This window comes from Vitis vinifera, chromosome 19 (genome assembly GCF_030704535.1).
Source record: "Vitis vinifera cultivar Pinot Noir 40024 chromosome 19, ASM3070453v1".
Taxonomy (NCBI): domain Eukaryota; kingdom Viridiplantae; phylum Streptophyta; class Magnoliopsida; order Vitales; family Vitaceae; genus Vitis; species Vitis vinifera.
The window spans coordinates 1,821,328-1,893,416 of NC_081823.1; the positions used below are offsets into that span (position 1 = coordinate 1,821,328).

General features: G+C 29.5%; 5 protein-coding genes and 2 non-coding genes across 11 annotated transcripts in view; 2 read left to right on the forward strand and 5 right to left on the reverse strand.

The window, feature by feature from the left end:
* Positions 1–14,242: 14,242 nt before the first annotated feature.
* LOC100248756 (transcription factor TCP4) lies at positions 14,243–15,879 on the forward strand. Its single transcript, XM_019217397.2, has 2 exons — positions 14,243–15,481; positions 15,560–15,879. The coding sequence occupies exon 1, from the start codon at positions 14,250–14,252 to the stop codon at positions 15,444–15,446; it is 1,197 nt and encodes a 398-aa protein (XP_019072942.1). The 5' UTR covers positions 14,243–14,249; the 3' UTR covers positions 15,447–15,481; positions 15,560–15,879.
* Positions 15,880–17,443: 1,564 nt separating this feature from the next.
* LOC100253850 (protein IQ-DOMAIN 10) lies at positions 17,444–20,430 on the reverse strand. 4 transcript variants are annotated; one of them, XM_019217398.2, is made up of 7 exons: positions 20,280–20,430; positions 19,893–19,974; positions 19,372–19,463; positions 19,117–19,284; positions 18,705–18,932; positions 18,137–18,250; positions 17,444–18,042 (listed from the first exon to the last, which is right to left on the reverse strand). In XM_019217398.2, exons 3-7 carry the CDS (start codon positions 19,444–19,446, stop codon positions 17,698–17,700), a joined length of 930 nt encoding a protein of 309 aa, XP_019072943.1. In that variant the 5' UTR covers positions 19,447–19,463; positions 19,893–19,974; positions 20,280–20,430; the 3' UTR covers positions 17,444–17,697. The 4 variants fall into 4 exon arrangements, with proteins under 4 accessions (XP_019072943.1, XP_010644145.1, XP_002282973.1 ...); XM_010645843.3 differs by having other exon boundaries at positions 19,372–19,448; positions 19,955–19,974; positions 20,280–20,429; XM_002282937.4 differs by having other exon boundaries at positions 19,372–19,448; positions 20,280–20,429.
* A 3,685-nt stretch (positions 20,431–24,115) lies between these two features.
* Positions 24,116–24,189, reverse strand: TRNAI-UAU (transfer RNA isoleucine (anticodon UAU)). Its single transcript has one exon. It is a non-coding gene; the product is annotated as a tRNA-Ile (tRNA).
* Positions 24,190–24,434: 245 nt separating this feature from the next.
* On the reverse strand, positions 24,435–24,508 carry TRNAI-UAU (transfer RNA isoleucine (anticodon UAU)). Its single transcript has one exon. It is a non-coding gene; the product is annotated as a tRNA-Ile (tRNA).
* An 8,108-nt stretch (positions 24,509–32,616) lies between these two features.
* On the forward strand, positions 32,617–35,682 carry LOC104877499 (protein SPEAR2). Of its 2 annotated transcripts, none has more exons than XM_019216918.2 (5): positions 32,617–33,254; positions 33,366–34,067; positions 34,155–34,271; positions 34,561–34,724; positions 34,818–35,682. In XM_019216918.2, the coding sequence occupies exons 2-5, from the start codon at positions 33,459–33,461 to the stop codon at positions 35,296–35,298; spliced, it is 1,371 nt and encodes a 456-aa protein (XP_019072463.1). In that variant the 5' UTR covers positions 32,617–33,254; positions 33,366–33,458; the 3' UTR covers positions 35,299–35,682. The 2 variants fall into 2 exon arrangements, with proteins under 2 accessions (XP_019072463.1, XP_010644146.1); XM_010645844.3 differs by having other exon boundaries at positions 32,662–34,067; positions 34,818–35,022; positions 35,110–35,682.
* Positions 35,683–44,555: 8,873 nt separating this feature from the next.
* LOC100264164 (sodium/calcium exchanger NCL) lies at positions 44,556–51,952 on the reverse strand. The gene is made up of 7 exons (XM_003634587.4): positions 51,385–51,952; positions 49,202–49,387; positions 48,154–48,335; positions 46,503–46,648; positions 46,150–46,426; positions 45,765–46,070; positions 44,556–45,022 (listed from the first exon to the last, which is right to left on the reverse strand). The coding sequence occupies exons 1-7, from the start codon at positions 51,779–51,781 to the stop codon at positions 44,774–44,776; spliced, it is 1,743 nt and encodes a 580-aa protein (XP_003634635.1). The 5' UTR covers positions 51,782–51,952; the 3' UTR covers positions 44,556–44,773.
* Positions 51,953–67,600: 15,648 nt separating this feature from the next.
* Positions 67,601–72,089, reverse strand: part of LOC100241883 (sodium/calcium exchanger NCL2) — a 7,415-nt gene continuing 2,926 nt past the window's right edge. The window contains exons 4-9 of the mRNA XM_010645846.3: positions 71,274–71,419; positions 70,902–71,169; positions 69,857–70,002; positions 69,077–69,332; positions 68,203–68,499; positions 67,601–68,021 (exon numbers count right to left, since the gene is read on the reverse strand). Of these exons, the coding sequence (XP_010644148.1) occupies positions 67,773–68,021; positions 68,203–68,499; positions 69,077–69,332; positions 69,857–70,002; positions 70,902–71,169; positions 71,274–71,419 (1,362 nt within the window). The 3' untranslated portion in view covers positions 67,601–67,772. The remainder of the gene's footprint in view (positions 68,022–68,202; positions 68,500–69,076; positions 69,333–69,856; positions 70,003–70,901; positions 71,170–71,273; positions 71,420–72,089) is intronic.

The window sequence follows — 72,089 nt, forward strand, 5'->3', positions numbered from 1 at the left end:
TCCTTTAATTTATTTTATTTCATTTAATTTTTTTTATAAAAAAATAAATTTCAATTACATTAAAAATAAATATATTTTATATATAAATAAATATTATAATTTTTCATAATTATTTTTTTAGAACAAGCTTTTGTATTATTTTATGTGTAAAAATTTTTAATTTTATGTATATAATTAGGATGAGGTACAGTGGAGTAAGAGAATATTTTAACATGTTTCAAATCTATCTTGGGTTTAAAAAGTCATATTCATTTATTTTAATGCAAAATTCTTCTTCTCAGGAACAAACAAATACCTACAAAAACCCGCCACATGACAGTACTCCACCCGAAACCATAGATTAGTAAAATGGTGAGCATAACTATTAATGTTGAGACACAAGCAATTAATATTTGGAACAACTTGCAAAATTTGACAGCCCAATTTAAGAGCTTTACAGAAGTGCACAAAGCCCTTTGTTGTGCTATAAAGGCATCAGTCTTTAATGAAATCAGGTGTCTCAAATAACCTACACCTAATTCACTACCCTACTTTAACCTAATTTATTTATTTGTATCAAATTCTTAAATTTTTGTTAATTACAGGATAATATACGAAGCTAAAATTATAATTATTAAATAATAATATTAACATTGTAAAATTTTCATTAAATATGAAGATAACATCTTAAATAAATTTTTATTTTTAACTTAATTAGAACCCAAAAATAAAGTAAAAGTCATAATTTTAAAATAACAATGGGTCATGGGTGTTGTAAAAGTTTTACTAGATATGAAGGTTTTGATAGTTTTTTTTTTTTTATAGTTAAAGTCAAAATTATAATTTAAAAAAAATAATATTGATATTGTAAAAATTTTATTAAATACCAAAATAAAGAATTTTTTTTCTTTATTTGTTTATTAAAATCTTTTTTTATCTCGTAACCTTTTTAAATAAAATTAGTTGAATAATCATAGAAGCTCTTATCAAGTGTAAAAAGAGCTATTGATTTTTTAAAAATTGATGCAAATTTGGCAAAATAATTCTTATATAAGTTGAAATCAATTTTTAAAAAAAGTAACATTTTCTTATTAAGTCAAAAAACGAAAATTTTTATTGAGTTTAAAAAAAGGACCTTTTGGTTTTTGAGAAGTTAATTCAAATCAAACCAAAAATGTTTTATGCATAAACTAAATTGGGGTTTACATAAAAAAAAAAATTTTTTTTTTGCTTTTATATTATTATTTTTAGGATCATAAGCTCTTTAAAAAGATTATTCAATAAGTTGATTATTAAAAAAAAAAACTTAAAATTATTGGGTTTCATACATATATATATGAATAATTTAGTAATTAAAAAAGATTTTGCCTTATATTTCATAATATTTTTATAAAATTAAAATTATTCATACATTGAACATCCCATGAGGGCATCAAACAAATCCAATTTTTTTTTTTTTTCACAACCAAAATGGGACATTTTCAAGCGGGCCTTTCTTCACATGCCCTTCAAAAAGCCAATAATATGAGTATGAGATTCCATTTTTTTTAACCTTTCAACCTCTACCAATTTTTTTTTTAATTAAAATATAAGTATGAAATTACATTGATAATCTTTCTTTCTTTCTTTTTTCTTTCTTCCCTTTATCTACCCCAATCCAAAAACACTAACCCTAGTCCCACCTTTTTCCTCCTATTCTCCACATTAATTTATTTTCCTTTCCATTGATCATATCTTCTCTCTCTCTCTCTCTCTCTCTCTCTCTCTCTCTAGTGCGGGGTTTTTGATTGAACTTCCTAAGAGCAACTTATGTGTGGGGTTGCTCCCATTTGATGACCCACCCACCAAACTCTACCGCCCACATGGCACCAACCCATCTACCAAAAAGTTCCATTCATGGATATATGAATTAAGACCGTATTAAGTTACCCCCTCAAATAAACAAACCCAATTGATAAAAAATTAAATTAAATTAAAGAAAAAAAACACACACGCACACACACGCAAAAACATTGGACATTGGAACAATACCCTCAAATAATACAACTGTGGCACCCTATGTCTGCAACCTACTCTCTCTCTCTCTCTCTCTCTCTCCCTCTCTCTTTCTCTTCTTTTTCTCTCTGGCATTGGAAAAGGACCAGACGGATGGCAGAGTCACACAAAACTCCACCCTTTTGTTCAGAACCCACATAGGATAACAAAAGAGAGAGGCATATATATATATATATGATGAAATCTCCACATGGGTATACATATGCCGCATGCCCAAAGGGCCACGCCCTAATTCTTCTATACGGCACCCTCCATTTTGTATTCCATATTCCGTATTCTAAGTCTCTTCCCCATTCAGGTGGGTGTCCAATTTAAGGAAGCATGCCACCACTTTTCACTTTGATTTTGATAATGTTATTCTTATCTTGTGTGTTCTACTGAGGATTAATTATTCCAAAGATTTTCCCTTTTTTCTTTCCTTTTCGTGGGTTGTTTTCTTCTCATTGGGAAGGGTGATAATGATAATGATGAAGTTTTGTTTATGTTTGTGGGGATTAAAGTGGTGGGAGGGTGTTAGATTCCTGTGATAACTGTAAAGACTGAATCAATAATGTTGTGTTGGGGCAGGATTGAATGATTAAGACCCATGTTGTGGGGTTGGACATAAATTATTTGGGAAAAAAGAGATACAAGATGATTAGGGTCTCTTTGCTACCAAAAAGCAGACAACAACAAGCTATTAGTCCTTTTTAGGAAAGCATTGATTGAATCTCAATAATGAATTTTAGGTTTTATTGAAGCTATTAGCCTTTTTTAGGAAAGCACCCTTGAATCCCAATTATGAATTTTAGGTTTTATTAAGTTTTGAGTAAAAATGATTTCTTTAAAACAAAATTTTCATAAAACAATTTTATTTTTAAAATAATTTTCAAATTAGCGCATCTTATTCAAATTAGCATCCACAGTTAGCAATTATGGTTTTAAATTTTTTAACTTAGTTGATGATTTAAGTTTAAAATGATTTGTTTTATGTTTAATTTTTTTTTTAAATTGTAGTTATTAATTCGGATTTTGTGACTAAAAAAAATCTCAAGCCAGATGAATGTCCAAATGGTTAAGAAGCATTAGTTTAAAATTATTTCAGTAGGAAGTTCAGTTTGTGGATTTTTTTATTCAAATATATTATTTTTGCTCAAAAAATCGATTTTATTTGGATGTGGTATAGTTTGGGAGAAAAGAGGAGGGGTAAAAATAGAAAATAAGTTTAAAAGTTAATAATTTTTTATTCTACATTTTTTGTTTTTCTATGATTCTATCATATTTTATTTCAATTCATATTTTTTTTATTGTATTCCAAATAAGAAAATTTAGATTTTGTTGGGTATATTTTTTAGTTTTTTGCTTTTCAAATTAAAGGTTTTTATATAAAAAAATGGAAAATCTTACATAAGAAATATGAAGTTATCTTATATTCTTGAAAATTACTTTGGAAATTTTTAAAATTTAAGATAATAAAATATTTTTAATACTTTAAAAAAAATTAAGGTCTTTACAAACTCTTCTCATTTTAAAGTAAGTCTTTTAAAAATTGTATATTTTATATAAAATTCCTATTATTTTTTATTTTAAAAAAATATCAAAAAGAAAACACCATATGATCATACTTTGTCATATTTTTACTCAATTGTTAGATACCATGAATTGATTGGATTAATAAAAGAAAAACTTTAATTTTCTTTTAAAAAAATATTATTTCTTAATTTTGAAAAAGGGAAATTCAAGAAAGCTTGTGGGCAGGCACAACCATCCCAATCAAGTCCACAAGTGAGTTGCCTCTAGCCTTTCAATTGAAAGCTAGATGATACCCAAAGCTGTCCATTGGTTGTTCCTCAACTAGCAAAAAAAAAAAAAAAAAAAAATTCAGCACAATTTTCAGATGATGAGATGCACATATTGCTTTCCTAGTAGGGCTGCAGGGCCTCTCCAATGGAACCCATGCTGGGACACTTGGAGACACCAGGACCAAAATCAAAGGGGTGTCCCCAAAAAGCTATAAAGTGAAAGTGGTAGTGCCCTTATTCCAAATATGTGTGCACATATATTATATATATATAATGAAGAAACACTTGAACCAATTTTGTGGGGTACAAATCCACAATGGACCCTTAAAAGTGGAACTATGTATGGTCTAATCACCCCAATTTCTTGTACTATTGACCCAATTGATGGGATCTATATTGATTTTTAGTTGTAAAGGCAAAGGTTACTTCACCTGAATTCTTCCAACCAACCTCCTTTCTGTCTCATGTAACTTTCACCAAAACCCTTTAACGGAGATGATGTTGAGAAGTTATATAAATTACATTCGGGAGGGAGAGAGAGAGAGAGAGAGAGATTTATGATATGCCCCTTTGATGGAGAAGTTATATAAATCACATTCGCGAGAGAGAGAAAGAGAGAGAGAGAGAGATTTATGCTATGCCCAAGAGAAGTAAATAAAATTAAAAGCCAAAAGAAAAATAATTAAACCCAACAAAGAACTTGTTTTTTTTTTTAATGGAAAATTAGACATTTTATAACTATTTTTGAAAATAATTTTTTATTTTTTAAAACAAAAAATAGAAATATATTTTACAATTAAAAAATTATTTTCTATTTTCTATTATTAAAAGCAAAAATATGATGTCTTAAAAAATTATTTATACTTATTTCTTAAGAATTATTTAAAAAAATAATTATATAAATATGAAGAATAATTAAAAATAAGGTATTAAATATAAAAATTATTTTTAAAATATATTTAAAAACATTAAAAACATTTAAAGTTTTAAACAAATTTTTATTTAACAAAACATTAGATAATAGTTTTTAAAAATTATTTTTAAAACCGTTATCAAATAGTTTCGTAGTTTATTTGATATGGGCGACCAAGACTATGATTAGAAAATGAAAACATTCGACAAATAAAAATATATATTTACTTACTTAATTTCAAAATTTTTAATGTACACTAATATTTAATTTATTTTCATTCCACCCCCTCCCCCTTCCCAATTTGCCGGCTCTTTCTCTTCCTTCCTCTCATAGGAAATTCAAACCCAAATATAATATTTCATTTGAAACTCACAAAAAAAATCCAATAATTGACAAGAATATAATTGTGTCTCTATCCCCTCACCCAAGCACCATTTTATTAATTGCCATTTTAGTCATGATTAACACTTAAAAGTCAATTTTAATAATTTCTACTCATTCTAAACTACCTTAAATTAATTGCTTAATGATTATGTAAGTGTGACATAAATTGCTTACGAAATACATAAGTTTGTTGATTTTATTTTTCAATCATGTTAATATTATAAAGTAGATATTAATTTTTTATTTCTTAAAAAAGTTTAAAAAATGAATTATATATATAATTACTTTTATTAAAATAATTGCCTTGGTGCATAATACAAAGTATCACCTAAAAAAATTATAATATTGTTATAATTATATTATTTTTATATCGTAAACCAAGAAGTGTGACTGACACATGGTTTGTATCCCATGAAGAGTTGCACCACAAATAAAAAATCCATATAAAAAAAATAATAGAAAAAATCCAATCATAAAAAGTTAAAAAGTTGCAAGAGATGGTGACTTTTTTAGCATAATTGCAATAGTATATCATAACATATGTATTTTTTTTATTATCAAATTAATAATATATATAAAGCAAGGGATCAAATCATACAATATATAAATATAAAATATAAAATATAAAATATAGGAAAATAATTGTACGGATGAATGTATATAAAATAATCATATCTGACATAATAGAAACAAATAAATAAATAATGTTGAGTGGGATAAGACAATCAAAATCTTCTCTTGTTTCTTTCATTGGTCTCTATCTTATGGTTTCCCAATATTTAATAAATCAAAAGCTTCTATCACATTGGGTGCCATTTTCCACATAGCTCCAATCACTATAAGGGTTGAATGATTTTTTATTTTTTATTTTTGTAACTATATTATTAATTTTTTGTATTTGGAGAATAAGACGTGATTTTGTAAATTAGACCATGTTTCACGAGTGTTAGACTTGAAAACCTAGTTTTATCTTTGGATTATATTTCTTATTTCTTTATTTTTAACTTTTAAAAGTAAAAACAATTATAAAAAAATATAAAATAGAAATTTACCTTATACTTTTAAGGTGAAGTATGATTAAAGTAATTTTGAAACAATAATTTGGTGGATGATTCTTCAAATAATCATTTTTTCACTATAATTATGATGTCTTATATCAGATACGAGAGAAATTTTCTGACATTATATAAGTATGGACACCTTTCAATCATGTAGATGTGTTTTAAAACCGTGAAAACCCTTTTATATTCGGAGTGAATAATATCTACATAATTTGGTATAAATTTTTACAAAATGATATAAAAATTTATTTTTATCCTCAGTGTGAGGGTTTGTTTGATTTCATATGAAATGTTTGTCTATTTAATAACGTTATCCCATGAGACACAATAAGAATATTATAGGTGTTTGTGATGTCCCACATTAGATAGAGGATAAAGTTTCTGACCCCCATAGAGGTGTTTGTCTATTTAATCCTACAATCCTATGGGATACAATGAAGACACGATGAAAACATTGTATTTATATGAGAAGTGTTTGTGATATCCCACATTGAATAGAAGAAAAAGTTTCTAACCCCCATAGCGAATGTTTGCCTATTTGACCTTGTAATCCCTTAAGACACAACGAGGATGTTGTGTCTATATGGGAAGTGTTTGTGATGTCCCACATCGGATAAGGGAAAAAATTTATAACGCTACATAAATATGAACTCCTCTTAACCATGTAGATGATACCAAGGATAAGGATAAATTTTTATATCATTTTGTAAAAATTTATACCCAATTGTGTAAATATTATTCACTTTGAGCATAAAAGGGTTTTCACAGTTTTAAAATACATCTACATGATTGAAAGGTGTCCATACTTATATAATGTCAGAAATTTTCTCTCGTATCCAATATAAGACATCACAATTATAGTGAAAAAATGATTATTTGAAGAATCATCCACCAAATTATTGTTTCAAAATTATTTTAATCATACTTCACCTTAAAAGTATAAGGTAAATTTCTATTTTATATTTTTTTTATAATTATTTTTACTTTTAAAAGTTAAAAATAAAGAAATAAGAAATATAATCTAAAGATAACCTTCTCTTTGAACCTATATTGGACAATATCTACACAGTTTTTTATAATGTTTTTAAAAATATTTTTAACATAAATAATGTTTTCGAAGAAAAATTCAATGTTTGGTAAACTTTAGAAAAGTAAAAAATTTAAATAAATAAATAATAAAATAAAATATCTTATAATACTTCTTGAAGAAGCACTTGATGGATGCTTCTTCTAAACATGTTTTCTAGGAAATATTTCGAATAAAAACATTATTAAAAACACTTAAACTTTTAGTATTATTTAGAAGTAATTCTTGTAAAAATATTTTTAATCTTTATTATTTTTATTGAGAATCAGTAATGTGTTTAGATAAAAATAAGAAATATTTAATTTTATAAAAAAAATCTTATAATATTTAAAAAAATATTTTTGAACTTTCTTAAATAATTTCCAAATAAACGATAATTATAATTGAAATTAACTTGTTTCAATTTTTTTTTTCTTCACATAGTAATACAACTATAATTCCTGATAAAGATATTTTTTAAAATTGCGTTGATTTATGAAATTTAAATAATTAGAAAGTCTACAAAGATTTAAAATTATAAAATTATAATTTATAAAAAATTATAACATGAAGGTGTCATAGCTTCCACATCAATTGCAGTCGAGGACTCAAGAAAATAAAAAAAAATGTGGGGCACAGTGGGCAAGAGGCCGAGGGCATTTTGGTAATCTAGGAGGTGAAGATGCCCAAGTGGACATTGAGTCGCTTTCCCAACGATAACTAATCATACTGGTGGGGCAAAGGAGGGTTATGAAAAGGGGCGTGTGGGTAGGAGATATTTACAAAAATGGCGTAACAAGGACATGAGTGACAGGTGTCAACCACTTACCTGTCTGAGTTGCCTTCACCTTAGAACATGCCCCACATCAAATTATTTAAATAATGATAAAATATATATAATTAAGATATAAAAATATTTTTTTTAAATTATTATTAATAATATGACTAAAATACAAAACTTGGATACATAATTCTTTAGTTAATCTTTTTATTCTTATTTTTTACTTTATTTTATGAGTTTGGAAATGTTTTTATTTGCAATGTTTGTGATGAAAGTGTTTTTTTAGAAAATATTTATAGAAGAATCATTTATTCGATGTTTTTCCAAAAACTATTACAAGTGATTTTTAAAACATTATAAACAAATTTTTAAATTTTTAAAAATATTTCTTAAATTTTATCAAACACTTAAAACCCGTTTAACTGTAATTTTAAAAAATGTTTCCAATATTTTTAACACTTTAAATTTTTTATGATTTAAGTATTAAAAATATTATAAACATTTTCTATAATCAAAGTCAAATACATTTTTAATGATTTTTTAAAAAATATTTCTTAAAATCATTACATTACGGATTCAAAATCCCAAACTTTCTCTAAATCCTATTAAACCTCCCCAAATTCATTTTAGGAAGGGTAAGATAGATCTTCAAAAATATTTACCACATAACCATCGGGAAAACATTTTAAAAAATTTAATTATTTTCCCCACCAATATTATTTCAAAATTCATTTTAATTATAAAAATAATCTAAGATTATAGTTAATTCTATGGTATTGTTTTGAATACAACATGCTTGCTTATTTTTAGAAGCCTAAGCCTAAGCTTACCTATTAAGGGTAAGGATTTTTAAAAAGAAAAAGAATCCAAGCTTGGATTTTATATTTTCTCAAAAAAAAAAAAAAAAATCACTTATAGTGCAGTACTTTTCATATCTGCAATTTTTTTTTTTCAAAACCTATATGTGGTCCTTAGACTAAAATTTTCTTTTCTTCATGCACAAGAAAAGTCTCTTTGAATTTGGAGTAATAAGAAGGAAATTTTTATTTTTTATTCTTATATTATCATTTAATAATTTTATTTAATTCAAATTCCTTTTTTATTTCATTTTTAACACATTATCATTTAACAACTTTTTAATACATTTAGTTAATTCAAATTTGTACTTTTTCTTTTTTGGAAATTATCTTTTAACAAACTAAATGGGAAAACTGAAGTTGAATATCACCTTGTATCCAAGATTAAAAATGAAAAAAAAAAAAAAAATCTCTCAACTTTGTGAGATATCGAGACTCAAATTATCACAAGAGCATTGTTTTAAATCATATATGTAAAAAAAAATATATATTAAAATGCATGGTCAATATTTCAAAATAATGTCCATTTCCTAATTCTATATTTTAATTAGTTTTTGATGTGTAACAAGTTAATTAAATTTTTAATACGATTATTTTTGTTAACAAAGGGGGAGAAATTATAAGCATATATTAAATAAGGGTGATAATTTGTGTTGGTGGATCGTGTTCATATCATGTTAAAACCTTGAAATTCTATTACATAACTCAATCAAAACCTAACATAAATGTTACTTGTGTCAGAAACATAAATTCAAATGCTACTAATTATTAAACATGTAAAACGCCCTGTAACCCATTTAACCTATTTAATAATCAAATCTTCTTATTTAATCATTAATTTTTATATATGATTATATTGTTAATGTCTCGACCAAAATATTTGTGATTCAATTTACCTATTCATTTGAAAACAAATATAAAATAAGTTAAATATGGGTTAAATAGTTTAAGATATAGTTACATTAATAGTGAGATTACTAAATGAGTTAATTTAAGTCAAATTCCTGTTATACAAACAAACCCAAAAATCATCTATTTATTAAATAAGTTATACAAGTCGATAAGAATTTAACTTAAATTCATTTATATTTAACCCTAACCCATGAAGAATGTGTTGAGTTCGTGTCATGTTAACGAATTATATCAAACTTTGTTAGCCCTAACATTAAGTGTCTTTTGGAGTTGGAAAGCTTCAAAAAAAGGCAAGAGAGAAAGAAAATAAAGACTTAAATTTAATAAATTTTTGTTACATGTTTTTTCAAAACTATACATTCCATCATTTCTTTTCTACATAAAGGATGAAAATTTTGAAAATACATAAATTTTTAATAATTTTTATTATGTTTTATTATTTTCATAACTTCTAAAAATAAATCAATAAAAAAAAGTTGAATTTATTTGGATTTTTTTAATTTCATCTTATTTTCTATCATTTAAATAGAATATAAGATTTCATTTAAATTTAATATTTTCCATCACCTTTTCATTTCTTCTCTTTTATTTTTCTCCTACTTTCCCTGATTTTGAATTAGGGTCCTTGAATCATTAGGGTAAAAGTAAAAGCTCTCAACTCATAGGCTTTGTCCCAACAAATGGATTAATTCATGATTAAGAAGCTCAACTTGACCCAAAAAAAAAAAAAAAATCATACTATTTTGTATATCTTGAAAAATTTGAGAATTAAGGATATAGAAAATGGAAAATAAAAATAAAGGAAAAAAAAAATGTGAAAAGAACACATTCATTGATTTCACATTTTTCCACTCCACAAAAATGGAAGTTTTAGTTGGCAAATTTTTTTTTTTTTTTGAATCATTGGAAAAAAAAAAAGAAGAAGAGAAGGCATGACATTTTCTAATAAGTGTGATGAATGGGATGACTAAATGAGCTAACTTGATAAAGGTTTTGAATTAAATCATTAGAGTCAAAAGAAAATTTTCTCATCGTGTACTTTCTCTTACTTTCTCACAAGAGAAAGCGTGATGAATGGATGACTAAAGGAGCTCAACTTGATAAAAGTTTTGAATTAAATCATTAAGGTCAAAAGAAAATTTTCCAATCATGTACTTTCTCACAAGATAAAATTTATTTGGCTATTCTTTTATCATGAGAATGGTCCCTTTTTTTTTTTTCCCCAATCATTTAGTTTAGATTTAATTATGAACATAAATAACTTAAAATTTAAAGTTTATAATATGATATTAAAGATATGTTATTTTCTTTTCCCCAATATTAATGTTAATTCTATCTTATTTATGACTTGATCGGTTTTATAAATTATATATTTAAACAACTTATAATTTAAAAAGAAATTTGATATTGAATGCCTGAAAATATTACTTTTTAATGAAATTTTATTTTAAGACCCGTAAAAAACTATTTCATATTATATGAAACTTTTGTAATGATAGTACCGTCTTTTGAAAATTGTGGGTTTAGTTCGACATTAACTTCTAGATAAAGTACAAAGACTATATAGTAAATAGAAGACAAAATCTTCAATATATTTTTGAATAATTCTTTTAAAAAACAAAAACTTTTAATTTAAGAAATAGCTTAATATGACAAACATAACAATATTCATTTTTCAAATATTTTTTTAATACTTAAAGTTATTTCAAGAATAATTAAATTATTTCTTATTAAATTAAATTTTTATTGCATCAAGATTGATCCTTAAAATTATGACATACAAAGGTGAAATAAAAAATAAAAAATCATGTAAACCCAACCCTTATAATTTTTTTTTTTAATAATATTTAGCATTATAAATAATCATAAATCCAAATTTAAGTTGTGAATTTATGTCATGGATTTAAATTCATAAATTTATATAACTCATTTGGGTAAATTTAGAGTTATTTCCTCAAAAAGATCCTTTTAATTTGATTTTTATTTTTATTTTTAATTTTTTTTATATTTTTTTGTGATTAATAAAAAAAACATATATAATGTAAACCTAAAAGCATGCTCTCTTATTGGGTATTGCTTTGGATCTCAATTTAAATTTTAATTGCCAAATAAAACTAATTATGAAAATATTATTTTTCTTAATATTTTTTTCTTTTGGTTATGTTTACTTTCTAGAAAATTTGAGAAAATGTAAATAAAAAGGAAAAATAAAAAGAAAGAAAAATAAAAATTAAATTTAAAATTATTAAATTATTTTTAAATACTTCTTTAAACTCATTTAACTTATTTTTCTTTATTATGTAAAAATTAAATAATTTTAAAATATATAAATTTTTAATTATATTTAATTTCCTTTCATATTTTCTAAATCAAATTAAATACGAAAAACTAATGTTTAATATTTTTTTTTCTTTTTTTAATACTTTCCTAAAGCCAAATTTTAAAACCAAACATAACCCTAATGTTTAAAGGTAACCTTAATTATCAAATCAAAAGTCGAAGTAAACACAGACTTAAAACTATCCCAAGAAGAAGGGACTTGGAATTCGATCTAACCCACTTAAAAAAATCTTCAATGAATGCCAATAATCATAAATTGGAAATCAATACTAAAAGGGGCTGTTTGGGGACAGAGAAACCTAGAAATATGATAGGAATTCTTACATTAATATCACATGTCTCTGATAAAGATTTTATCACCAAAAAGTGGCAACAAAATAAAGTAGAATGGATGTTTAAGGATTGGATTAGCCATTATAGAATTTACTGAGCTTTTACAAACATGTGGGACACAAACCATTTATTACAAAATACAGGGGCCACCCATGAAGAGATTGCCTTGACCAAGGACACCAAATTAAAAAAATAATAATAATAATTAAAAAAAAGGGGGAAAAAAGAAAAGAAAAGAAAAGAAGACAGGGCCTTGAGATGCTATGTACAGTAATCAAAGAAGGCAGAAAAAGGTGGGTTGGGAGATGGAAAATTGAGGGAAAGATGATGTTGTTTCTTTTAAGTGAAGCAATAAAGAAAGAGAGAGAGAGAGAGAGAGAGAGAGAGGGGAGAGAAAGAGAAAACCCAGAAAAAGGCTGTAAGAGGTCGCTTTCAAAAGTGGTGGTAGTGGCATTTGGGAGGGGGGAGGGGATCTAATAATATATATCAAAAGCATCCATCCAGAGGAAAATCCACTAAATCCCATATGACCACACAGTTGTAACTGTGATGTAAAAACCTGAAAATAACTGAATGGGAAGTGAGGAAAGTTGACAACTTTGGGAGAGTGAGGATGGTGATGAGAATGAATGGGAAGAGAGCTTTGGTGAGTTGGTGGTGGTTTGTGTAGTGTGTTGGGACAGTAGGAGAAAGGGCATAAGGCCCTGGCAAAGGAGACGAGGAGGAGGGGGAGGGGAGGCAGTGAGTGATGATATCAGTACAAAGATCTTTAATCTCCTTTCTGACCAAACACTGCCACCTTCACCAGTGGCATCATCAAGGAGTCCAAATAGGGGGGGTGAAAGTGTGAGAAACCTCTTCCCTATAGCCCCCACCCTCCCTATATTTACTGTTCCACCACCACCCCACACCCCTCTCTTGCTTTCTCCATTCCAGAAAAATTTTCTTTACCAAAACCCCCTTTTCGGATTTGGGTTTTCTAGCTGGTTTTGGCTGTGGCTTGGGTAAGTGTGGAGGGAGGAGGTGGGGTTTATCTAAAGTACCCATTTTTTTTTTCTTTAGTACACAAAAATCATATATCCTAGATAGAGGGCAAAGCATCAAAGACTGTGCAGAGAGAAAGAGGCAGCAAAAGAGATGGGTTAGGTTTGGAGCAGAGCCTGGGGTTTTAGGCATCTGGGTCTGGTCTGGTTTTGGGGAGTCTTTTGGGTGATGGAATTGAGAAGGTTGAATGGCAAGGCCTTTTGTGATAGGGAGCAGGAGAAGCAGTATCAGGTTTCAGAGCTGTGGCAGCTACAAAAGGAGCAGAACACCACCACCCCCACCACCACCACCACCACTGAGAAGAAGAGGAGCAGCAGCAGTTGTAGGAAGCAGAGCAAGAGTGACGAAGAAGCAACAACCAGAAGCCTGTAGGAAAAAGTGCAGTCCCTCAAAAGCTGGAAGGAGACAAGCACAAGGGTCTGAGTCTGGATCCTCAGAGGACCAACCCCCACCACCACCATCATCTTCAGAACCTCAATTCAAGACTTGTTCTAGAGCACCAGCAACCGGAAGAAGAAGACTCAGACACCCACCACCACCCCCACCCCCACCATCAGCCGCAGCAGCAGCAACAGCAACAGCCACCACCTTCCTCCTTCATCCATGGCCATCATCTCCATCATCAATATCCTCAAACCCAACATTTGTATCCAATTGTAGACACAAACCCACCACCACAAGCCCCAAAGAAGCGGACCCATTTGCCGTCGTCATCGTCATTGGCGCAAAACGTCAAACATGTCATGGGAGAGACTCACCAGCAACAACAGGCAGCGTCGTCGTCGAGAATGGGGATGAGGAGCGTGGTCGGCGGCGAGATTGTGGAGGTTCAAGGCGGCCACATTGTCCGCTCCACCGGCAGAAAAGACCGCCACAGCAAGGTGTGCACCGCCAAAGGCCCCAGAGACCGCCGCGTTCGCCTCTCCGCCCACACTGCCATCCAATTCTACGACGTCCAGGACCGCCTCGGCTACGACCGCCCCAGCAAGGCCGTCGATTGGCTCATCAAGAAGGCCAAAGCCGCCATCGACGAGCTCGCTCAACTCCCAGCTTGGCATCCCACTGCCATCACCGTCACCGCGGCCGCCGCTGCTGCTACCACCGCAACCACCACCCACCACCAGGAAGACGAAGAAAATCCCAACCAGGTCGCCATTGATGGCGACGATGATCGTGTGCAAATGCATCACGGCAACAATCCGGACCCCAACCCCAATCCTAACCCTAACCAAAACCCTAGTTTTCTTCCGCCATCGTTAGACTCTGATACCATTGCGGACACAATCAAGAGCTTTTTTCCCATGGGTGCTTCTGGGGAATCCTCGTCTTCGTCCGTACAGTTTCAGAGCTACCCGCCCGATTTGCTCTCGAGAACCAGTAGTCAGAATCAAGATCTTCGCCTTTCGCTTCAGAGCTTCCAAGACCCTATGCTTCTTCATCATCACCACACCCAGAGCCACTCTCATCATCAACAACAAGCCCTTTTTTCGCCGTTAGGCTTCGACGCCCCCTCCGCCGCTTGGTCCGAGCACCACGCAGCGGAGATGGGGCGGTTTCAGAGAATGGTGGCTTGGAACGCCGGCGCCGAGAGCAGTGGCGGTGGAGGATTCGTGTTCAACTCCCCGCCGACACCGACACCAGCTCCGCCGCCGCTTCAGCCATTGTTTTGCCAAAGCCAGATGTATTCTCAGAGGGGACCCCTTCAGTCCAGCAACACGCCTTCGATTCGCGCTTGGATAGACCCGCCAATTGCCGCCACCATCGACCACCACCACCACCACCATCAAACAACTCCCATTCAACCATCCATGATTTCCGGCATTGGTTTCGTCCCTGGCGGGTTTTCCGGATTTCGGATTCCAGCACGAATTCAGGGTGAGGAGGAGCACGATGGCATCTCCGACAAGCCGTCCTCTGCTTCCTCCGATTCTCGCCATTGAGTGTAGCACTAAAACCCCGAAATCTTCTCTAACAGGTCAAAAATTTAACACCCATTTCTCCAATTCATTCAATGTTTCCACATTCTCAGTTTTCACTTGCATTCATTCTGCAGGGCTAATCCATCATCCACAAAGGGAGGCCAAAGAACTAGCTGTTGTGTGTGGTCTTTTGAGCAAATTCAAAGCAATCTGAAGAGGGATTTCGGTGACTTCTATCCAATGGCCTAATCCGCGGGAAGAAGAAATCTGAGTTGGGATTTCAGGTTTTTCGATCCCCGGTTTGCTTAGCTTCTATCAGTTGATTTATGTTCTTAGATTTGCTTTCCTGTTTTGAGCGGGCTTTCAGAGCTCAACTTTGTTGAAATCTTTGTTGGATTGTTATGTGTTTGGGTTTTGCTAGACTTGTATGCTATTGCTGTTTGCTTTTTCCTCATTTCTAGAGTTGGTTAAAAAACAGAACTTTGTTTTTCCTTGTCAAAGTTTTTCGTATTTTCCCCAATCAGAACAGTCTGAAGGCTTTGAATATGACACCAATTCGAGGAAATTTGCTCAAAACAAGGAAACCCCAGCTCAACAGGAGCGGGATAATTGAAATACATTGCCATTGTTTTTTCATTTGAGTTGGGTGTTGCTGTCTCAGTTCCAAATGAGGGAAACATAGGGCCTTCTCCTCTGTTTAGAAAATGGTCACTTTCCTGTGATTGTTTTGTTGCTTTACTGCCTTCCAAATGGAACATTTTGTGTCTCAATAACTTCATCAAACCCGCAAAAAGAATTGAAATCATAGCTGATCTCTTACATCTCTATCACTGTTAGGATGTTTGGGAACATGGCAGGAGAAGTCATTTTCCATGAGTAGTATAGTAGTTGGGAAGAGATAGAGTATTAGCTGATTTTCCAATCTGGTCTCCTCCTCCCAAGCTGGAAAAGGAGGGAATTTAAATTCCCTACTTTAGTGCCGAATCTTGTTTTTGTAGCGTCCTGTGCTCCTTACCATCTGTTTTAGCCTCCTGAAAACGAAACTGGTTGAACTTGAATGAGATTGCTGCAGAATAAATCTAGAGACCCCCGTTTTCCCATATAGCATGATACCATCATGAAGCTTGAAACTTCGGCTACACGCTGTGGTCGAATCTGAATTTTCTTATTTACCCTTTTGGGTTAACGGCAGCTCTCTTCAAAAGTTGTGATGCCTTTAGGATTAGGTGGTAGATATTTGTACCCAGCTCTTGAGCATTTACTCGAGCATTGAGATCAGGTTGTGGAGGAATCTTGGTGAGCATATGCAATCAAGGAGTACGGTGGGTGACTTTAGCAGGTAGACCAAGTGGGGCTAAGTGGAGTTCAACTGCAGGAGGAACCATGAAAGGTGAATGGGGTGAACACAACAAGCTCAATTATAGAAGAATACACAGATGGATACCACCAAAATATAGTACTTGGCCATCAGTATATGGTCCCTACCCTGTAAATCTCAGTGCCTAATAAAAATCTGAGTCTAGCTGGAACGTATTTAAAAGGAAAAATAGAAAAAAAAAAAAAAAGGAACCTTTGGCTTCTATTGGGAATGTGACTTTTGCTTATGCTTTCTGGTTTAAGAGTATCGTTCAACAGGAGAAACAGGTTATTTAAATTTGTAGCAGATTTTGGGACTGTAACATTCACATAGACGAAAAATTTAACAAATGTCAGGAACCTGAAGGCCCTGATATTTAGTTGCCCACTGTATTCCTTGTTTTTTCCAATGAAAGCGATATATAATCACAAGTCACAAATACTTGGCAGGGGTACCAGCACGCATGAGCTAGAGAATATGTGCATTTCTAGAGTTTTAAACAGTTTTTCGTGGAAAAAAATAGAGTTTATTAGGAGAAAGATAGATGTACTGTTAAATAATAAGAGGGAAGCTAATCTTTCTTTGCATATAGATATATACAATTAAACCCCCTTTAGCCCCCTTCTTTAAGGTACACCATAAAAGAACTTGTGATAACATGTGATTTAGAACATCCTTTTGTCTCGAGTTATAGATTATATCCAATAGCTCCAAAAGATAAGGAATTGTACAAGCGTTCTTACGTAGATATAATTACAATGCAAAAATTTTATGATGGTATCAGTCTCAGATGAGGTCTGTTCTTTTATTCTTTGTGCTGCATAGCAAACCATGTTCCTTCACACCAACCAAAAAGGGAAAACATGAGAAACTGAGATGAAAAAGAGCTGGCTTTAAATTCACACCGCCGAATCCCTAAGTGATAATTTGTTCATGTTTGGTGTTTGCTTCTTCAGCTTCAGACCGAGAAGAGCTGACTGCAGTGGTCACTGCTTCTTGGGCAGCTGGCTTTGTAGTTCCCTTCCCATTAGACAAAGCAGGCCTGACTAGAACTGGAGTTTTCATTGTCTGTGGGTTTGTAATTTTTCCTACCTTGATCACATGCTTGGTTTGAGCTTTCTTTGGAAGAGTTGACTGAGCATGAACCCGAGTCTCCCATGGTCGAGCAGCTATCCAGCGCTCCATCCAGCTCCAACCCCAGTTTTCTTTGCCGAGATCATAATAAGTGTGGCCCAGATACTGACTATTGTTGGCCCTCCACTGCAAATTGCATTAATTCAGATAGTATTTATGGAGTAAAAGCCCACAAGGCTTGCAGGTAGAGACAGAAAATAAATTCTTGTAATTTACCCACCTGATGAGAGAAGGCATATGCCATGGCTCTCTCACGCTTAACTGCTGCTTCTTCCCTCTGCTGTATCCTCGAAAGGATTTCCTCCATGGTTTCAGAGCCACCACACCATTCCACCTGTTGGGCAAGTGAATCATTGTCAAGGAACATGCCAATCTTCTAGTACTTTTTTTTTACTTCTAATAGCAAAAGATGTCATAAAACTTTACTAAAATGAGGAGAAGAAAAGAAACATGAAAAAGCAACAACCACTTGAAAAACACTAGTGAAGCGGCCCTTATTGGTAAACAGTTTATTAGTTTCAGGAAGCTTTGAAGGTCCTTGAGCTACCAACAACGATAAATCATTTAGGGTTCACTTTGTTGAAAGGGAAAGAGAGGTTTACACTGTCTTAAATTTCATACTCAAATTGATGAGAGGATTCTTAACTACAAATCATGAGAGTATGAAACTACAATAGCTTCTTTAAAATGAGACCATCATCAAAACCAAGACCACCAGAAAGCCACCGAGAATGAAACCATTGGATGTATAACCGTATGTAGTTGGACACAGTGATGGTTGTCAATACCTCTAGCTCATGCAGCTTTGCCTCAAGTTTCAACTGATTCTCAAGTTTCTTCTGCCTAACCCGACCTTCTTGAGCCATACAATGCCGCCTGGCACTAATCTGAGCCTGTATTCTGCTCCATGCATGTATGTAGCTCAATGTGGTTGAAGCCTGCTTCCTAACAATATCGCCTTGTGTCATCACCTGAAATCTCACTGTCCCTCTCAAACGGTGCAGGTTTTTTCTTGCCTGCAAACAACATGAAAACGAATCACAAACACGAAATTCACTAGCTAATTTTGATGTTCTACTCTTGTGATACAACTGAATCCAATCCACAGATATATTTAAATGTTGGAAGTATTAAAGATCTGGGTGTGATGAACTTAGGCAGAATATCAATCTTCAGACCAGAAACAGAAAGCAAACATACCTTATATGCCCGGTATGTTGTTTGAATTTGAATTGCAGCTCTCTCCTCAACTGGAATCTTATGAACACCGGCACTTTTACCCAAAGCGCCATTGGCAAGACTGCTCGACTCCTTATCAATATGGTGCTTCCCCTTGGAGTTGCTTGATTTTTCGGTGGTTGAGTGCACCTATGTCACAGAAATTATGGGGTTATCTAGTGTTAAAGAGGGAATTTATGTCACAAAAGTATTGGAAATGTTCCGAAGAAGACTAACCTTTGCTGGTTTAGATCTATCTTCCTTCACTTTCCTTAGGCTAATTATCATCTTAAACCAGCCTCCCGCACCCATTCCTATCAATCAGGATGCTGAAATATTTACAAACCCTTGTGTAGATCAAGCAAAAAATCATCAAATCATCATGAGAGGTTTCAGGTTAACCAAATGTTTGATACTATATTAAATTTACCAATTTGACCCAAAAACTTAAGCTGCTAGGTAATAGGTCAATGATATGCACTAAGTTAAGGCCCAAGACCTTAAGAAAGATCATTTGACCCCATGTTAGTCTTCAAGCATGCTTCTTGGCACCCATAAAACAAATCAAACTATGGCTTGAAGAGCCAGAAAACCTAATCATCATTGTTGCTTAGAACTACCAGTCTTGAATCTAGTTACTCTCTTATGTTCTCTCTCAGAAGCTCATGTTTGTTGGCTATTATCTAATAGTTTAAGCTTTTGGATCAAATTGATAGTTTAACATTCAAAATGTAACTCATTAGACATATAGTAGGAACCTGCAGCAGCACGAGAAAGCTATAAACAATGTCCAAAATAAGGGATGATAGTGTGACAAAACCTCTATAGATGTATAATCACCTGAAAAAAAATCATCAAAAAATTAACAAAATAGTTAAAGGCTTCAACAATAATTAAAAACAAACCCACCCATATATTCCATGTTAGAAAAGGAATGAGTATTGCTGAGAACTCAGCTTTCAGACAAAATTTTGGATCTGCAGAGAAAAATGAATAAACATTGCAGTACCCAATTCATTTTTACCTCAAAATCTCAAGTTCTCCCCCCCTCCATAAACACATTTTTATACAACACCATTATCATAAAGAGATTAAAAGCAATAGATAAATCAAGAAACTGGGAAAGAAAATTTGCAGACACATACCAGGGAAGAAGAAAGGTATGGGGTTGGGAAGAAAGGTGGGTGGGTAGTAATAGGAGGAGTAGGAGAAGTAGAAAAGAAGAAAGTTGAGAGAGAAGAGTGCTTTCGACATGGCCCATCGCCAGCTTCAACCCATTGGAAGCTGGTGTTTGATCTTTTGGAAGTTCAACTGTCAACAACACTAAGGGCTGGGTTGGAAATCTGCTGGTGCTTGAGCCACCAAACAGTGGTAGTCTCACCCTCAAATACTTAGAAGTTAGAATGAAGCAGCCCAAAAAAAAAAAGTTTATTAGATTGTTTTTTTGTGAAATATTTGATTAGTCATCTTTAAATAGAGGATTTTATGGTGCGATGTGGTTTAGGACACCGTGGGGTAACACGGAGACTTAAAAGATATGTTTGATTAGTTGAATATAACATGACATAGAATAAGAAATGGAATAATTTATCAGTTATTTATCTTATGTTCAATCAAATATAAATTAAGATAAATGGTAGAATATATATTTATATATAAAAAAAGTAATGGGATATATCTATATATCATATCCTTATGTTAATCCTAAGCTAAGATGTCCATGTATTATAAATTTATTTATTTTTATTCATTTTTTATTTTTATATTACTTATTTTGTAAAATAATTTTTTTTATAAAATTAAATATATGGTTAAAAAAGAAAAACAAAAAAAAAATATTTATAAAATATATTGCAAAACAATATTAATATATGTATTATATATATAATTATTTTTATATATTGAATAACATAGTATAAAATTTTTATTTATAAAGTTCAAATATTTTAATTATGAATATTTTTAAACGTAAAAGAAATTTCATATTTTTTTTAAAATAGAAAATATTAGAATACAATATAATTTTTATTTTAAGCAATGAAAAATAATATATTTTTCATTTGATTTTTTTACTCATTTTACAAGCTAAGTATAAATATCATATTAAATATGTTATCTTAAGATATCATCTCTATTAAGTTTAATATCCAAGGATACGATATTCCATTATAGATCATATCGTAAAATATGCATTTCCTATTCAATGATATACAATATCCTAAAATGCATATATCCTATCATATCTTATTTCATCAACCAAATGTAGTATAATGAAATTATAAAAACAAATGCAAGTTGGCATATGACTAATACATCAATAATTATTGTGGAATATATGACTTCAATAAATGTTGTGCAAGCTACAAAGAACAATGAATTCTTAAACCTAAAGATCGAAAACAATTCAAAAATAGTGATAAGTTGTTGTAATAAAAAGAGCAACACTCTTACTTCTATTATGTCAATAATGAAGGATATTTAGAAGATAGTTCAAGATTTAAATATTTATAATTGTTATCATATTTTATAAGGAAGCAAATAGAATAACATATGCTTAGTTGAGGAAGGTATTTGTAATACAAAATTTATTATTTAGAGATCAATTTTTCCTAGAGATATCGCAAAGTTTTGATTTGAAAATTATTGCGACTCATCTTTCGATATAATTTGTAGATACTTTGTTTCATCATCTCTTTCCATGTAAAAAACAAAACTTGGGGACCATTAGAGGGTGATCATCGTAAAAATATTTTTAATCTATAACTTTTATAGGTAACACTTTTATAAAATAAAAAAAAACATGTATGTTTGTTAGTATATTACATAAAAAATTGATTTTTACAAGAAATATATATCAAATGCTATTCCAAAAATCATTTCAAATGATTTTTAGATTATTAAAGATACTTTTTGAGAATTTTGTCAAGTACCTCATGTAAGAAATCCATTTTCAAACATTAGAAAATAGGTCAGGCCACAATACAAAAATTTATTTATTTTTGGTAGGTACTAAAAAGACATGTGATGTTATTTATACATTTTTTAAGTCTCATTATTTGTACTTTTGTCCTATTCTTTTGTATCTCTGAGTTATTTGTAATCTTGTTGAACAATTTAAATCTCACCATAAATATTGAACAATCTTGATTTTGACTTTGATAGATACCTTTATGGTAAGTTAGTGTTTTTAAAAAACATGTAGAATCTTTATAGCATTTTTTAATAGATTTTTAGAGTTTGTCTGGAAGCGATTTTGGTTAAAATATTTTTGTTAATATTGTTTTTATGAGAAGCATTTTTTTAAAAATAAAAAATAAAAAAAATAGCTTAGAGTTTGTATAATTTTTTTTTAAACAAGTGTTTTCTTAGTATTTTTGGCAATATATTATCTAACAAAAATGTAATTTTTCATATTTTTAAACATGTGTCAAATACTTAATTTTTATAATAAGCAATTTTAGAGTGTATTTGGCAGTAATTCTAAAAAACGGTTTTAGTATTTCTTATATTTAAAATTTTTAATATTTTAAGTATTAAAAAAATTAGAAACACTCTCTAGAATAACTATTAAAAGCATTCTTAATCTCTTTGGTATTAATCAAATTGTAAAGAAAAAATAGGTTAATATTGCAAAGGTTAAAGCATAGGATGTTTTTTGTTTTTTGTTTCTAAAATGAGAGCCCCAATTTGTTTTCATTTTTAGGTGACAAGATTTTATTGAGAAACTTGATAGGATGATTGGTTGAGACCACCCATCTCTGGTGTTGCCACCTACATGTGAAAATTTTTGGGTTCATAATGACAGGAGAACATACAATGTTACAACACTATAAAATGGGCTTTGGGTCCTGTACATGAGATGTGATGGTGTAACTATAAATGGCCCAATCTCACTATAAGTGGAGCAGGTTAGCCCTCTCCCCCTTCTCACTTTCTCATACACCTAGCTCTCGAATTAATTTTCCCAACTCAAAAAATTTCTATCTCAGATTTTGAGCCTTTAGGGAAGAGAGGAGATAGGGCTCACAACTTGTGGAGAAGACAACCCCTCTAGCTTCATTTTCTGCTTTCTTAAAAAACGAAGAAAACGAAGTCGAAGCTCACCTAGAGTACCAAAATCCGAGGTCTAAAGACTTTGGTTTTATTTGGATTTCTTGTTTTCTAGTAAAAAAAAAAAAAAACCCTAAATTTTTAGGTTTTATATGCTCGAATTCCTCTTTCTTGTTCTTGTTTGAAATCTTCATGTAATTGGTTATTTTCAAAGCCAAATCGATATGAAAACAATGAATGATTCACATAGATTTCATTTATGTGTTATTTAGAATTTAATAAGTCTATAATCCGTAATCATTTTTTTTTTCATTTTTTCTTTATGTTCTATTTGATTTATGAGAAAGTGTAGGAAAAGACATACACAAATCAGGACAAGTCGGGCCGGGGATGGGATTTTATTTGAAAACGGGAAGGGGACCATGAACCCACCCCGTTGTCATCCCTGATTCCTTTGGTAGTGATTTATAGGAAAGATGAATTAGTTTGGTCCCGACAAGGCTCAAACCCGTGACCTTCGACTCATAAGACCAATGCTCTAACCAATTGAGTAACGAGACCAAATGAAAATTTTAAGCAAAGAAACAACAAAATCAAAAAGCAAAATGAAAATTTCGAAAGAAAATACAAATAAAAAATGAAAATTTTGAGCAAAAAAAAACATAATCCATTTAGTAGTGACTAAGAAAATGTTAAACAAAATTATAATAATGATTAAAAATCCGTTTAGTAGTGATTTCTAGAAAGGATGAATTACTTTGGTCTTGGCGGGGCTCAAACCCGCAACCTTAAGCTAAAATGCAAAATAAAATTTTAAAAGACAATACAAACAAAAAAAGAAAATGTTAAATCAAAACGCAAAAAAAATTACAAAATTATAATAATTACTAATGATCCTTAAATAGTGATTTATGGTGAGGATGAATCAATTTGGTCTTGGCGGGGCTCGAACCCGCGACCTTCGGCTCATAAGACCAACGCTCTAACCAACTGAGCTACGAGACCATATGAAAATTTTAAGCAAAAAAATAAAAGAATCAAAAAGCAAAATGAAAATTTTGAAAAAAAATATAAACAAAAAATGAAAATGCTAAACAAAGGGCAAGATCAAAGCAAACCAATCTAATTTCCATAGTTATTTGTAGAAAATTCAAAGCAACCCAACCTAATTATTTTATTTATGAAATTTTTTTCTAAAACCGGGCAACATCAAAGCAACCCAAAGACAAAATTACAGCAATGCTTGAATCTGGTCCCGGCGGGGCTCGAACCCGCGACCTTCGGCTCATAAGACCAACGCTCTAACCAACTGAGCTACGGGACCAGATGACTCACATGCCATCTATTGTATTTACTAAAACAGTTTCAAGATTCCAATGAGAGAGCATGTCACCCTTGTTGCAGTCAGTTGACTCAATTCCATATGCCAGAAATCAAACCTAGGAAGTACACTAAAAATAAATTTTCATTGCAAGTGATGCAGTTCTAAAATTGTACCACCTAGGAAAAAAGAAAAATAGGATTTATAATTAAGGACCTAGCTATTATGATAAAGGAGAATTTTATAAATTTAAGATTATGATATTTATATTATAATATAACATATTATATGTTATAAATATTTTTAATATTTATCTTAAAAGGACAATATCTAAAATTTCGCATACCTTCAAATTACCATACAAACCAAACATGAAACACGAAAGAAACTAAATTTATAATTTTGAATCCCATTATTATTAGAAAACAAAATAATAATATCCGTCTTTTATTAAAGGATTAGGTTCTTGTTTAAGATAATTTCTTTTTTTTTTTATTTGTAACCAAATGTTAAATCCCACATCACTTCGGTATAGTTTAATAAAAAATAAGTATCAAAGGAGTACCATACTTGAGTTTTATACTATAAAACACTTTTTTTTTTATATCATAATCACATTTTTTTTACAATGAGATTGGATGAGGGCATTCCCTATGATATTGAAAAGTGAATTCTTCGAGTATATCAAAGACCGACCCTAATTAAAAAAAAAATGCAATCTTCACATTCCAAAAGTTTAATTGAAAATGAAATAATTTCTTATACAAGTCAAAAATAAATTCCATAAAAAAAATAATATTTTCCTTATTTTGGTGTTGTACTGTCTTTTAATTCATAATTTTTAAATAAAATTATCCAAATAAATGCAAAAACACTTGTTCATTTAACAATTTAAAATACAATATAAATATTTATAGTAGAGGTAAAGAGCAAATCTAGATCACAACTACAAAGAAGCTAAGAAAAAGAAAAGAAATCACATGGGGTTGAGCTTAATTTTCCTCCTATGGCACTTCATTGATTGAGTTTGCTTAGCATGCAACTTTCAAAAGGCTTAAAACTAGAAGTAGCACATCCCCACCACTTTGTGAGTATTGGGTAGCTTTCCTACAAGATATGGGTATCAAGTATTGAGATATCATACTAAAGAGGAAACATCCACTTTTTGCCATTAATGTGGAATTTTGTTTGTTTTTGGCGTGAAATTAAGGTGGGGTTTGTCTATATATTGATGCTGAAATGTTCAATTATGTGAGACAGTGACACGAGGGGCTGTTTGGCTGAAAATATACCATGCTCCTTTTTAATTTTTTCATTATGCTTTACTTTGTAAGATCAATTTAGTGTCGTCACAATTGGTTCATTTTGAAGGACAAGAAAAAAAAGAAGGGGACAGAAGCTTTTGGGTTGGGGGATTTCTCAAAAACAGTTTTTCGAAACAGCTTTCCTAACAGTAAATGATACAAAGGTTTTTAAAAGTATTTTTCGTAATTTGAATTATTGTTTGACACACTTTAAAAAAATAATTGATAAAAAATGACATGCTTTCAAAACAAATTTTCAAAAATTGTTTTTTTATCATAAGTAGGAGTAACAATTTATGTTGGTGGATTGTGTTCGTGTTATGTTAAAGTTTAGGCATTCTACTGTATATGTCAACTTAAGCTCGTCACAAATAATAATCATGTTAAAAACATAAATCCAAATATTCATAATTATTAAACATGTAACACATCATATAACCTATTTAACAATTAGGTTTTCCTATTTAAGAATCGGGTGGAGCTTGGTCTTGTATAAATCTATATATTTAATGTATTAACTAAACATGTTTATGATTTAATTTATCTATTTATTTAAAAATAAATTTAAATAGAATTAAATGTGGATTAAATAATTTAAAATTGTAATTAGGTTAATTCATATTAAATTCGTGTTATGCGAGTCAACACAAATTTGATTCAATCTTGATTATAATTAACCCAAATATGTGAAAAGTGTGTTAAGCTTGAGTCATATTAGTGAATTATATCGAACTTTTTCACATTTAATCGAAAATTTGACAAATATATTTTTCAAATTAGAAAACCGTCTCCGATTATTGAAAAGTGTTTTTGTGCCTTAATTAAGCTAGAAATTGTAGAAGAGTGAAATATGACCATGTTTTTTTTTTTTTTTTTCTAATTTTTTTTAATAAATTAATATATTACAATAAATACACTCCAAGCAAAATGTGAAAGCCTAAAAGTCAAAATGCAAAATATATTTCATTCTAAAATATGATAAAAAAATATTATTAACAACCATTAATCATGCAATCAATAATTGTGCTTAATTATTGAGCTCATGATCTAAAAGATTTGATTAGATTTCAAATCAAATTGGATTATGAGAGATGCAAATTTCAAATTATTGGTGGGGTGGAGATCTACAACCTAACACATGGATATAATACTATATAAAGTACAATTGCTTGTTGAATTTATAGATATGATTATAACTTCCAAAGATCTATTTGGTACATTTATGATTATAATAAAAATAAAAATTATACTTAAAGAAGAGTATTAAACTCTACTTTCTACATTAAAAATCAAATATAGGAAACATATTTAGTAAAGGGTTTTCACAAATGGGTCTAAAAGACATTTCTAAAAAATGAAATAATTTTAAAAAATCTTAAGAAAAAAGAATATTATTAAATTTCATATCCAAAATATTCATGCATTTTAATAATTAAAAACTTATATATTAAGGGTTTATTTATATTTAAAAAAATCACTTTTACAAGTTTTAAAATTTGAGATAGTGAATTTTTTTTTATACCCCATTTTTTTTAAATATTTTTAAAAAATATTACTTTATCAATTTTAGAATCCACAAGTTTTTGTATCTTAGGTAAGAAATATTATTATCTTTTTATTTTAATAATAAAAAATGTGTCCAAATGAACTAAACAACACAAAGACATTCTAGATTTGAGGATTTCATTCCACTCTAAAAATTTGGAATTTTACCATCAATTATGGCTTTTACCATTAAAATGTTTTTCCAAATACATCTTAAATCTTTAAAATATATATAGAACTTTTTTTCTCCCCTTCCAAACAGCCCTTGATCCTCTTCCATGTCATCTATATATATTATCTTGTGGCTCAGGCACCAAAAACACTTCTCAATCCAAACAACCCCTACAAGAACAAAGAGAAAAATCTCCTCAGAATCCAATGAAACAAAAGTGGGAAGTTGACACACATACTTTAAAATTACATGTTATAAATGGGTCATTCCAATACACAACCCAAGTGGCTTCATTTTGGCCCCAAATGACCATACAATAAATACAACCTAGGACCCATTATCCTTCCCTTATGAGTCATGACACCCACCCATGTTGATGGCTCCATCTTCCATCACCAAACAAACAGATAGAATCAACAATCAAAAAGGAGAAGAAGGAAAAAAAAACAAGAATGAAATATGGGGAAAAGAGAATCTTATGAATAAAACCCTAGATGGGGTCCTTATATTTTGTGTATCTAACAAAATCTTGGTTGCTTGTATGCAAAGTGGGGTGGTATCATTGAGGAGAGAGGCTGCTCCACCGTCCCTGTCAAAAGGGATAGTGGGTGGATTGGTCTCTTTAAGGCACAATTTCTTTTGTTTTCTTTCCAAGGAGTTAGAGACAGTTTGTTTTGGCTAAGGTGGGTCCCTTTGAGAAAGGTAGAGTTTGCTTTGCTTATTGGCAATTTGGCATTACATATGCGAAAGATTTGCCAAGTTTCATTCACCTTTCACCTTTCAATTTGTAAATTTTGTGTCAAATTGGCAATTTAGCTTAAGAAAAAAAATGTAAGAAACCAGAGTTTCAAAATACGATTTCAAATAAATACTAAAACTATAGTTTTAATATGTTGTTTCCAACTTTATATTGAAACCGCAATTTCAATTTGTAAATTTTGGGTCAAATCGATAATTTAACTAACACAAAAAATGTGTTCCTAATATAAATTTAAAAGGTTTCAAAACGTGGTTTTAAACATTAATTAAAACAATTTTGAAAGATGGTTTATAAAAAAGAAAGAGATTCTTTTGAACAAATGTTTAAACCCAATATCAATCATAGTTTTACAGCTTAGTTTTTCTCTAAAATTTGAATAAATTTCAATAGCATCCCTATCACAATTATTATTGCTATTATTCATTGATTGCCCTAATTTGAATCCATTTAAATTCACTATACCATTAATGAAAAAACACTTAACAAAATATAAAATGAATAATGGGCATAACAAGCAAAGACCTTGCTTCTAGTTGTTTTTAATTTTTGCTTTTAGTCGTAGAAGTAAATGTAAATCAATTATTTCATCATATGATTGAATTATCTTTCCCAATATGAAATATTAAAACAAATTTATTTCATTTAAAGAATGTAATTATTCATACTTAATCATATAGATATTATCCGTTTTGGACAAAAAAAAATCTCACTATTTGATATAGGATATTATTTCTGCATGAGAGTGTTTGTGATATCCCACATTAAATAGAGGAAAAAGTTTATAGTGCTATATAAATATAAACTTTTTTTAACCTTATAGATGTGTTTTAAAATCGTAAGAGTCTTTTAAGTTTAAAATATATAATATTTACATAATTGGCTGCAGATGATACAAAGAAACTCATCACTCTAAATTATATTTTTAGCCAAGTAAATTTTATTTTATTTTTTTCTAAATACAAAATGTCACATGATTTAATAATATCTAATTAACCTATATGCTAACTCTTCTTTTCATCGAAACTTTCTAAAAAGCCTCATCTTTTTCAAATATTTTCATCTCAATTTCCAATATCTTATGTTGCTTTAAATTATTATCCATTTCAACTTGATTTTTTACAATTTTACCTTAAAATAACCTAATTTTTTTATATTTATGTGTTGTATTTTTGTGAACTTAATTGATAAATTATATGTTGAAATAATTATTTTTTATTTTTATTTCTTATTTCTTTGATGATAATGTTGAGTTTTTCTTTCGTTAAATTATATAGTGAAACATTTTTTTTTGGATGAAATGAATTTTTCTTTTAATCTCAAAATTAATATAAAATTTAGTGTTTCTTTTCCATTTTTAATATTAAGGAAAAAAAAAAAAGCAATCATGGTTTATTGTTGTAAATAAACTAAATTAAGCCAAAAAGTATTTTTTAAAACCATTACTATAATGAAATCATTTTTAATAAAAACAAATTTAACAAAAAGGAATATAAAAATTACGTGTAAACTTGTTTTAATTTTTTTGTTAAAAAAGTAAAAAAAAAAAAAATAGTAATAATTTTTTTAAAATATTTTGATCTTGCTACATCTTATCCAAAATTTTCTTTTTATTTAATCAAACTTTTAAAAATATTAAAATATCATTTTTAATACATTTAAAACTTATGATTCTAACATATGAATCAATCTCATAATAAAAACAGTTACTTTTGTTATTACTCCTTAAAAGTTTGCCCTTAATCGACAAATACCAATAACTAGAACATTGAACTAGTTGGCTTTGATAATAATGTGTATTGTATTAATTAAAGGGTAAAAAAATTATATTTGTTTAGGGGTGATAAAGTTTGATATGATTCGTCATTATGTTTTTCATAGATTTAGATTGTATATAATTGAATTTGGGTCAAATAATGTAAATATGCATAATTAATTTAATAACTAGGTAGTTTTTGGGACAATTTACACAACATAAATTTGATTTGAATTGACTCATTTAATAATATTGTTAATTAACTAATTATAACTTTAATCTATTTAATCCGTATTCAATTATTTTAAATTTATTTTTAAATAAATAAGTAAATTGAGTCATAAATATATCTAGTTGAAACATTAATCATATAAACTTATACAAAATTTAGCTCGATCTCATTATTAAATAAGAGTACCTGATTATTAAATGAGTTAAATGATGTAATTCATCATGATATATCTGATTTATACATAATATCATGAAAAATGGATACAGATTATGGACTGCTACTTAATATCGATAATAGGTCTAGAAAAGTATCTAAAAATATCATTAGATATTTGTACCTTGTTCAAACTAAGGAACCATAATAGATTCCATTTTGAGAGAGTTGAAAAAACACCATCTCATTTAAAGGTTCTATACATCTGTCATGTCCTAACACATTTCTTTATACAAAGACTCCGTTTTTTCCTTTTTTCGAATGGTAAATATTTCTCAAAACATAGAGTGTGAATCAAATCCATGTTTGAATTAAAATTAAGATACCGATGCAAGTTCTTCCCTTTTGAATAAAATAGATTCATATCTAAAAGAGGTTGACAATAAGTTCTTTCAAAATTAACTATTTGCCCCGCTATTAGAGGTGTTCCAAAAATGTCTACGATCAAGTAAATAGCTTTACTAACAAATGGATTGGATCAAGTTGGAAAATGAAAAGATGCATAAGTTATACATTTAGTAACCACTTTGTGGAAAATCATTAGGTATGAATATATTAAATATTCGTGACTTTGTTTAATAATTTGGTACTATTTAGGTTTATGTTTTTAACTCGATTATTATTAGTACCAATTTAGGTTAATCTACCTAGTAGAATGTCTAGACTTTGACACCGTACATCAACACGAATTATCATCCTAATTCAATTATATTTCTACCTTTAATATATGACTTTATGGCAACATGCATTTACCAATTATCTAACTATAAATTAAAATTATCTTATGCAATGTACTGAAAATGAAACATGTATGTTTTGAAACATCATAAATATTTCATAAGAGATAATTATATATTTGTCATTTTTCTAATTTTCTTTAAGAATTGTGAATGGAGTGTATAATAAAAGGGATTTTTTTAATTCGTTTTGAGGAAGAAGAAATTGAAGGGTTGGTTTCCTTGGTGGTGTAGAACATGTTATGACATGTTAAAAAATTATTTTAAATTATTTTAAATACAACATTTATATGCATAAAATATTTGATTTTAAAATGAAAAAAGTCAACAAAAATTATAATAATTAGCCTAATAGCATTTATAGTAAACAATCTTTGAAAAAAATTATATAATTAAAAAACTAGATAATTATCATAACCATTAATATAATAGTAATAGCACAATAATTAGTATAGGATAATAATTAATTTTTAAAATTTAAGTTCAATATTTATTGCCAATTTGGGAAGAAGGTATTGGAAACCTTTGCACAAATCTTATAATTGAATGACTATATTATAATTAATAATTATTTATTTATACGCTAATTACTTTAATATATTTGTAAATGAATTATTTTAAAATATAACATTTAGGAAAAAAAAAATGTTTTCATACACTCATATGAAAAAAAGAAAAATCATAAAACATGAATTAAATTTATAAAATATAAATTTCAAGTAATCATTTAAAAATAACTAACATTTCACACACATTTTAGTTAAAGGTATTACCTTTGACCATTTAAGTATTACATTTTAATGATATAAGTACTATCAAATATCCTAGGTGCTGCATTTGACCTATGAGTGTATAAAACTTGATTTTTTATTTTTATATATACACTTTTTCTTGAACATTTATGAAAAATATCTTCTTTGAAAGAAAAATTATTGAAAGAGACTATTAGACTATGTAATAAAAATTATTTTCATTCCATAATTATTTTCAAATATACCATTTATGCTTAATATTTATTTTAAATAATATTTCAAGTACTTCTAGAATAAAAAGTACAAAAATATTAAAAAAATTAATCTAACAATAGTAACCTAATTAGTATGATTTAAAATATGAGACAACAATTGAGATAATTATTTTCATACCATAATTTTTTTTCACAAAAAAAATTGAATAAGTGTGTTTTTTGGAAGAAAAAGAAAATAATTATCATAAAAATTAAAGAACAAGTAGGGAAGTATTATAATTATTCAATAAAATTAATAATCATAATTTTTCTACCATAAAAGGCTAGCAAGAATTTACATTTTTTGTGAAGAACATGATGGATTGAATTATATAAAGCAGGATGAGATAAAGATTGATGTATAGAAAAATAGTCATTCCTTGAGAAAATTTGAGAAAGATGGAATGGGTGAAATGTGGATGGAGGGGGATGAGGGAGAGAAAGGAAGGAAAAGGGGTGGAAGTTGAGGAGAGAGGTGGCCCACAGTGGGGGGCAATAAAGCTGCAAGACAGCCAGAGATGCCTTTAAATACAACAAACAGGCAAAGATGACATTGCCTATCAATACTGGCTGTTAACTCCATTTGGAACTGCAAAAACATAATTCAGAGAGAGAGGGAGAGGGAGAGGAGAGAGGAGAGAGGAGAGAAGGGAGAGGGAGGGAGAGAGCTTTGTTGAGAGTGGGTCTAGGAGTGAAAGGAGGAGGGAGTGGAGCGAGGATTTGGGCGAGAAATGGGAGAGAAAAATATATTCAGAGTGCTTAGATTTGCATGGTTTGAATTTTAAAAAAAGAAGGTTTTTTTTTTTTTTTTGGTGGTGTGTGGGTGGATGGGTGTGTGTTTGATTTCATCATCTCTCTCTCAGACAAACAACTGTGTTTGAGAAAAATCAGGAACCCATCAGATACTCACTTTCTTTCTCTATCTACCTACAATCTTTGCTGAAAAATTGGCTGGGCTTGTGGGGGTTGTTCCTCTCTGCTCTATAAGTTTTGCCAATCTTGACTTGCACAAGTTGAGAGATTTTAGGTAAATCTTTGATGGGTTCTTTGTGGTTCCTCTAGATTTTGCAATTGGGTGTTTTTTTTATCCTCCATATTCCTAGATTTTGATTGTTTCTTTCAAAATCATTTGGTTCAGATTTGGGTCTCTCCCTGAAACTCTGCATTTGGGTTTGTTTGAAAGTTTTGAAAGTTTCTTGTTATGTACACATTTTGATGGCATTGAAGAAGAATGGCACAGGAGGAGCAAAACCATAGGTGTAGTGGGAGTAGCAGTGGCGGTGGTGGAGGAGGAGGAGGAGGAGGAAGGCCCAGCAAAAAGCCAAAACAGAAGAAAATCCCACAGAGGGGACTTGGTGTGGCACAGCTTGAGAAAATTAGATTGGAAGAACAAAACAAGAAAAACAGTCCTGCTGCATTTTTCTCAGATTCCTCCACCTTATCCTCATCCAACCCTTCATATTCATCACTCTCACTCCCCAATTACCACCACTCCCACTCTTCCTCATTAATCCCTTTTCCTTCTCCCTCCCCACCCAATCTTCATTCCCCGACCTCTCAATTTAGGCCCCCAAATATAGATGTTGCCCACTCAAACACTGTTCCATTGCCCAACCCAATCTCCAATGGGGGATTTAAGATTGGGTTTTCGCCTTCCATACCAGTCTCTGGCCATGGACATGTTCCCAAATTGTGGAACCATGAGTTAAATCTTGAGGGGGAGAATCCTAGAGTGGATCATGGGCTAGTTTTTCAGCCGCCTTATGAATCAAACCCCATTTGGCCTCTCCCTACTCTGATGCAAAGGGCACAACCATATCAGCAACCTTCTTCTTCAATGGTGAGACAAAAAGGTTTTCATTATTTGGATTCTTTGTTGTGTTTTTGTTTGGTTGGAAAGTGATTTTGATGTTGTGGAAATCTTTAGGTCAATGTCTCATCAGGAACTTCATCATCACCTATACCAAATTTTCAGATAGAGCCCCCTTCAAACCAAAGCTATTATGGCAACAACTACACATCCATGTGGCCAGAGGAAGAGAAGGTACATTCAACCTTATTTAATTTTTCTAGCATTTGGTCTCTTATCCTCTTTTATCTTTTAGTTTTCTTATTTTATTTTACTTGATAGAGGCATATGAAAGATAGGACTTTTTTTAGTTATGATTTTGCTTCATGTAACCATTTTCTGATTGAAATGGAGGCATATGAAGGTGAGATAGTAGTTTTAATTTATTTTTCCTAAGAATTTTGAGTAGCTACTCACATTTTGTCCTTGGAATTATAAGTATGAATTGTTCTCTAATGGTTAATTGGATTAAAATTTTGTATAGATGGTTGGGGTGAAGAGGCCATACCCATTCTCTCTGGACAATCCACCAGGCCCCTCTTTCAACTCCAAATTTCCTACCTTTGATGCTCCTATAAGATCAGATGAATCAGCTTCATATGGAAATGGAGGCACATTCATTTTGGATGTCGGAAATGCCATTTTCAGGTCAGCTTTAGGTTTCATCCATTGGCCTTATATTGAAATGGTAAATCATTATAGTTTGTTCATATGGTGTTTGTTTCTTTCAACCTTTCTCAGAGAAGGCCCTTCATGCTCAACTTCATTGTCTGAAATTGAATCAAAGAAAGGCATTAGAGAAAATGGGGGTTCCAATGGGGACTTTCTCACATTGGCACCTCCCTCCATCACTTCACCACACCCAAATACAAGATCAAAGCAGCCTCCTGGTCATCCAGCCTACTACAACAAAGACTCCTCCGAATTCGAGTCCTTGCCCTACCAAGTAAAGCTCAAACAACACAATCCCGCCTTCCATTTCCCAACCCCTTTTCCAACTCCCAATCTCATTATCTCCAATTCTTGTTTTAAGGGAAACACGGGCGACCCAATTAGGCCGCACCCAACAGGGCCACTCCAGCATCAGCAGCAGTGGCAGCAGCTGCCTTTCTACAATTTCCTGCAGCCGGCAAACCCGCAAAATGGCCCAGCAGCAACCAGTTCAAGCAATTGCAATGGTGGGGAAGTAGGAGGAAGTGTTGACCTCAACCTAAAGTTGTAAATGGCTTGTCCTAGCCAAAGGCAATTTCTGGTGGTACCTTGATAGTTCTTTCTCTGCATTAAGCCATTCTAGGATGGTTCTCTTCTATCTTTTGTGTTCTATATGACTTAGCAGTAGAGTAGACACCTTGAGTTTGAAAAAGACCCCAAAATCTTGAGCATGTAAGGATGATAAAAGAAACAAAAAGGGGTTGTAGATTTGCTTGTTTGGATTCTTGGGCTCTCTCTCTCTTTCTTTTTCTTTTTCTTTTTTTCTTTTTTTTGAGATTATGGTGAAGTTTAATGGATATGTGTATTTTGTGTTTGGTTTTGGTTGGTGGGTGAGTGAGGGATTCACATTCACTCCATTGGTAACAAACTTTTTGCATGTGGACTTGTGGGATTCTGATTGTGCCTTTGTCTTTTATTGTTTTGGTAGGGTCCTCAAATCTCATCTCCATTATTGCTGCAGATGAGACAGAGAGACTCAGGCTGAAGAGGTCATGGTTTGAGGTGGTGGGAAGAAGAAGAGATCACAAACTATTAAAAATGTAAAATTCAAGAGTGAATTGATCCCAAGAAAATTTACTGATTCATGGTGATAAGTTTGTAAAGACAAATGTTTTTTATCCTTGAAGATTGTTCATCTGTGGATCTAAGCTTGTGTGTTTAGCATTTTGAATGTTTGGATTTTCTTAGTTAAAGAAATTAAAATAAAAAAAAACACTGTAGGGAGTATTTGATATTTGAAATCTAAGCACCATTCCCAAAAAGCAGAGGGAGTTGTATTATATTCAAAGTAATTATGAATCTTATGTTTTTTAAAAATTTATAATTTAAAGAAGTAATTTTTTTTTTATTTACTTTCTCACATTTAAAATTTTTTGAACTGTTTATTTAAAAAAAATAAAATTGGACAAGAGTCTTTATATTTATTAAGTTTTTATTTTTGAAAACAAAAAATAAAAGAAAAATACCAAGGGTACAATTGAAAAATGTTATTTTGAATCTTGTTCCCTTTATTTGTATTTTAAAAGATGTTTGGTAAAATTTATATTTATTATTTAATAATTTAAGTTGATTTGAAGTTAAATTATACTTAAGTTGTTAACTTAAAACTTATTACTTAATTCTTACTTTAAGCACTAAAATTGTTTGATAAAATTAATTTACACTTTATTTTAAATAATCAAATTGACATATTTATCCTTATAAATTATAACTTAGGTAAATGGGGTCGTAAAATAGTAAAAAAGATCGGAATTAGAATAAATAAAGATAAAAAAGTAAAATAAAGATGTGAATTTAAGAATAAGTTAATTATTTTTACTCATTACTTAAATTTTTTTTTTTTACTTTAAGTCATATTATTAAGTTATTTTACCAAACATACTTAATTTACTTAATGACTTAAATTAAGTTATTACATCACTTGAAGTTATTAAGTTGATTTACCAAAAGCACACTTAGTCTCATTCCTTTTTATTTAGATCCCATTGTTTATATTTTCATCCAATATAATTAAAATTGTGAGAAAACGGAATTGGGACACTCATTTAGGAAAAAAAAAATATGAAAATAAGAAATTATATTTTTAAAATCAAATTTATTTTTATAAGTCATAAAATATTTAGAGTTTGGTGTAATCTTCCATTACTTTCCCAACATGATCCCAAAATACCCTTTTAAATTAGTAAGAATACCCCTTAAGGTTTTGAATTAAATGTTAAAATGTTGAATTTTTTCAATGAATAAATATTAAAAATTATTATATAGAATAATCATTGAAAATATATCAATGAAAAAAATGTTTCCTATTTTTGTTTTTTTTTTTAAGGATATTTATTATTTGTGTTGTAAACTTGCTAAATTATCAATAATAAATTCTAAAGTTTAAACCATAAATAATTAAAACATTTAAAATTTATCCTCCTCTCATAAGAATAAACTCATAAATGTAAGTTTTTGAGAGAGTGATTCAAAGAGTTTTGGATACACTCTTTTTTTTTTTTAAAAAAAATACAAAAATAATATTAATTTTTATATAAAGTACAAAAACTCTTAAATTCTTATATTTAAAAAAATTAAATAATTTTTATGGTCATAAAGTTTTTTTTAAAAAAATGTATATCCAAACCAGAATAATTAATAAAATTTATTTGAATATGAAAAAAAGTTTACATAAATTAAAAACTAAATCCATAAAAGTTTTATAAGATTTTAAAACATTAGTTATTGTGAGTGTTTAGCAAGATTGATAATTTTTTACAAAAACTCCTAAATGTCTCCTAATTCAGGTACTCCAAATCCTTTCTTGTGCTACTAGTCTAATAAAGATCAAGGTGTTGAAATAGCTTAGAGGCTATATGGTATGTAGTTGAGTGAATAGGTGGATGTGAATCAATTTAGTTTTGAAGTTATTGCTTTTTCTCTTGAACTATTTCTTTAAAAGAGTTGATGAAGTTTGGACAACAATTTCTTTTGACAAAGTGTTTATGCGCCCTGATCCATGATTGATCTAGACTTATGTACGATTGATCCATTTGCTACATAATCTTTTTTCAACCATGGGATCAAGGGTTTTGTTCCTTTTAAAACCAAATATTTCTATTTTAGGAGAAAGACAATATAGTAGTCGTTTATCACTCCCTTTGTGCTCTTTTTCTTCAATTCAAATTGCGAGTGTTTGATTTATAAAAAAATTCTTCTTACCTTGATTTTCAAATCATTTTTCAATTAGACTTTCTTAAAAATGGATTCATTTATATGTTCATTCATCTCTCTTGTTCTCATTTGTTTACGTTATGAGTTAAAACTCTTTTTTTTTATTGAGCTTCAACAAGAAGCCAAGGTCAAGCTTCACGTGAACTTCAAGTATTCTCTAAAAGATGAAGGCATGTAGTTGAATTGAGAAGATGTTGGTCAAATGGTTAATGAATGATTGATTAGACATGAGTTAGATAACTCCTTCTACACATTGAAGTTCTTCATGGTGAAAGTGTTTAATTGTTGGTAGATTCGTGGTTTTTCATCTCTTAAGAGATTTTCTACGTAAATATTTGGTGTTATGGTCTCTATCTCATTCTTCTCATTTTTCATTATCATTTATTGATGCTAATTTCATTCTTAATCATACATGTTAAATGGGTGAAAAATAAGTTGAAATGAGTTCAATTATTCTTTAGAAACTTTGGATACTTTTCTTTTCAATTTGATTACAATATCAAAGAGTAATTAGAAATATGATTTAAATAGTTAATTATTATTATGAATTTTGATCGGGAACCTTGATTTATTTGCATACAAATTGCATTTATTAAATTTTTTTTTAGAGAGTTTTGGTGCATCTATACTTGCATGTAATTTTTATTTTTTATTTTTTGTTAAAAAGTTGTTAGAAGATATGAGAAATTTTAAGGAAAGACTATACATGTTGGAGCATCTCTTAAATTTATTTAGAAACACCTATTCATCCCTCGGGATAGTCCAACATTAAAATTCATCATTGGTTTTTATTATGAATATTTTATTTTTCAAGTGGAGATCTTGAGAAATGTTTTATATGTGGGATGAGTGTGCTTTAAAAAATAACAAAAGTAAAAATAATGTTCATGGTTTTTTGCATAATAATTTTTTAAAAGTTATTAATATTTAAAAAAAAACATTTATATTTTTTTGTGGTTTAAAAACTAATTCGAACACATGGTGTCATCAACTTAAAAAGACATTTTAGATATTGATTGAAATAATAAAAACATGAGAATGCATGAAATCAATTCTAAATTCTAAATATTTTAGATTTACGAATATAAATTTGATTTAAAAAAATGCAAGTTCTTATTTTCTTTGATTTAAAGGAACAATTTGTTCCTTTTTGCAAATTTTTAAGTTCATAAAGCATGATGACTCATTAGATGAGACAAATATTTATCCTCTTTATAATTACGATTATGGACTATCTTTCTTAATATGGTTTGAGTTCATCTTCCGAGGACTATGATGGATTTCACTATCTTCCTCCATAAATTTTGTACAATATTCCAAATCATATACAATGGAAGATTTCAAACAAACACGTAAATGAATTAAAATTAAGAATATTATGAAGGATCCTAAATACTTAATTGTAATATATCCATATTTATAATCAATAACCCAAGCCATTGCGACTTCACAATTCCATATACATTAAACTATGAGACTCTGCACATTAAGCGGGAAGCGATTGATCGCAAAGGAGAAATCATAACTAAACAATTTATTAATACGTAATAGTAATTATCGATCGCAGAAGAGAAATTATAACTCAACAATTTATCAATATTGATTACTACTCAAAAAGTGTTATTTGATAACTTGTAATTAACTCTTTTAAACACTTTTGAGTAATAGTTATTACCTTTTAACTCAATTAGCATATTAGGTACCTTTGCAATCGTTTCTAATCAAATTGTGTAAGTTTCGGTGCTTTTGATAGTAATTTGATCACCAAAGCAATCCAAGATTAAGGAGAGTTCTATGAAATCCATGGCAAAGCAATTGGAAGCTCATTTACATGAAGAATTCAAGAGGACATCAACTGTTTGACACTTTTGGAGCACTTCCTAGAGTCCATTTGATGCATACTATATGTTGTTTCGAAGCTCGGGAAGTTAGCAATCCAACGCTTCAAACGGTGCGCGAATCAGAGTTGAAATGAAGAAGTTAGAGCCATTGGAAGCCAATCACACCAAGCTGAAGGCCAATTTCGCAGGCTGCGAAATCAGCCTTTGCCTGCGAAGTTTCGCAGCCATCTTGCACGGTTGCGAAATCCTCCTGAGTGCTTCCAGATATTTGTGATTGACATTTTTAGATTTTTTGCTTCAAATATTTTATGTCTAAATCCCTATTTTCTCCTTGTAATCCACCAATTATTGGATTCCTTAGTTATTAAGTAAGAACAAAAGAGTGAATAACTTGATATATATTGTTTTTGTAATTTTCATGAGATATCTCTCGGGAGCTTGTTCTCAGAGACAATCAACTTTTTGTATAGTTTTGAAGGAAGTAACATACAGAGCTTTGCTCTGCCTTACCTACTCAATTTGATTGTATTTTTCTTACTAGCCAAACAAGCTCTGAGGATGTTTCCTCAAATAATGAGAGGTTAGGTTTTTTGTTTCTTGGAGCTAAGGTAGCTGGGTAAGGTGCCGAATGCAAGAATTGGTAGTTTTGTTGTTTCAACTGTTAATGAAGAGAAAGTATAACCTGTTTATGGTTTCTATGTTTTAAGTTAACTTAAAACGCTTTCAATTCACCTGGGCCAACACTTGGTAAGGCAAGTGATCTCCGTCCATTGAGATGCACTAGTTTACCTCTTGCGAACCTTTGGGAGGTGACTTGAAGGTAGGATTTTCTAGAATTACCAACACTTGGTAAGCTTTTGGACTCTAAGGAGACATTCATTAGTTATCTCTTGAGAGTTTGAGAAGGGAAGTCCAAGGTTAATAATCACCTTGAATGGCAAATGCTAGGTGAGAGGCACGAGCCATTGCAAGATGCATCAGTGAGAGGGAATTAGTGTTGAAATCCATAGAAGGGATGCATCTGTACAACACCGGTTGGAGAATAAACTATATATTAATTCTCCAATGCGAGGAAAAGAACTAAAGTGACCGGAACTCTGTTTTTGCATGAGAAGCCTGACCCCAGTGATCCTAAAACTCCACGAAACGCTTTTCTTTGTAAGTAATTCCCATTAATTTCTTTTTCGTTAGCTTGAAACCAATCATTTTTCAACCAAAGTTTATGTTTTCTTTTGAAGCTAACCTTGAAATGAAAAAGCATCAATTCAACTTTGAATTGGTATCAGTTGTAAGTTGAAAACCCTTCCTAGTGAACAATCCTAGAGTCAGCTTATGCTATCCTAGTGCATGGTGATATAGGTTATAAATTTTGTTGATTACTCCTATCTGATGACCAAACTCAAGGTACACCAACTGGACATGAATCAAATATGCAATGGTAATTACTCCAAAGGCTTGTGAGATGTGGGGAATGCTTTTCTAAATAGAAAACTACGTAAGGAGGCTTACATGCCACCTTCGCAAGGATGATCAGTTTCTTCACATCTAGTTAGTCAACTTAAGAAGGCATTGTATGGACTAAATTAAGCAAACTCCGACTCAAAAGTAAGAAGCAAGGTTGATCGTAGATAAATTTTGCTTTGTAAACTCTATATAATAGTGCTAAATATTATTTAAATTAAGATGGTTTTCCTTCTTTCTCAAATAATATAAAACCATATTTGTCCTTATTTTCGTATTAAATGAAACTATTAAAATGTAATTTGTATAAAACATCAATATTCAATGAAATCAAATTTTACCTCTATATTAGTATTAATATTAAAACAAAATTTACCATATTTCGTTTTCTTAAAACAAATTCAATATATGTATTATTACTTTTATATATTCCATAAAAGCCAACCATAGATATTTCATAAATTTTTTTATTTTTTTATTTTCTCATTCTGACTTCTAAATCACGAACTTCTTTCATAAAACTAGTTTGAAAGGTCCTACCAAATTAAAAGAACTTCTCAACTTCTCAAAATTATTATTATTTTGAGAATTGATCAACGTTCCATGGTGAAGTCCCTCAAACTCTCCATGGGGACCCAAACATTAGATGCCATTAGATGCTAATAACGCCCACTACAATCAGCACCAGATAATCCTAGACATTCAATCAACAATAGAAATCGAACCGAGGACCATGTGCCTCTACCACTGACCACCACTAACCAATTGGACACATTGATGGGCTTAACTTCTCAAAATCCATCCAAACCAAACCCAAAATATTTTTTCTTTCATATGTATATCAAATAAAGAGACTTTAGATTCTTTTTCCCCCTTTTTCCTGCTGCATTCCATCATCCAAACATAGCCTAACAATTAGAGCTCAACAAAATACAAAAAATGGTTCAGTTTTTACAGGCTTAAGGACTTTAAGAGTTCATTTGAATCTTGAGGACTCCAGCTGTAACGCCCAGACATTTTCTTTTAAGGGTAATTTAAGAAATTGTTATTAATAATTTAATTAGTTAATTAATTAATTTAATAAAGTGGAAGAGGGGTAAAAGTGTAATTTTACAAATAAATACCCTAGGTATAAATTAGAAATTTTATTCTTTCCCTTCTTTTCTGAATAGAGTTCCTGTTCATAGAATTCCAGAGAAAAGGTTGGAGTCAGATTTCAGGGTTGAAGAACAGATCTCTATAGGTAAGATTCTAACCCCTAGTTTAATATTTTAGATTCATTGATTAATTTCAAACACATTAGATATATTTTTTTTGGAAAACCCCAAATCTAGATTAGGGTTAGATTATTTTTTTAATTCGTTTTAATATCAAATAGTGAAAATTTAATATTTTGATTTTAGTATTGGAATTTGGGAGATCTTAAGTTTTATTAGAAAAAAAAAAATTCCTTGGAATATTTCGATTTTAGGTTAGGGTTAATTAAAAAAAAAAAAAAAAGGGAGAACGCGTGTGCACAGCATTGGAAGGAAGGAAAATAAAAATAAAAAAAATTTTTGGGCGTGTGCCCAGATGGAAGGAGACTTATATTATATATATATATATATATATAATGATTCATTATTATGATGATGGCAATGGAAAAAAAAAAAAAAATTGCTTTGCTTTACTTGTTTGGTGTGTACCCCAAACAAGTAAGAGATTTAGCAAAATATATAATAATATATTTTTTGTAATAATGATTTAGCCTCAAATTAGATAATTAATAAAATAATGATATTTAGTTTCAGATTAATAATTAAGATAATAGTAATAATAGATTTAGCAAAATATATATATATATATATATATAATTTTATAATGAAATAAAATTGTAATTTAATTAAATTAGTAGTATGTTATTAGAAACAAATTGAGAATTTATTAGTTTTATTTAAATAAAGAATAAATTAGTTAAATTATAAATAAATAGTAATAATTGTTTCTCTTATGTTATATTAGGTGAAGAGTAGATTATATTTTTTTCAGAATTATTCTTCTCCCAAACTTTCAAGGACTTCTTTTGAGGTAAGGGAAGTTAATATAATATTTATAAAATTAAATTATTTCATATGTTATTTTGAATTGTGGAAAATAAAATGATATTTTGTTACCATGCATGGATCAAATTGTTTTGCACTAAATGTTATGTTGGAATATTTTGTTTTATTTATGACACAAAATATGGAGATATTATGTTGTGTAAATTTGAATACTTGAACAAAAACATCACTCTGGTTTATTTGGCCCTTGTCAACGGGATATAATAGTTGACTATTCGGCCCTATCAACGGGATATAATAGTTGATCTTTACATTTCATAGTGAGAATGTAATTGATTTGGACCCCAGCCTCTAGGGGTTTGGTTAGAGGTTACTAGTACTAGTAGTGTTTGGTCCGTCCACCAAGAACAATTTGAGGCTAGCCACCCATTTGAAAAGTCCCACCTAACTGGGCATTTGATATTTGATAACCAGAGTAATGAAACTTGAATGAATTTGATTGAATCTTATGTGAAAGTGTTTGAATTTGATATGAAATTGATTGGTTGAATTTTGAATATATTGGTATTTTTGGAACTCTGATATTTGATGAGAAAAAAAAAATTGATATCTCCTATTTGAAATGAAAATATTTGATCCATGAATTGCATTAATATTCCTTATTGGGCTGTGAGCTCATCCCCAATTGTTGAAAATTTTTCAGGTACTCTTAGTTCGGGTGAGGAGTGATGGCTAGGCTGAAGAATGGTCATCATTAGGATTTGACTTAGGATTTTATGTTGGATTTTGTTTAACTGTTAGTTATGTTCATTTGGATCATTTGATATTTGGAAGTTATTTGGAAATTGAATTTTGAAGAATTTAGATTTTGTTCCGCTACTCTGAACAGGTATTTGGTAATTAGTAACATCTAGTTACAATATGATTGTTCGGGTCAGATTATACTTTAAGCCTTCGGGTTTGAGGTGTGAAATGACCGTCACGCCCTTGGAGTGGGTCTTGGGGCGTGACACCAGCACTAGGAGAATTTTTTAATAACTCAAAATATAAGACTGAAGGGACTCAGTTCAGCTCAAATATCAGTTGAACAAAAGTAATAAAATCGGCATTCAGCAGCAAAATTATTTAAACACAACCTCAAGTAATAGTGGTTTTAACATAAAGATCAACCTTCATATTTAACAGGAAGGAAAAAAAAGACTCATGTGGCATTGAAAGAAAATAATTTTCACTGAACACTAGAAAATTTGCTATCCACCATTGCTACAAAACAACGTTTCAAGTTTCAGGTTTTGGGTTTCAAGCAGTATTAGCTCAAAATATAGATGTAGGTGAAACAGCCGAGAATTCTAAAATGAGTAATAATCATAGAGCTTACGATTAGTCACAAGAGAGTGCCTCCTGTAAAACTTTTGTGGTCTCCATGACTCTATGACCAGCCAAGGACATAGTCCAAAACATAAACCAGTGCCAGGGAGAAAGGGTATAGCAAGAGAGCTACAAAAGATGTCCAGAGAGGGAAGGTGGTGCGGAAACTGGCAAAAACGCCCATCACAACGCAAACTATGACAATGACCAGCACCTCTGATGAAAAGTCCCATGTCAATCCCCTAACATAAACGAGGGCTAAGAAGACTGACAGGCAAAGGACATTATTCATTGTTACCGCCCCATATAACTGTATGAGAAAAAGAGATGAAAACAGATTAGAGGGATAATTTCATAACTCCAGAACAAAACATTTAACGATGAAGCAAATATATTGATGCCTGTAAACAATAACACCAATGTTTATGCCTTGTGAGTTCATATTCTGCACTATTTGAAGATGAACCTATGACTATACTGGAACTCTGGCCTACAAGCAGCTAACATGGTTCGTATAATTCAATATACACCAGTCATTTAGAAAGTCAGTTCCAGAGACTGCATTTCACTGGGGGAGGGAGAGAGGATTACAAGAACTGTTATGAGATTGTGAGAAATACAGGTGTTATAAGAAGATGTCTTAGGAGATCAAATGTAAGAAACATTGATTAGGCTAAAAAGTGCGTTTGGTAGTGATTTTAGGAAGTCTTTCTAGTCTTTCTAACACTTGAAAGATAATGGACCTTCCCTATAAAACAACCAATGAAGTTTTAGCCAAATCTAAGAGCTAATGGGCACTTTGCAGTAATGAAAAAGCAATAATACCTTCTAATCTTAAGTTTTTCACTAGAAATCAACGGAATAATTAGTGAATGACAAATCACAAATTTTTTTCATTTTCTTAAAAAAATAGATTGTTAAGTTTGGGAAACATTAGATTCATTAGAAATATTGGATCATTAATCAAATAATGCTCTGCCATATAGCTCCAAACAGGTGGTGTGATTATTTAGTATCCAAAAATTACATAGAAGAGAAGGGAAGAAACACACCTCTGAAAATGTCAAAGACGTAGTCCTGTTCTTTTTGCGGCTAGCAAAGATAATTGCTGAAACTGCCTCACTGGAGTTGGTAGCCAAGGGCAGTGCAATAAATGAGATGAAGAAGGTAGGAATACTTGTAGCATCAGAGAAGTTGTCAACAGCATCTACAAGGGGATCAGCAAATACAGCTGCAATAAGAGTTCCCAACAACAACATCATTACTGCTTTAAAGGTAATCCACTTCGGGTTTTCCACAGCCTCAACCACCTCATCACTTTGATCCCCCCCCAAACGATGGTGCTCTCTCTTTGTTCCCTGCAGACGCATTTCAAAAAGTTGGGAATCTTGCTCATAATAAGCTGCTGCTGGAGAAGGTTGTTATGAGACAACTTACCCTGTGAAAAGCATCTAAAACACTTGATGAATTAGGACCAGCATCAGGACCAGAACCCCCATAACGCTTTGCTTCCATAAGCCATCTTGAAATTCCTTTGACAAACTCTCCCTCATCAACAAACTGATCATTGGATGTATCAAAATCACTCATCACTTTGTCCACAGCCTCATTCTTATCCAAGTCTATCTCCTCAAACTGAATTCCTACAATCAATGCTCTTAATTCGGCTTTTGAAAGGTTCCCATCGTGATTCTCATCAATTGTATGAAAAAGCCTGTGGCAGTACCAATCATGTGCTCAGGAAATATAAGTCATACTAACAGCATGCCTGCATTTGATAAAACACTTACTTTCTTATAATTTCTTCATTAGGTTCACCTTCCTCCGTTAGGAGCTTTCCGAGTGCGCGCTTTCTTAAATGTTTAAGAAGTCCAGATATTACATGTTTATGCTTTGCATAAGCAAGTCGTCTCTTTTGTATCCAAGGCACAAAAACCTGCACCAATATTTAAAAGAAAAGTTGAGCATCAATACAGAAAGGAGACCAAGATTCCTTTTTCTTTTGTATTTTTATGAATAACAATTTTGTCGAATCTATTAAGAGAAAGGCAGAAACCGATCTACAAGTGGATTATAAATTGGAAAGCAGAAAACAAAAAATCTATAAAATCATGAAGGAGAAAACCTTCCCTCCATATGATACAACAAAAATGGCAATTCCACAATTCAATTTTAAAATTGCCAATCCCAATACATTCTACTAGAATAATAATAATAATAATAATAATAATAATAATAAATAAATAAATAAAATTCATATTAGCTAACTCTATGGCAAGAAAAAAATACTCGCCATTGACTGTAACAATCCCGGTTATATTACTCAGCCGCTGACTAAGACAGCCCTAAATTTTCGCTTTTTAGATAGAAAGTCTGTTCCTAAGGCCTTGAAAACTCAAATACGCAAAACTTTGTAAAATGTAAGGAAGGGTGTCTTTGACTTTGCAATAAACTATAACATGCTATTTATCCAAAGAACAGCACATTATAGCATGAATATAGTTTCAAGTTTAAATTTCCAAATATTTCCCTCAGACATCCCAAACGCTTCCATTTTCAGGAGATAATTGATAGATAAATGAAAATAGAAAATATTTTAGATTAATTAATGGTGCATTTGACAAAAGGGACATTGTTATGATTGAAATATTTTGATGAAATTTTCTCAAAAAAGAAATCTTATAAATTATCTGTGAATGGAAGAGATTCTTGAGCGCTTATCAATCCATAAATAAAGTCATACAATTAAAAGTATTCAAGCATGAAACCAAGGGAATTTTCAGATCCATTCCAAAAAAAATGAAAAAGCTTTAGAGACATGTTTTAGAAAACAGCAGGAACATTTGGAAACATGCTGTAATCAATTGTTTCATTTTCTTGAACGTAAACCAGAAAACATCATTTTGATGGTTCTTGGAAGGACATGATGATTTCAAAAAGAAGTTCTCAAAGCAAGGAGGTTTCCAGAGATCTAAGTGACAACATGTCAACATTATTCAACTTTCTGGCCATAGTTGCTTACTCATAAAACAAATCATGAATCTTTTTTCTATTTTTCCATATCAAATCATGTACTGTAAGATTTTTATATAGTGAAAAAAAAAATTAAAAAAAAATTCACACATGTACATATTTATTAGAAGCATGAAGTATAGTAATAGATAACCAATTTCATGGAAGATAGTAGGATTTAAAGAGTTAAACTATGTCTGATCATATGAAAACATTGGATACTAGAGGTTTAAAAAAAATATTCAATTTAACAAACCTGAGTTTAATGTATAGGAATTTCATGAATTTAGGCCCTAGTTGGATTGACAAAATGATGAGGGGGGTGCACGAGAGGTTCAAATTTAATCAATCCTTTTAACTGTTGAAAACATGATTAAAATTAAAAACCAAAGTGTAATTAAATTTGATGACTGCCAAGAAAATAATTACCTGGTACAAGCAATAAGTAATCAATAATATAAGGGAGACAATAAGCGCAATCAAGACTGCTAAGCGTCTTGCTGAAGTTGAATGTAGAACTTGAGGTAGTTGGACAATGATAAATGGGATGACTGATATCACCATGATGATTGCAGCGTAACTAGTCCAGATATCGGTACTAACACCAGAACCTGTGAAGGAGGGAATTATTTTAAACATGTAGCACTATAGTCATTAATTCAATATTTTTAAATCTGTTTATACTACGGCATCAAACACAGTTTAAGGATGTGTTTTTAGTCATCAACTTTTGGGATATGTGAATATCATTCCTGACACTTAACTCAGCAGTAGGATGACATTTACCATCACTTAAATGGAATTAGAAGATAGCAAAGAAAAGCAACTTAAATTTATACAAGTCTCAAGGGTATGTGTATTTTAGAGAATATCTATTTTCATCAATCACACTTTTAAAGGTCAACATAGTGATAGCTTAAATCTTCTACATTTGACTTTTCTAGTCATGTAACAGCTGCAAAGTTAATAGACATTCTAAGCCCACAAAAATTTTGCTATTAAGGAATGATATATAGCAAATTTGGTTATTGACCAACTAGCTCCACATATTTCCAAAATACCCTTACTTGATAGTTATACGCATGATGTATAACACGTGGAAGAAATCAAGAGAGACGGATGAAAAGTTAAATATGAAGGTATAACACAGGAGAGAAGAAAATTAAGAGAAGAAGTTGAAAATGTAATTTATTGTGGGAACCACTATCTTGTTAAATGATATTAGACACTAATTCATCTGTAAAATATAAATATGCTCCTTATTACACCATGTAATCCATAAGTCCATCATCAAATTATTAAATTAAACAAATGTCCCTGCCTTAATCTTAACAGCATGCAACAAATGCAGTTTTTGAGTGGGCTTGCGACTGCCAAAAATGTATACAAGCCAGAACTTAGTAGTTTATCATAAAGAAATAATAAATGATATAGGATAGCACTCTGCACAGGTAAAGGTATATCGACATGGGCATACCGGTTAGGCTAAATCCTTTGGTATCTTGTGAGTCTTTGGCAACTGAATCCTGAAGGTCACACTTGCCAACAATAACACAAGTTCCCCATATTATTGTAAGGAGCATTACAGTTGATCCAGCAAGCAACCCCATTCCTACAGAGACCTGACTCTGTGCAGTTTCTGTACTTCCAGACAGGCCAGATACTACATGAAATAAGAGAGTTCATTAGAAGGAACATGGAGATCAATCATTAGATACATGACTACAATGTCACTACAAAAAGGATAAAACATAAAATGAAAATAAATAAAAGGATACAGAACTATAAAAGAACATGCACGTTCTCCCCGTTAGAAACATGGAAAAGAAAATTTAGATTTCGGAAACGTGGGGATACAAGGGGTGAGCAGCATCATAAATTAATCACTGCAAAGCAGTGAGCACTACTGATTTTAGGCAAAAGCAGGCATGACTAGTATATAAGACAAACCAAACCATCAATTCAAGAATCAAAGCAGAGAATTGAATATTTACTAAAGCTGTCAATGCATAACATGGTATAATTCACGCCCTTCATACTATGGGATAATTGATTATTCCATCCTTTGGTCCTTTTACCCCAACCAAAACTCCAAAATACCATTCTCATTTCAAAGTGATAGTTCCAAAATTTGTGCGGCAGCACCAATGAGCATTTGGGCTAAGGCATAGGGTACTTCCAATCAAGATAAAGCATCAGACATATTCAGAAGGTTTCCTCTACTGTGTATCTAATGTGATCATCAACTTAAACATAGATTTCAGATTGTTAGAAGATGCTCATTCATGATGTCATGTCAAAGTTAGCGCTAAAAACTTCATCCATGCTCAAAGTTGGGATCAAAAAATGGAAAAAAGGAAAAAAATATTAAGAACCAAATCATTTGCAGAACTCTTGCTCTAAAAATAAAGTACAATGTTGGGGATATTACTTAGCAGAGGAATTTGCAAAACAATGGCTACAGGACAAAGGAAAGAACAAAAGATCGTTTACCATCCATCTCAAATGGATCTTTCACTGGGTATCTCAGACACAAGAAACAGAGAAACTCCTACCAAGAAACTCCAAACCAAAAAAAAAATGAACACAAAAAATTCTGGTTGATGTGTTCTTAAATTCAACAGCTGAAATAAAACACTGTCAGCAAAAAGTTTCTTGGAACAAATTACTGCACAAATTCTGAAATAAACAAAATACTGCACAAATTCTGAAATAGAGACGAATTATAACAAATATTGAAATTAAATTAAAATTTTGAATCTAAGAATTTTTATATTTGGGGGCCCTGATTCCAAAAGAGGGAGAGAGAGAGTTAAGCTTAAAGGGTTTTGTTTCCTTTTCCTTAGTTTCTTCCAACGGTCCGACCCCAGTCCAGGGTATATCCTCCAGCTCACACAGTACAGTTAGAAAATTATTCCAAAAAAAAAAAGGGTCAAACAAGAACTCAGAAAAATCAGATTCTGAATTTACTTCTCCTGTCATTTTCTAAGGCAACAAATAGTAAAAACAATCTTTAAAAGAAAAGATCAGAAAATAAGAAGGAGAAGAAAACACTTGATTTACATTCTTTGTAGCTGATTGATTTTTCCCCTTTTCAAAATTAAAAAAAAAAAAAAAGAAGGTTGCTGAGAAAATGTTGTAAAAGAAAATCAAAGTTAATCTGGAATCTTCAGAGTTTTTCAACCCATATAAAAGAAAATAAAAAAAATTAAAAATATATAGCGAGAAATGAATGACCAAATTTCATTGTTATCATTTTTCTTCCTCCAATTTCTCAGCAAGAAACAGAGAAAAAAGTTTATGAAAAACAAAAAAAACCATAAGTGAATCTGAACAAAAACAATGTAAAACAAAAGACCCAAATCCAATCTTTCCGCTTCCTCCAATTTCCGGGGAACAAAATCAGAAACAGATACGCCGCTTGATTACCAAGAAAATGAAAGAAAAATTAAAAACTTGGTAGCAGTGAACACAAAAAAATGAAAACCTCCCTTAAAACAACTACTTCACCTAACTGTTTCGAGCATTTAATTTTCAATAACGCCAAAAAAAATGACGGTTCTGTTCTTTTCCTCCACTTTCTCATCAACCCAACGGTCATTTTACCATTACCTACACTTTCCCAGTAAAAGAACAAAGAAAAGAGAGCAAAGTCCGTACCAAGGATAAGCATGGCATCGGGAAGAGCGCCGAGAATGGGAAGCAAGAGGCCACCGACCAGGCCAGGACCCAAGAGTTCAAGCAGGAGCTCACTGCCGGAGGAAAGATAGGTTGCGGCGAGGAACATGAGGTAACCATAGACCAGGATGAGGAAGAGGTTACCCACTGTTGTCGTTGTGCAGGGCATGAATCCGTACGTCTGATCACATGAATCCGAGGCTGAAACAGCGGAAAATGATCTGAGAAGAAGATAAGGCGAGCCATCGCGGTGGTCGTGGACGCCGTCAGAGACTAGGCCGGTGGACGATGTGCGGTTGCTTATGACTCTGCCGTCGACGGAAGCGCCGGCGGCGAGGAGCAGAAGGAGGAGGACGGAGCCGGAAGCGGTGGTGGCCATGGTGGTGGAGGAGAGCGAAGAGTCCTATGTGGAGTTTATTTCCATATATATGGATTTGGATGTGGATGGATGAACCGCGTGTGATGCGTGTCTGAACCGGCGATCGAGTTTTAGTATTATTAAATGTAAGGAGCGCAGCAGGTAATGAAGGGTTCCTGGTTTTTCCATTTTAGGTAAATGGAGGTGTTCATTTGTAATTATATAATTTAAAAGGAATGTTTTCAACTTTTTTTCAAATGATTAAAAATAATAATAAAAAAATATATTTTTAGAAAAAAAATTAATAATTAAAATTAAAAAAAGTCAAATAAAAGACAAATGGACTTATAACTGTTCTCCTCGTTTAATTTTTTTAATGAGATGAGATATGAATTATTTTGAATAAATGAGGTAAGATTGGGATAAGGCAACCTGACTCTAAACATAATTTTCTCCAAAAACTTTAAATTATATTTTAAAAATTATAATTAACTAAAAGATTAACTAACTATTTATGTAAATCACTCGTATTAACCTTAAATTTGTTTTTAAAAAATATTAAATAAAGAAAATTGAGAAAAAAATGGTAGAATAAATAATTTTAGAAATATTTTAATTTTAAGATATATAAGCACTAAACATGCTAAATTTGATTGTCTTTTTTAACTAAATTATTCATGTTTTCCTAAAAAAATATTTGTGTTATTTATGTTATTCAATTTATATTTCTGAAAAAAAAAGCTGAGAATTGAATGGGCCAAAATGGGACAATAATAGTAATTAAAGTAAAAAAAAAAAACAAAATGAAATGATTGCATTTTTTAATTTAACCGTTGTATCATACTCCATTATCTACAGTAACTGGTGGCTTTTCAAAAGTTAAAAGAATATGAAAAGTTGGAAGATATCTTTGTTGTGAATTAATAAGAAACAAGAAGATAATAAATCAAAATTAGCATCTAATATACACAATAAAAAAGTTAAAAAAAAATATGCTTAATTTTTACATTAATTAACCCAAAAAATAAATCAAAATCCAAAAAAATATTGCTTTATATAAATTATTTTTTAATTTATGCACAAAGTTATTACATATTTAAAAAAAACTTTTGTTTTCATATAAAATAATAATAATAATTACTCACGCTCATGTATCTGACAGAATTACGGGATCAAATAAACAAACGGGATCAAATAAACAAATATCTCATACAACGCAAACAAATCTCTACACAAAAATTAGGGATGATTTTGATATCATTTGTAACAACTTGCATTAAATAATATAGATATTGTCGTTTATCGCTTTGAACCTGAAAAGAATCCTCGTGAATTTAAAACACGTTTATAAAATTAAGAAAAGTTCATATTTATATAATTTTATGAATTTTTTCTTGTAATCTAATGTTAAATATGATAATATTATTATTATTATTAAAAAGCAATTTTAATGATACTAAATGAGAAAAATAATAAATAGTAGGAACATGAAGGACCGAGAATATACTTTTTATAGAAAATAATCGAGACATTGAATAATATTTCTCAAAAGTTTCAAATCTAACTTGATCTAATTTTTTATTTTTTATTGCAAATGCATTGGACCATAGCTAACATTTCCAACGGATCAATCAAAATCACGTGCTCTCATGTTTTTTTAACATCCCTATTAACCTGAATTTGTTATTTCTTATGTCCCACCAACTTCACTTTATTCTTGGCCGTTAATTTCCTGATTTGTTCACACACCCATGTCGGCCCTTTCTGTGACAAATTAGATTACGTGCCATCAACACCATGTGATCATAATAGAAAATGATCGTATGGTTAAGGTTTGTTGTGTTTCTACTAATGGTCTTATATGATGTACTTGAATCGTTAACCGACCAAATCAGCATCGATTGATGATTTCAAATTTCCCCACTTCACATCATATCTAAAATTTATTTTTGAAAAGAAAATAGTTAAACACGTCTTGGTAAAATATCTTTATCTAAAATATTTCTAAAATGTAAATTTTATAAGTGTATTTAAATCAAATTAAACGGGGAAAGGTGGGCATGCTAATTTTCCATCCCCTTCAGCTTTTGTTTTGAAAAAAATTTAAAAATTTTAATCACATTAAAATAAATATAGTTTTATAAATAATTAAAATATTATAATTATTATTATTATATATTAAAAATAAGATAATTAAATTAAATTATTTTTTAAAATTAATTTTATATATAATTAGATTGAGATGAGGCAAAACAAGACAATTCCTAAACTCGACCCGAACTCATCCCAAATTTATTTAAATTCTAAACCCATCCCGTTATGTGTAAGGCAGATTTCCCAAAAAGCTTATCCTCATTTGTTACATTTTGTATTTTTTTAAATATATATATATATATATATATATATATATATATATATATATATATATATATATATATATTTTGCTTAGCTCATTTTTGAGAAATTAAAAGTTATATTTTAAACCAAATATCAACATTTTCGTAAGATTTAACTTATATTAGAACTTCTGTAAACTTTAATAAAACTTTTATAATAGTTTTTTTTTCAATGAACTATTTTGAATACAATTCTCGATCATTAACTCATAAACTAAATAAACACACGATTTTATGCTTCTATGGTACACTTCATTGTATATATTGACAACTATGTTTCAATGATGTTTTTATTAAAATTAAGAATAATTTTGAAAATTTGAAATTTGCTTATCCATTCACATTTAAAAAGGATGCATTTAGGACTTTTTTTTTTAAAAGGGCAATAAATCACACTTAAAACATGGACTCACAAATGAAAGTTTTATTTTAAACATTCTTAAAATTAGTGATTAAAGGTCCAATTTAATTGGGTTTTGAAGAAAAAAAAATCAACATGATCAGTTTATATTTAAATCAAATCAAATCAAACTCTCAATGATAGAAAAACTAAACAAAATCAAACCCATATTATTCAACATTGGTTTGTTCGATTTATATAATTGATTGAATGCAAGCTAATTTATGTCTTAAGTTCAATTAGTTTTTAAAATTATATTTGACAAAAAAAATATGAAATGTTAATTATTCTTAGATAACTAATTAAAATTTATATTTTATAAACTTGGGTTCCTATTTTGTGATTTTTTTATATGAGTGTATGGAATCATGCTTTTCCCTTAAAAATAAAAAATTATGCAAAAATATTATTGTAAAAATTGCATGTATAATACTAATATTAAATTATAATTATTTAGTAAATTTTATTAGCCCAAGTGATATTTAATAGGAGGGGGGAAGTATTTGTTGGCTTACTCAATCTCATCTCGCGCAAGTGAAAATTAAGTTTTGTTTGGATTATCATCATTTTGGAGAAAACAACAAAAGGATGAAAATGATAAAAATAAAAATAAAATCAAATAATTTAAAGAACACGATCTCATTTGTTGGCTTTAGATTATTTGTACTTTAAAAGTAATTTAATTTAAATTATTATATAAATTAAGTATGTTTGATAAAATAATTTAATATTATAATTTATAGTTAAAATGATATTAAGTATTAGGTAAAAATAATTTATTTATTTTTAATTTTAAATATTTTTTGTTTTATTTTAAGATTAATGAAAATAAATATTAAATAAAATTAACGATGATAAATATTAATTATAATTAGTAAGGACAAATATGTCAATTTGATTAAATTTTATCCGACGTCCACTTAATCTTCTAATATTATATTTTGTTTTTATTTGTTTGCATTTTATGATGGGTGCTTTGGAATTTTCATGAGTAGTCACACCGGCGCGTCCGTGACTAACGGACACGTACAACTCGACGGACACGGCAGTGGGCCCCACATTTTAGGTTGGCGAACCGTGCACGTCGGCCGATAATACCCAGTTACCCATTTCCGTATGGTGACTTTAGACAAAAGTGTGATGCGCTGTCATCCATGTGACGACAAAAAAAAAGAAAAAAAGGGTTGGATAATGCTAATGAACATCTCTCATCTCTCCGGTTTTCTACTGGCCAATCATATTTCGGCACGTCAGCAATGAGATAAGGTGGAAATTTTAATTCTTTTACTTATAAATTTAATGTAATGAAGCATTTGTAAAATTTCTTCCTATTTATTAATAAAATTTAAAATTATTCAGTTTAAGGCCATATGTTTGATTAAAAAAAATTAAAGAAAAATAATTGGGAAAGAAAATAAAGAGAAAAAATAAATAAAAAATATATTTTAATCTTATAAATTAATTGTTATAAATTTATTTTTAGTAACCAAACATACTATAAATTTATTATTATTTTTTTATTTTTCTTTTCATGATATTTGATATAAAGATTTTAAATTAATTAAACAATATAAAAGCCAATGACATGAAAATAAAAGGTAAAAAGGTTTACTTATCTGGGCCACGTTATATATATCATAAATTAAAAGTCACAATAAACATTAAAAAAGTTTTTTTGAAAAAAGAAAAAAATTAAGAGTATGCACGACAATAAATTTAAGAAATGTTTTTAACATTTCTAATACTTAAATTTTTTTTTATTTTTTTAAGAGTTTGTTTGATAGTGATTATAGAAAGTGTTTTTAATATTTTTAGTACTTGAAAATTTTTATCATTAAAATGTTAGAAATATTAAAAACGTTTTTTAGAATTATTCCAAAACGTAGTCTAAGTATTAGAAATATTAAAAACACTTTTAAAAAATCATTCCAGATAAACTCTATTCTAAAAATACTTTCGGAAAAAATACTATCATTAAAAATACTTTGAGTATAATTTTCTAAAATCATTAGTAAACATACCGTTCTTTAAAGTGGGTCTTCCACTGATTTTGAAAAGTGTTGCTAATATTTTTAATACTTAAAAAATAAAAAATTTTAATTATTAAAAATATTAAAAACACTTTTCAAATCACTAAAAAACACATTCTAATAAATGATATAAATTAATTAATTAATTATATCCTCTATCCATTTGTACATGGCAGAGAATTTGTGGATTACCTTATTTATTTCCTGTTCACATTATTAAAAGTTTTTATTATTATTTTTTGAAATTAAATTAATCAAAGGCATTCAATCCTATACCAAAAAGCACTTTTCCCTTCAAAAAATAACAAAACAAAATAAGTGAAATTTTAAATTGCTAGATGAATTTAAAATAATATACATGGAATTGTGTTAAATAATAAATTTTCTTAAAATTGTATTCATGAAAATATTTATAAAAAAAAGTCTTTTTAAGTTTATTTATCATAAAAAATAAAAAATAAAAAATTAAATTTTATGTATTTTTAAATTATTTAAATTTTATATAAAAAATTAAAATAAATGAAATGAATATGAAATAGTAGTTTTGTAACAAGAATCAATGTGATGCTAAGGAACCGTGTGAATGCATATTGTAAGAATAATTTTACTTTTTGGAAATAAAAACTTTGAAAGTGATAGGTTACCAAATTTGGATATTTTTTCGGGGACGGTGTTGGTAAATTTAGAATTTTTTGAACAACCTAAAAGCACTTTTTGATAAGTCAAATTTCAAACTGAATCCAGGCCCTCAATCAGCATTAACTGAATTGTGGAAAAGTCAACAAGTGGTTTGGCAACCAAGAAAATGGCTAAAATTAAATGGCTTTATCAGTGTATCACCAAGTGGATATTTATGATATTGTCTTGTGTCTATCCATGAAAAACTCTTCCTTTAGGCTGGGAAATATGAGAAGAAAACAAAATACAAGATTGAGTTTAGGAATCTCTTTGTGATATTTTAGATAGGAGAGTTAATCACGCTATGTAAGTATAAGATTCTTTTAACTTTATAGATATTTTTTAAAGTCGTGAAAGTTTTTTTGTATTTAAAATAAATAATATTTATACGATTGGAATCATATAATTACAAATGACATTATAATCGATCTCTAATTTTGATGTGAAGGTTTGTTTGATCTTACAAGCAGTGTTTATCTGTTTGACCCTATAATTTTCTGAAACACAAGGAATGCACTACAAAGATATTGTGTCTGTAATGTGCACACATTTAAAAATGGTGAGACCTTTAAGTTTAGAACAAACAATATTTACACCATTAAAAACGGATCATTACATTATTTCTCCATCATTTTTAAAATATATAAAATATTTTAAACCCCATACCTCTTGTTTTTTGTTTTTTTTTTTGCCTTACAAAAAAATGATAAAAATTATATGTATATACAATTTTATATATATATATATATATAACACCAACTAATGTACTATATATATGTAGCAATCAGGTGTCTAAGCTTCAAATTTATTATTATTATTTTCTTGTAGTTAGATGTTGACCACGTCCCTAATTGGAAATCTAGAATACCCAAAGTGGGACCAAATCTAAATAAGAAATTTATATTTTTTTTAAACCTCCATCAAAGATCAAGAAATTTGACTAGTTGGGGGTGTCTCTTATCCCTCCATAACTAAAGTCCACTTGAGTTCAATTTTTTGGGGTGGGTCAAATGGACTAGTGGTTGAAATTTATGTTATACAAATTGAATGGAGGGACAAATTTGGAAAGGTGGATTTGATCATCAACCATATATTTTTTTCAAAAAAAATGAAATAAAAATTAACTTAATAAATTTGAGAATAAATAAAATAAAATAAAATGGGTTGGTCATTGGATGGCCACTTTTTTTTTTAGAACTTTTATTTTATTAAAATAATTAGAAAATAAAAATAAAATGGGTTGGTCGGTGGATATACTTTTTAAAAAAAGAATTTAACATTGTTTATTTTTTAAGAAATAATTAAGAAAAAAAAAAAAAACTAAAATGGGTTGGTCATTGATTGACTACATTTAAATTTTTTTTTTTTTTAAATAATTAGATTTGTTAATTTCAGAGAGAGTCAAAGTAGGGTTGCCACCGTCCATTTTTTTTAGTGTGGGGAGGCTTAGGAATAAAGAGTCATACCTTTGGCTTTAATTGAGGATCTCAAAAGGTGGGATAGGTCAAAACCTAGATGCAGAGTTGCCATTTGTCATTTTCATTTATTTATTTTTTCTTTGGTGCTTTCCTCGTTAAGCGGGAAAGTGAAATTACAAAACAAAAACACAAGGATTCATTCCAAACTCCAAAGTAAAGGAAGATGTGGGGCTGGTTTATTGCCATCCCTTTTAGGGTACCTTGATGTGGAGAGGTCCATTGTAGTTGCCCTACACATTTGTGATTTTAAATTTTATTAATTATTATGTTTTAATTGGTATTCAAGGGTGACATTTAAAATTCATTTGGTGATGATTTTGAAAAACGTTTTTAATATTTTTGACACATAATTTTATTTATTTATATTAAAATAACGATATTTAAGTGTTAAAAATGTTAAATATACATCTAAAAATGAATAAATACCGTTATATTATAAATAAAAGAAATCATGATAAGAGTCAGAATTGTGAATTTTATTGAAGTGTTTATAAAAATATATGAGAATAAAATTAATTATTATAAAGTCTTTTATATAAATAAATAACAAAGTTTGATATTAGTGTTGGCTAAATAAATTAAAATATGTATTAGACCATCTATATTTTTATTTTTATTTTTATTTTTACAATAATTGTTAATTTTTAAAAATAATTAGATTATTAAAGAGAGATTCAAAGTAGGGTTCCACCTTCCATTTGTTTAACAAAGGGTAGAAATTAGGAATAAAGAGATACCTTTGTAAGAGAATCTCAAAAGCTATGAGAAGAAGCCAAACCCTAGGTTTAGGCGTGCCTTTACTCTTTGTTTCCTCTCCACCCACAAAAAACGAAAGGAAGAAAAAAGAAAGGGAATAGAATAAAGGTGAATTTAAGGTATTTTTTTCTTTTTCTATTCATTTTATTATATTTATTTTTATATTGACTTTATCTTTTCAAAAGACGGGTTTATATGTAAATAAAATATGATCGATTTAAATTATTTTTGGGATAAGTGTATTTAAATTTTTTTAATTAAATATATATATTTTTTCAAAGTTGATTAAACAAGGATATAAATTTTGATCAAATTAAAAAAAAAAAAATTGAAAATTTGCAGGATATCGTGTTGTAACCCACTAAATATTGAAAAAAAAAATCCATGAAATATAAAACAAAATGATAAAACCTAGAGTGATCTGTCTTTTCGTATTGACACGTAAGCACCATGCACCCATTTTCTTCCCCACAATTTCTGCCTAAACATGAGGAGGAAGCATTATCCACGCACATACAAAAAGCTCCATTGATTTTGCCTTGACCAAAATAGTGGCAAATGGATATATCAATTACCAAGAAAAGAGTAAAATAAATAAAAAGGTTCGTCATTAATTTCTAATGTTTTAGTTGGTATTCATGCCATTGATGAGGCAAGTTGCTCCCCATCTACCTATCAAACTTTTGATAACTTTCATTGATTTTATTTTTTCAACTATTTTTTTTTTCAATTTGTTTAAGCTTAATTAAGATCCAAGGGTCTCAAATTTTTTAATTTTTTAATACTTATTGTTTATAATTATTTTACATAACTTCCATAAATATAGAATTCAAAATAAAATCTATAAATCCTCAAGGCTAGGTTTGAATCAAAGAGAAAAAGAAAATCAAATATAATAAAAATTATTCAAAAAATAAATCTTATTTTGTATTCTCCTTTATTTATTTATTTTCCTTTTTTTTCTTTATCTCAAAATTTTCAAAAGCTTGAGCAACTTATCATGCAAATAAACATTTTCTTCATAATATCAAATATGTATTAATAAAATGATACCATACCATGTTAAATGTCAAGAATTAATAAAAAAAGGGTGACTCTTTGATATCCAAAAATATTTTTCAATATTACATTAAATATTTTTATCCAATTTTATAACGGTGTAAAATAAGAATGTGATAAAGGTACAAAAAGATCAAATAATATTAGGGGGTACAACTTGGGTAGATTAGCCCGACCCAACCTGATGTTTAGATCGGTTTGAGCAAATATTTTTAATACTTGGGGTTGAGCTTGAATTAAGTTTTTTGAACTTGAACTTAATTTTGATTGGGTTTAAACTAAGATTTGGACAACCAAACCCTAACCCAAACTCATTTTTAATAAACTCTATTTGATATTTTTATAATATTTATAATGTTTATTATCTTATATGATAATGTTTATTTTTTTTATATAGATTTTAAAGAAAAAAAAATCAAATTGTAATTGTATTACATATTTTTTTTTCATTTTTTATAAAGATAAATAAGTTTATTTTATTTTTTAATTATTATCTTAAAGTTTTATTTTATTTACTATTTAAATTTTGATATAAATATATAGAATTATAAAAATCAAATTTTTTATAACCATTATGGAATTTGAATCATACAGTCAAATCAACTTGACCAATTCGAATCGAACCGAGTCAACTTGAGTTTAATTTAATCAACCAAAGTTTAGCTTGACCGATCCGAGTTTAGAAAAATGAGATTGAGTTAAGTTTAGGTTGGATGCCTCGAGTTAGAAGTTGAGTTGAGTTTAAGTTGATTGTTTCTTAATTTGAATTTGGCTCAAGTTAACCATTGGCCAACCATCCCATTTAAGTTACAATCTTAAATACTACTAAAAAAAAGAAGTGTGAGTAATATATATATATATATATATAGAGTATATCTTGAAAAGTGTTGAAAGTTTCAAATACAAAATGGTAAGAATTTAATTTCCCATTAATTGCAAATTAGATTTGATATTTACTTAGTAAAACCCCTTTATGAAGTGGGCCTTTGGAAGTCGGCAAACCAAACAACCAAAAGCAATGAACTAACAAACAGCAACTAACTCGAAAGAGTCGAAGTACTTCTGTAAGATATTTGATGAGACACCATGGACCCATTGGCAGTTGCCCACCGTTCTTCCCATTCATTTTTGCTGGCAAATGGTCCTCCCTCCATCCCCACTGCCCCTTTTCCTACTCAACCTCATTATTTGGCTGTCAGACTATACAGGAGGGAAGGAAAAAGGTTATGCTTGGGTTTGAGAAATGTTTGAAAGAAGACGAGAGATAAAAAGAAAATAGAAAAAAATTATAAATATATTTAAAGTGAATAAATAATCTTTTATAATTACTTTAAACTCATTTAACTTATTTTAACTTTTCGATATAAAAAAAAATAATTCAACAAGTAAACATAAGAAAAATTTTTCTTAAATTTTTTTTTTTAGAAACTAAATATAACCTAAGAAAAATAAGCATCGATAAGGTAGAGATCTTTTTGAAGGGGCATTTACCTAGATTTTTTAATGAACTTATAGCATTTAAAAAAGAATTGTAAAATTAATAATTATAAAATTATGAGATGAAACCAAACCCTAGGTTGAGGCATGCCTTTACTCTTTGTTTCCTCTCCACCCAAAAAAAACAAAAGGAAGAAAAAAAAGGGAATAAAACAAAGGTGAATTTAAGGTTTTTTTTTTTCTCTTTTTCTTTTCATTTTATTATATTTATTTTTATATTAATTTTGTCTTTTCAAAAGACGGGTTTATACATATATAAAATATGATTGATTTAAATTATTTTTGGGATAAGTGTATTTAATTTTTTTAATTAAATATATATATTTTAAAAATTGATTAAACAAGGATATAAATTTTGATCAAATTAAAAAAAAAAAGTTTTGAAAAATTGTAGGATATCGTGTTGTAACTTGTAACCTACTAAATATTGAATCTCAGCGGTTGAAAAAAAAATATATCCATGAAATATAAAACAAAATGATAAAACCTAGGGTGATCTATCTTTTCGTGTTGACACGTAAGCACCATGCACCCATTTTCTTCCCCACAATTTCGGCCTAAACATGAGGAGGAAGCATTATCCACGCACATGCAAAAAGCTCCATTGATTTTGCCTTGACCAAATGGATATATCAATTACCAAGAAAATAGTAAAATAAATAAAAAGGTTCGTCATTAATTTCTAATGTTTTAGTTGGTATTCATGCCATTGATGAGGCAAGTTGCTCCCCATCTACCTATCAAACTTTTGGAAACTTTCATTGATTTTATTTTTTCAATTTGTTTAAGCTTAATTAAGATCCAAGGGTCTCCAATTTTTTAATGTTTTAATACTTATTATTTATGATTATTTTACATAACTTCCATAAATATAGAATTCAAAATAAAATCTATATAATCCTCAAGGCTAGGTTTGAATCAAAGAAAATATTCGATAAAGAGAATCAAATATAATAAAAGTTGTTCAAAAAATAAATCTTATCTTGTATTCTCCTTTATTTATTTATTTTCCTTTTTATTTTCTTTATCTCAAAATTTTCAAAAGCTTGAGCAACTTATCATGCAAATAAACATTTTCTTCATTATATCAAATATGTATTAATAAAATGACACCGTACCATGTTAAATGTCAAGAATTAATAAAAAAGGGTGACTCTTTGATATCCAAAAATATTTTTCAATATTACGTTAAATATTTTTATCCAATTCTATAACCATGTAAAATAAGAATGTGATAAAGGTAAAAAAGATCAAATGATATTAGGGAGTGAAACTTGGGTAGGTTAGCCCAACCCAACTTGATGTTTAGACGGGTTTGAGCAAATATTTCCAATACTTGGGGTTGAATTTGAATTAAGTTTTCTCGACTTGAATTTTATTTGATTGGGTTTAGACTAAAATTTGGACAATCAAACCCTAACCCAAACTCATTTCTAATAAACTTAATTTGATATTTTTATAATATTTATAATGTTTATTATCCTATATGATAATGTTTATTTTTTTTATATATATTTTAAAGAAAAAAAATCAAATTGTAATTGTATTATATATTTTTTCATTTTTTATAAAGATAAATAAGTTTATTTTATTTTTTAATTATTATCTTAAAGTTTTATTTTATTTACTATTTAAATTTTGGTATAAATATATAGAATTATAAAAATTAAATTTTTTATAACCAGTATGAATTTTGAATCATACAATTAAATCAACTTGACCACTTCGAATCTAACCGAGTCAACTTAAGTTTAATTTAACCAACCAAAGTTTAACTTGACCAATCCAAGTTTAGAAAAATGAGATTGAGTTAAGTTTAGATTGGATGCCTCGAGTTAAAAATTGAGTTGAGTTTAGGTTGATTATTTCTTAATTTGAATTTGACTCAAGTTAACCATCGGCCAACCAACCTATTTAAGTTACAATCTTAAATACTACTAAAAAAAATGAAGTGTGAGTAAATCATATATATATATATATATATATATATATATCTTGAAAAGTGTAGAAAGTTTCAAATACAAAATGGTAAGAATTTAATTTCCCATTAATTGCAAATTAGATTTGATATTTACTTAGTAAAGCCCCTTCATGAAGTGGGGCCTTTGGAAGTCGGCAAACCAAACAACCAGAAGCAATGAACTAACAAACAGCAACTAACTCGAAAGAGTCGAAATACTTTTGTAAGATATTTGATGAGACACCATGGACCCATTGATAATTGATTTTCATATTTATTGGCAGTTGCCCACCATTCTTCCCATTCATTTTTGCTGGCACATGGTCCTCCATCCCCATTCCCCACTGCCCCTTTTCCTACTGACAATTGTGTTTTGGATCTAGTTGGGTCCAAAAATTAAGATTTGATCCATGAAAATTGTATAATTGATGGGAAGGATATAAAATTTAAAGAGACCAATATATCCTTCAAAACTATTTTGAATATTTTCTACTATAGTGTTTGACAAACTTTTTTATTTTAATTTTTTTAATAATTATTATGAAAATTTATTATTTTTAGAAAATAATTTTAAAATATATATTCTAAAAATATATCATTTAAAAAAAAATAATTTTGACATATTTTTTGTTAATTTTTACATACATAATTTTAAATATATATATTTTCCAAGATGTTTGATTTTTAAATAATAATAATAATAATAATTTATTTTTATTTTTTTTGGAAAATGGTGTATTTTTTCCAAATCACTAAATTAAATTAAATTAAAATTTATTGAGGTTTACAAAAGGAATAAAATTTAAATTAATGTTTTTCCATTTTTTTTTTCATAATAAATAAAGGTCATTTTTGGAAAGATAAAAAATTCATATCCTTCTTCTCAATTTCCACACTTTCTCTAGGTCTTGGGTTGAAATAGTGAACTTATATGGATCAAAACTTAATTTTTAGGTCCAACTAGGTTCAAAACATAATTGTCCCACCTCATTATTTGGCTGTCAGACGATCATTCATCCCTTTAACAAGAAAATCCAGGAGGGAAAGAAAAAAGGTTATGCTTGGGTTTGAGAAATGTTTGAAAGACGACGAGAGATAAAAAGAAAATAGAAAAAAATTATAAATATATTTAAAGTGAATAAATAATTTTTTATAACTACTTTAAACTTATTTTTTTTTTAATAGCTTCCTACAACCAAATATAACATAAAAAAACTAAATTAAAACAATAGATTAAAAATTAATAAATTTCTTTCAACTCATTTTACTTGTTTTTTTTCTCATTTACATAAAGATGAAATAATTTGAATATTTTTTTAACTAATCAAGGTATTGAAAAAATTTATTATCTCAAATTTTAATTGTGATGTTTTACATCGAATATGAGAAAAAGTTCATGATACTATATTAATATGATTTTTTTTTTTAATCTTGTAGACGTGATTCAAAGCTGTAAGGACCATTTTTGGGTTTAAAACGAATAATATTTACGGATGGTTGGGTGTGGATTGATCATTGACTTTGGTGTGCGAGAGTTTGTTTGATCTTGTAGAGAGTGCTTATTTGTTTGACCTTACAATCCCATGTGTTTGCATAAAAGGATGTTTATAACTTCACATATTGAATAAATATGTGATAAAGTTTTTGTGTTGTATCAGTATGAGCTTTTCTTAACCTTGTAAGCATGTTTTAAAGCCGTAATGACTTATTTTAGGTTTAAAAAGCATAATATATATACAGTTAAGTGTGAGTCATTACATTAATATTTTTAAAAGTGATTTTCAAAGGTATAAGATAAATTTAAACTTTTTGTACAAGATGCTCTACTTTAAGATAAAAGTTTATGATTTCAAACATAAGAGATAGGAAGTGTATCCAAATGGATGCTTAACATATTATTATTTATTTTATTTTTACATTGATCCAATCATAAATCAGAAATGATAAATAGGGTTTCGTAATCTTTAATTTTTTTGACTAGCTTACCATTATAAAAATACTAATGTTATATCATATTTTCACAATTATAATGGGATGTTAGGGTTTCTTAGTCTTAATCGATTTGATATTGACTATCAATCCATATTATTCAATAATTCTTTTAAGCTTTTGGGATTTTGATAACATGCACCCACATTTTTTTTTTGTAATATTTTGTGATGGGTTTTGATTTTTTTTTAAGGGTCAAGATATGATGATTCAAGAAAAAGACAAGTATTAAGAATGATTCTTCATTGACAAGGAACCAAATTGAAAGTTGGATCATGGTGATAGGCAATTGACATAGAAAATTTGATTTGCCAACTCATGACATGAAAGCCCAAACTTGAACTTGAAGTTAGGAAACTATATACAATTCCACTTTATCAAAGTTGAAATGATCTTCAACCTCAATGCTAGATCTAGATTCTTTCCTTAGTGGAAAAGCTTTGAACACTATTCCTTTAAACTTATCTCTTTACTTATGGTTATAACCATTTTTCTTTCCTATTCCAACCTTGAATGGGGTTCACATCAATCCTTTGATTTTTTTTTTGTTGGGTCAACCCCTTTGATAGATTTGAGCGCACAACTAAAAAGAAATTGGGTCATGATGTGGGCTAGGGTCCAAAGCCTAGACATGGTCCAATTCCAATTTAAGGGGTCCATGGGAGGAATTCTAAGCCCATAAGCATAGCAAATGAATGATTTTTACAATGAAGAACTTTAAGCTATTATTAGTTGTTGGAAAATTTGGGGGAAAATATAAAGGGAAGAAAAAATGAAGAAAAAAAAATAAAAATATGAAGTTAAAAATTCTTTTTATATGCTACTCAAACTCATTTAACTTATTTTAACTCTTCGATATAAAAATTAAATAATTTTAAAATGTAAAACTTTTAATTATATATATATATATTATATTTTCTACAAGACAAGTAAACATAAGAAAAATTTTCCTTAACTTTTTTCTTTTTGAAAACCAAATATAACCTAAGAAAAATAAGTATTGAGAAGGTAGGGATCTTTTTGAAGGGGCAATTACCTAGATTTTTGATGAACTTATAGCATTTAAAAAAGAATTGTAAAATTAATAATATAATGAAAAAAATATAGTGGATCGATTTAGCTCCATAGATGGTAGGTTGGTGTAATATAAAATCGTCTCTTGAAAAGATAATTTTTTATTTTTTATTTTTGATGTTTTCCTTCTATAGAGGGAGAGGTGTGGCATTTAGAGGGATGTCGTCTCTTCTCACGTCAGTATATCGAGATCATCTTTTTAAGAGGCAAGTTTATTTTTCTCATCTTCATAAAAATAATGATAGAATTAAAATTGCTTTCGAAATTGTCATTTTCTATATTTTTTTATTCAGTTGTAATTAGGAAAAAAGGAAGAAAAAACCCTACTTACCCTCTTTCATAACTTCATCCGTAGTCCAACTACTAGAATCAGAGATCACCCTAATCTTGGATCACATGCTAAAAGAATTCTTTTGTCTAATGAAGCACCGGTTTTTTTGTCTAAATTTTCAGAGTAGAATGCTGAAATGCTCATGGCACATTTCACAAAATTCAGAATAAAACAATTAAAGAGCAACCAAAATAATAAACAAAAAACTAAATTATATGTCAAACAATTAATCAATCATATTCTTCATGCAACAAGGCCTCAATCCAATGAACTAACCAAAAAGCAAAAAAAGAAAAAGAAAAAAAAGAATGAACACCAAAACTTCCAAAAATTCTCTCATTTTCTACCTTCAATGGTTCTACTTTTAGAACCATTTGGCAAAACCATCAAGAGCATAAACCAAAAGCAAAGACAATGGATACAGTAAGTATGCAACGATCGATGTCCAGACTGGGAAGGTGGAGCGCAAGCTTGCAAACATGCCCATCACCACGCATACGATCATAACAACGAGTACTTCAGCCGAGAAATCCCATGTCAATTCGCGTACGTAAATTATGGACAATAGTACTGAAATCCCTAGGACATTGTTCATGAAGACTCCTCCATAGATCTGCATATCATCACATCACTAAGTATTAATCCTCCAAAGATTATAAAGCACTTATACAGATGCTATCAGCCACATTTCATTATCACATGGACTATATATACTTTTTTCTTTTTGTGCATGTAAATATTAGCATATACTAGATTGATGAAATGGATCGGAATAGTAATTATGGGGGGCAGACCTCAGAAAATGTCAAGGAAGTAGTTCTTTCTTTTCTTCTACTCGCGGCGGAGATCGCTGAAGTTGCAGCCCTAGCGTTGGTAGCTAACGGGACGAGGATGAATGCGATGAAAAACGACGATATATTAGCAGCTGTTGAGAAGGATTGTACACTATGTATGAGGGGTTCTGCTAGAACAGATAGAATAAGAATTCCAGCCAACAAAAGCATTATGGCCTTGAACCATGCCCAAGGAGATTTATCAACTGGCCCTGCACTGGTCTGTTCTACCAACTCGTCTGTCTCTTTCCAAGCTTTCTGCATCATCATGAAGTGTATAAATACTTTTAATATTGTTTCAAGGAGTCAAGGTATTGTTTTTGGTGAATACCTAACCCAAACCTAACCCGAACCTAACCCAATATATAGATGAGTTTTAACGATCATTTTCAATTTTCGGCCCAAGCCTTGGACAACTCAAGTTTGACCCAAACTTCATTTAATATTTTTATAATATTTATAATGTAAAATTTTTAAGAAAAAAATATTAAATTATATTTTATCATATATTTTTATATTTTTAAATAGATATATAAATTTATTTATTTATTTATTTTGCTATCCTAAAATTTTGTCTCATTTGGGGTTTACATTTTCATATAAATATATAGAAAAAATTTCTTAAAACACATTATAGATGAATTTTGAATTTTACAACTTGATCAACCCGGGTCTAAACTCACCAACCTAAACTTAAAAAAATGGGATTAAGTTGTGTCTCTTCCTTTAAAGGTAAAATTGGGTTAAATTTGGATTTATTTGTTTATTTTTTAATTTGAATTTGACTTAAATTGATCATCAACATGATCAATCCGTCAAAGTTACATTCACTTACAAGGAATATTTCGTCGTTCGGTTTGGGCGACTGCAGGGCCTGATGGCTGGAAATGTTAACCCATTTGGCAAGGCCTTGGATGAACTCCTCCTCATCGATTAATCGGTCTCCATTGACGTCAAGTTTTTCCATTATTCTTGCGACCGCTTCGTCTACGTCTAGCGGCATGTCTCCAAACTTGATGCTCATAATGAGTTCTTTTAGTTCAGCTTGTGATATGCAATTGTCTCCATCAAGATCAATTCTCTCAAAGAGGCTGTAAATCGAATTAGCGCAAGAGCCTTAGAACTATTATATGGGTTCCAAGAAATAATAAGGATATGAAAAAAAAATAGTAAGAAAAATAATTTTTTATATTTAATTTTAATATAGGAAACATAAAAAAATTAAATATAATTAAAATTAATTAGTTAAAAATTTATATAATTTTAAATTATTTAATTTTTATATAAAAAACATAAAAATAAGTGAAATAAATTTAAAATAATATATAAAACTTGACATTTTTTCCTTCATATTTTCTCTTAAGGTTTTCATGAATAAAATATGATCTTATAAAAATTAATAATTCAAAAGAATATTCAACATTTGATTAATCAAACATCCTGAATTCAAATTTATAATTTATTTGTTATTACTTCCTATCTATTGAGCATGCATGATATATATTATGACCCCAAATCCGAACAACTTAAGAAAGTCCGTAACGCAACATCCTTAAAAAAACCTTGTAACACGCAAGAACAGTCTAATTAAAAGAATTGTAATATGCTATCTTACCTTTTTATATTTGCTATATCCGGCGTGTTATCCTCTTTAAGCAGGCTTCCTAGGCCACTGTTTTGAACATGTCTTAAAATCCCAGACATCAATTTTTCCTTCATTTCTTTTTCGTTCCTTCTCTTTAGAATCCAAGGCCGAAGAACCTAAACAACAACTCGACCAAATCAAAAACCAAATATTTGTTTGCTCATTTGAAAATGTTTTTAAAAACACTTTCAGTCTAAATTTAAAGAAAAAAAAAAAAAGCTTCAACAAAATTTGCAAAACACTTTTTAAATATTGAAAAATAACTTTTAATGTTTTGTCCGGAAATATTTGATAAATGATTATTCCAAAAACACTTTTAAGGAAAATATTTTCACTAAATACTTAGAATAGAAACACGGTTAATAAACATGCGTTTTATAATAATTCTAGAAAGTGTTTTTAACTTCTTTTTTTTAAATATTTCAAGTAATAGAAAGACTAGAACAACTTTTTAAAATTGTTATAGATAGTCTTAACCCATTTAATAGTAATTTTATGAAATGTTTTTAATATTTTTAAAACTTAAATTTTTTTATTATTTAAGTATTAAAAATGTTAGAAATATTTTTTAAAATCACTACTAAATACAAGTGTATGTTTGGTAGTGATTATTGGAAGTATTTCTAATATTTTTATTACTTGAAATATTAAAAATATTAAAAACGCTTCTTATAATCACTATCAAATAGAATTTTAATGTAATTTAATTTCACTAAAAATACTTTGAATACAAATACTATAATTCGTTAGACAATGATTTAAAAAAACACTTTTAACATAATTAAAAGAGTTCTTGAACAAAACAAAAAGAAGGTATTTAACAAAATTTAAAAAACACTTTAAAAAATCTAAAATTAAAGAATTATAGCGTTTTCAAGGTAAACACTTGATGAGCCATTCTTTTCAAAACACTTAACAGAGAAAACCTTATCATTAAAAATATTCCGAATAGAAACACTGTCAAGTGTACCAGCACTTCAAAATCAACATTAATGTTGCAGACTTGCAGGCATACCTGTTGTAGATCTTTCAATGAATTATTGGAGTAACTTCTGTCATGCAATCCTTTCTTTGTCTCATCAAGCCATTTTGAGATCCCAGCTATGAACTCATCCTTTGTTATTGTTCCGTCACCATCAATATCAAACTGTCCTAGAACATCTAGCACTGCATCTTCCTTATTGATCAAGTGTGGTTTTCGAAACCTGATCCCAAGAAGAAGCTCCTTGATTTCAGCAGGCGATATATAGTCATCACCATCAAGGTCTGTTTCCTCAAACAGCCTGCGATTAGATACAAGTATATGCTGTCAAACATTTAAGTACATAGAAATACCGAAAAATCAAGATCAAAACAGTATGGTATACTTAAGGAAAGATGATCGCACCCTCTTATAACACTTATGTTCGGAGCTCCTTCGTCTGTGAGGAGTTTTCCTACAGCATGTTCTTGGAAGTATCGTAAAATTCTTATCACTAAATGATCATGTTTTACGTACTCTAATCTTCTTTGCTGAATCCAAGGCTGAAATATCTGCATATTTTTCAAGTAAAAGTTTGAGGTATATTACAAAAAGTAATGCATCAAAATGCATAATCCTAATTCTTAAGTAAAATTTTAAGGCACCGAATCGATTTCATAAACTCCCGATCCAAACGTAAGTATAGAAAATTTGTGTAGGTTAATAAAGGTACAAAGAAATGAGACATATAATTAGATATACAAAAAATAAAATTAAAATATAAATCAATTTTGACCTAATCATGCTAAGGTACAAATGAATGACCATTTTTACAAACTATTTTCTTATGACACTAAAAAATAATTTTATAGTACTAAAAATAACCTTAAATATGATATTGTATATAAGATAGAGAAAAAAGTTTCTAATACTATATATGTATGAGTTTCTTTTAACTTTATAAACGTGTTTTAGAATTGTGAAGACTTTTTGAGCTTATAGTGAATAATATTTATATAGTTAAGAACGAGTTGTTATAGAATAGTATCAGAGTCAATTCCTTACTTTGGTGTTGGAGTTTGTTTGACCCTGTTCTGGGTGTTTATCTGTATGAACTTGTAATATCATGGAACACAATGAAAACGTTATATTTATATGAGAGGATCGTTGTAATATATCACATTTGAGAAGAAAAACAGTTATTAAATATATATATATATGAATTCTTTTTAACTTTCTAAA

Coding starts and splice junctions, on each gene's coding strand:
- LOC100248756 (XM_019217397.2), top strand. CDS start 14,250: ATGGGAGAGACTCACCAGCAACAACAGGCAGCGTCGTCGTCGAGAATG.
- LOC100253850 (XM_019217398.2), bottom strand. CDS start 19,446: ATGGGTGCGGGAGGCTGGTTTAAGATGATAATTAGCCTAAGGAAAGTG. Junction 18,933..19,116: donor CAACATACCGGGCATATAAG/GTATGTTTGCTT, acceptor TGTTGTTTGCAG/GCAAGAAAAAACCTGCACCG. Junction 18,251..18,704: donor CAAAGCTGCATGAGCTAGAG/GTATTGACAACC, acceptor CTTGCCCAACAG/GTGGAATGGTGTGGTGGCTC.
- LOC104877499 (XM_019216918.2), top strand. CDS start 33,459: ATGGCACAGGAGGAGCAAAACCATAGGTGTAGTGGGAGTAGCAGTGGC. Junction 34,272..34,560: donor TGTGGCCAGAGGAAGAGAAG/GTACATTCAACC, acceptor AATTTTGTATAG/ATGGTTGGGGTGAAGAGGCC. Junction 34,725..34,817: donor GTCGGAAATGCCATTTTCAG/GTCAGCTTTAGG, acceptor AACCTTTCTCAG/AGAAGGCCCTTCATGCTCAA.
- LOC100264164 (XM_003634587.4), bottom strand. CDS start 51,781: ATGGCCACCACCGCTTCCGGCTCCGTCCTCCTCCTTCTGCTCCTCGCC. Junction 46,649..48,153: donor TTACTTATTGCTTGTACCAG/GTAATTATTTTC, acceptor ATATTGGTGCAG/GTTTTTGTGCCTTGGATACA. Junction 45,023..45,764: donor CGTCTTTGACATTTTCAGAG/GTGTGTTTCTTC, acceptor TTTCTCATACAG/TTATATGGGGCGGTAACAAT.